The sequence below is a fragment of the Gouania willdenowi genome, chromosome 18 (assembly GCF_900634775.1).
Source record: "Gouania willdenowi chromosome 18, fGouWil2.1, whole genome shotgun sequence".
Lineage (NCBI taxonomy): Eukaryota > Metazoa > Chordata > Actinopteri > Blenniiformes > Gobiesocidae > Gouania > Gouania willdenowi.
Window position 1 is genome coordinate 23391353 of NC_041061.1, and position 57777 is coordinate 23449129.

The 57777-nt window shown below is 41.3% G+C and overlaps 1 protein-coding gene and 1 long non-coding RNA gene across 2 annotated transcripts in view; one reads left to right on the forward strand and one right to left on the reverse strand.

Moving 5' to 3' along the window:
• Window positions 1–2826, forward strand: part of LOC114480877 (uncharacterized) — a 5035-nt gene extending 2209 nt beyond the window's left edge. Inside the window, exon 3 of the long non-coding RNA XR_003676174.1 lies at window positions 2717–2826. This is a non-coding gene — a long non-coding RNA (uncharacterized LOC114480877). The remainder of the gene's footprint in view (window positions 1–2716) is intronic.
• Window positions 2827–32260: 29434 nt separating this feature from the next.
• LOC114480184 (serine/threonine-protein phosphatase 1 regulatory subunit 10-like) lies at window positions 32261–47229 on the reverse strand. The gene is made up of 14 exons (XM_028474080.1): window positions 47096–47229; window positions 41457–41565; window positions 41285–41371; window positions 39475–39610; window positions 39357–39408; window positions 39186–39275; window positions 38273–38405; window positions 36976–37079; window positions 36747–36890; window positions 35676–35922; window positions 35098–35173; window positions 34686–34973; window positions 33676–34168; window positions 32261–32403 (listed from the first exon to the last, which is right to left on the reverse strand). The coding sequence occupies exons 2-14, from the start codon at window positions 41561–41563 to the stop codon at window positions 32261–32263; spliced, it is 2100 nt and encodes a 699-aa protein (XP_028329881.1). The 5' UTR covers window positions 41564–41565; window positions 47096–47229.
• Window positions 47230–57777: the final 10548 nt, after the last annotated feature.

Consider the following 57777-nt stretch of genomic DNA (forward strand, 5'->3'; position numbering starts at 1 on the left):
ACTACTGGTCGTTCTGCCATGCTCATCCTGTCACGATGATGTGCTGACGACGCCCGAAGCAACTGTTGGACTTGAGCCGAGATTATTTAAGAGCCTTAGAAAATATGGATATAATGAAAAAAGTGGATGGACGAACATATTACACACACAGACACACACACACACACACACACACACACACAGAGAAAAATACACAGGCTTCATTGGGCAACATGAAGCACTGCATCAGGCCACATAGCTTCACAAATGTTGTGCGGGTCATTGAAAGTTCTCCTTCTACTCAAAATCCTGTAGAGTGGAGGTAGAGCAGCCATTGCACAAACTCCTGGCTTTGATTGGCTACAGTATGGTCTTCTGCCTCTATTCTCTGGTATTCTATCTCACTTCTCCTGCTCAGCTAACGAAAGTAAAACAGTGTGTTATTGTCAAGCTGTTGCTTCAAAACAGTCAAAATAAAAGTGAAAATAGTAGCTATTAAGTGGTCTTTCTCTGTTGTAGCCGAAAAGAAAGGGTTTGTTTTTATTTTTTTCCGGTAGACGTGAATACGTTATGTTCGCCCCCTGTCCAGTCAGAAGCCTTCCCAAACCACAGGCCTGAAGCAGAATTGAAAAAAGGCGATTAAACATGTTTTCCATGTAAACCTCAATTCGGAATTACTATTTCCATGTAAACACAAAGCAGAACATCACATGACATTCTGGAAGAAAAACTTCAAAACTACGGCATTAGGCACAACGTCCTAAACTGGATTAAAAGTTATATGAGAAATAGGAGACAATATATTGACTTTAAACAAAACATAACAATATGCCAAACCATACAATGTGGTGTGCCACAGTTTTGGATTTTCGGGCCAAAACTGTTCATTCTATATATAAATGACATTTTCAAAGTCTCAAATTACCTTAAACTAACGCTGTTTGCAGACGACACAACCATCATATGCTCAGGTAAAGACATTAAAACTCTAATAGAAACGATGTTTGAGGAACTATCAAAAATCCAAACATGGCTCAATGTAAATAAACTGGCCCTAAACGTCAGCAAACCAAAATTCATCAGTTTTGGAAATAAAAAATAACAGAAAACATTAGACTGAAAATAGACACAGACATAATTGAACAAGTAAAAGATTATAGAGCACTAGGAGTGTGGATAGATGAGAAACTGACTTGGAAAAAGCACATACAAGTAGTTAAAAACAAAGTTGCCAAAAGCAGCTACATCCTATGGAAATTACAACAAATACTACATACCAAATCACCGAAGACAATCTATTCTTCCCTTATTGGGTCACATTTAAATTACTGCTCAGAAATCTGGGGAAACACCTACAAAACGTATCTTGATCCTTTATTTAAACTTTAAAAAAAAGCAATTAGAATTTGATATAAAGCACCACACAACACACACACAAACGAACTATTTGAAAAGGCCAAATACCTAAAACTGCAAGAAATAATACACTACAACACACAAATTCTCACATTTAGGGCCTCACTTAAAACACTCCCATATCAAATACAAAAACGTTTCATATACAAACAAACTGCTTATGTCCTAAGACATAGTAATGTGTTTATACAATAAAGGGTTAAATCTAACATTGGAAAACACAGCACTGTAAATAGAGCTATTAACAGCTGGAATAACCTTGATGCAGACAAAACAAGCTGCAAACTTGACTAGATATAAAGAAAAAACACGGAACACATTCTTACGCGAATACGAGATCAACACATCACATCTTATTTTGAAATGGAGGAATGCAAACAACGTCGGGGAATGAAATCTGCAGGGAACAAGGACGACACGAGCAACGAAGGAGAGGAGGAATGAAAAAAGACAACACTGACTACAGATGAGAATAAATCCTACATAAAAAAAAAAAACAAAAAAAATGAATATGTGTTCAGAACAACTGTTTGACCAGAGAGACAAGCTTTGATGTAAATTTTCTGTGTTCAAAACAGGGGACGGGACTTAGATAAGAAAACTGCTTCTCTCGTCTCCTTTTTCGGCATGTACAAAAAAAAAGAAAAAAAAAGAATAACAAAACTTCTCTGAATGCATCCACGTCGGAAATAAACTGAATAAATAAAAATAAAATAAAATCATGTAACCGTGGCCATTGTTAAAACAAGCCACCTTAAGGGTTTCAACTCAGTTACCTCTCTGTGATTGCGTCAAAAGTTCACAAATCGCCCAATGCAGGGGGCTGAACAGATCATTAGAGGTGCTGAGTAGGTATTAGGCCAGCCAATGAAATAACAGAAGAGGTGTCAAGTTCAAGGCACTTTAAAAGTGTTGGATTTTCAGCTGTGTTATAGTCTCAGTGTTTTATGATCTGACTTGTGGAAGAATAAAACACTTTGTGAGGCCAATTTCTTTTGGTTTTTGCTAACCTTTTCATGTAACTCATCACAAGTAACAAAACAACGGGAAAAGTATCTCGTAAATTTTTCCAAAAAAACCTAGAAGTTTAAATCATGTTCATCCAGAGTCATTCAGTGATTTTGTGTCTAAAGTTGTTAGAAAATACAGAGCAGAAATCATTCTGAATGACTGAAGGAGGCAGAAAAAGGCTGACAGACCTCAGGAAATGAGCAACAAACTAATGTTCTTAACTCAACTCTAAAGGAAAACATTTGAACCCTAAAGTTGTGTGTGAAATGATTTTGAATTGTGTAACAATCTCAGACAAACTGTTTTCCAGCTTGAAGAAAGACTGAAGTCGAAAGTAGAGAGAAAAGTCACCCTGAAGTGGAGAAACCAGCAAGATGGGAAGGTCTTCAAAAAGCTTCATACAGTTGTGGACAGTAATGATCCTGAAGACTGTAATGGAGATGATGTTTAAGTGCTGTAGCCATACTTTAGGTTGAAACTTTAACAACAAATACTGGACTTTCTACTCAACTACATCAAGGCTGTAGGGAAACTAAGTACTGATACTATAAGTAGATGTTCTAGTACTTCATTCTGCAATATTTGTTCTTTATAAATAGTTGATCACAGATAGACTTTGATGCATTTTACTTTGTTATCTAACACTGTGCAAAAAGAAACCACAAAGATTATCCTTAAAGCTGCTGCTGGCTCTCCTTATCACCTCTTTTAACACAGATAAAGACATAAAGTATGGAAATATAACTGTGTTTCCATTACAGATTTTTGCAAAATAAACAGTATATTTCTAAATGTCGACAAAGTATAATTGTGCTTTGAACGCGTTTCCATTCAACGTTGTTTTGGGCTGGAGCCTCGTAGCTCCCGTGAAATCTCATCCCGCGAGACTTCACTGCAGAAAGTCAGACTCTCCAAACCTCTTTATAACACTCTGTTTTCCTTTGTTGTTTCTTGTCTAATGTTGCAGTAATCATTTTAAAGTATAATGCTAAAAACTGTCCCGGTCTCCTCTGCTGTCCACACGTACCGCATCATGTTTTCTCAGAGAGCAGTGGTCATGTGACCAGGTACGTCACGTTGTGTGACATGTAATTGCAGAAAAAGTGTTTCCATGGCGCTTTTGCGACACATTTCAATTCTGAAACGGCTGAAATTCCTAATCATGAAAGCATCAAAACTTCTGAGCAATATTTGAGTGTTTTTTCGAAAGTCAAGTGTTTCCATTACCAGTTTCTATTTAAATTTTGCGCATTTCCAATGGTAATGCTTGTGACTTAAACTTAATGGAAGTTGCACGCATTTGGCGACAAAGTGGAAAAATTTCATGACAGATTCCGTCAAGGATAGACTAAATCTGAGGCAGAGCGAAAAGAATGCGTTCTTTTTGTGGTTTTGCTGTAACTTTAATGATATTTTATGATAAAAAGTTAGAATGAAGTTTGAAGTTACATTTTTAATATTTAATAAGTGTTATTCCTTAATTTTTACTGTGATATCTTGTGTTTCTTCACTAAACTGTGATTCGGTTGATGTCATTTCTGTTCTGGTTTGTTTATGGTGTGATATGATGTCACTCCTCAAGATTTTGGCACAACTTTCAATCCGTGAGAAAAAATAGAAATGTAAGGGGAATTGCTTTGTTAGTGTGTTTGGGGTCACACTGGCATCAGTAGAGGACGAGAACAACTTTTGAATGAAATACAGGTTCAGTTTTTAAAATGCTAGGAATCGTCGCCAACAGCTTTAAGTTCAAACTAACAACTTTTATTTCAGTGCAGAATACATTTGTCTGTCATATTTTGTCATTTAAACTTTATAATGTCACACCAGTTTGTGTGTCTGTAGGAAGAACTGATTAATAAATAATAATAATTAAAATAGGCTTTACAATGTCCAGCTCTTAGTTGTGCTGTGCCTTTCTTTCTGTTTGTCTTGCAACAGCTTAGAAAAAGGTGTAACACCCTTAGCACTGCTCTCAATGACTGTTTTACTCGTATAAACTATCCTGAATGTAAGAAATAAAATGCGTGAAAATGTGTCTAATAATGTGTAAATAAAATAACTCACATGACCATCACTATGTTTGTTGTCCAATAATGTCTGTCCTGAACAAACCACGATTAACACCAGATTTCTACTGGATGTTTAACGACTCCAGAGCATCTTCCATGCTCCGCTGTCCATTAGTTATGGTGGACATATTAGAGTAATGCATTACTAAGTAACGAAGTTACTGGCATCTGTGCCTCTCAGCTATCAAAACACAAAGAACCTTCAGCCAAAACAGGTTTAATTCAATTCAGTTCAATTCAACTTTCTTTGTATAGCACAATTTACAACAAAGTAATCGCAATGCTCTTATCAAAAAATATAAAATTCATAATAAGAAAAAGAAAACCCAACAAGATCCACATGAACAAGCATTTAGCGACGAAACAACTCCCTTTTAATAGGAAGAAATCTCCAGCGGAACCAGGTTCAGAGGTGGCAGCCATTCGTTTTGCCTGGTTGGGTTAGTGAACAGAAGGGAAAACGGAATAGTTTAGAAGGATAGTCCATCCGTGTGTCCCAGACTAGTTGAGCTGTGAACCATCGATCAGGAACCACCAGCTCCAGCATCAAGACACCTGAAACTGAAAAGAGAGCCCTCAGAGTGTGAGGAGAAAGCACTGACTGCAGGAAAAACATGATACACTATGATACACTCATTCCTAGCGGTTAGATTAATATTAATATTAAACGTCTTGGGGCCTTCACCGTGCTCTGAAATGCAACCACTACATGTGTTATCACAAGACACTTCACAGAAAGCTGGTAAAATACCTTACTGTTTGTTTTGTAATTACTTCATGACTTTGATGCTTTTGACCAGCGGTAGGCAACTTTAATCACAGTGGGGCCATAAAACTGTTTGTTTGATCAGAGAGCCACATGATCAACATTTATGTCTTTGGGGGATTGTTTTTTTGTTTAGTTTTCTTAATTTTGGTTTAGTTTCTAATCTTATGCTCCACAAAGGCGTCTCCTCTTAGTCGGGGAGTTAAAGTCTCAAAAGCTCAATAAAGTGGGTTTAACCTGACATGGTCTTTTTGGTCTTTTTATTTGTGTTTTTTCTGTTAACTTTGACCCTAAGGACCAGTAATTTGAGGGTGTGCACTGCTGGAATTAATGCAAAAAAAAAAAAATGTGTGGCCATTTTAGTGTATGCATCCCATATTTTTTATCAGAAAATGTGCTGACAACATCCACTGAAAAAATAACTCTTAAAACACATTTCTACACGATTTTGCATCAATTTAACAACAACACTGGCTTTTTCTCACTTTTTTCCAAGGGTGAACTCCAGATGAATTAGCATTTCATTTGATTAAGGTCATTTTAAACAATTTGCTTTTCATCCCTTTAAAGGTGACCTTGGGCAACAAGAAAAAAAACAAGTAGTGAATTTGTTTAAATTGTGCCCTAATATATGAACAATCCCCCTCCCCAAGGGCCGAGCCAGACAGCCATACCGGCATGCGGCGCACGCAGCCCCGAGGCAGCAGAGCCGCAGGGCAACACCCAAGCAGGCACCACTGGCATGCAAGGGCACAGCCTGCGCCACCCGCCCTGGAAAATCCCCGCCAGAACCAGCCCAGCCAGCTGGAAAAGCTTACCGGACCCCAAGAGCACCCCCTCGGGATCAAGAACCCCCAAGGGCGAGTTCCCTGGCGAAGCCCCCGGGGCGCACCCCCCCCACCCCAACCCACAAACTGTCCACAGTCCAGCAGGACCGCACAGCCCCAGACGGTGCAAGGACAGCAGCCCAGGTCCTGCTGCCCCAACGGCACACACCCGATGCAGAACAGTTGCCCCAAGTCAAGGGTGCCACGGACCCACCCACAGATTGCAGGACAGACCTACCAGACGGCCAACAGCAACGTCAACCACCGGAACAGCTAGTGTTGCCCCCCAGCAAACAGCATCATCTTGAAGTGCCAAGCAACCCCGCCCCAATCCCAGTACAGAAGCCAGCACCCCCCCAGCGCACCCACCCCCCACACCGGCGCAGCAGGCCGCCCTGGGCCCGCACACTGCAAGGACCGCTCCCCAAGGAAACCAGGAGGCGAGACAAGCACCAAGCCACACCCGAAGGGAAGAGGCACCCCCATGCCCCACCAGGCCGACACCTGGAGAGACCCCGCGAAGAGAGCCCCCAGCAACACCCCCATGCCCCTCAAGACCTACCGCCCCACCATGCCCGACCACACCATCCTGATGTGTTTGTACTATACACGGTGGCCCAGCCATTAACAACCATCGACAGGCCCAAATATGTGAGTACCCACCACCCTTTTAGGATGCCTCTCCATTCCCCAATGGATCTCCGGCAAAGGCTCGCCCCAGGGAACAAAGCCAAATAGCCCAGGTGGGCCGGCAGAGCAACAGACAGCAACGGGTAGTGATTTTTGACCTCCAAGGTAGATGCGTTTCATTCAGTAAGCCTGGAAAACATGACTGGCCACAGCAAGCTGATGTTTGTTTTTAAATATTTTGAGGAGCAAAAATGCCTGCTAGGGAAATATATTAGCTCCTTCACGGTAAGAGAAGGAGAGAGAAACGTCATACACTAAGTAAGACTTGAATGCACCAGTGGGGGGAATTCTGCATGCTCCATTGAACCATAGCCTGTGGAGAGTGCATCAAATTGTACGGGTATCATTACTTACACAGAGCAGAGTGGGGATGGAAATATCACTACAGAGTTATTCTGCACTTTTAGTAACACACATGACAAATTAGATAATAAAATAAAAGTTGAGGAGAAAGTGACCGTTTATGTCCAACAATGGGCGCTGAAATTTTGCTAAAACGTCATTCGGGGTGATTGGATAGCACTTTTCCGATTCATAATGTCGGATTCATCCGGGTTCCGAGTGCAATCGAATGGAGCATCAATTCACTGTCAAAAAGGGGAGTAACTCACGTGAGTCAACGGCCATTCACATTGCATGGAGCTGGGGTCCCATTGAGGCATATTTTATCAACACAGTTGATCTATATGGCAGCCCCTGCACCTGAAGTACTTCTCAGATGTACTGACTGTGCTATTCCTCTGATTTAGTTGTACTTTTAGTGAGAGAAGCCCTCAATTGTTATAATGTAGCACCATCCAACTAAGCTTAAACTGTCCTTGATGGAAGATCACGATCATCCCAACCAGATAGTGATGAAGATGATGTTCCAATCGCAACGTACATGACTGAAGCTGGCCTCATGCATTAACAGTCATTAATTATTTAGTTCAGTTACTCTTTAAACTTTGGCCCTTTGTTGTCATACATTGTCATGTACATTGTGCTTCCACATTCATTAAAGTGTCTATTTCTCCACAGGGTGGTCTTACTCCACATGCCTACAGTACCACTATGTTGCTGATCAAAAGACTTGGACTGAAGCTCAGACCTACTGCAGGCAGACTTATGCAGACCTGGCCACAATTGGAAACAAAGAGCAGAACGACCAGCTTCTAGATACCATTACATCAGCTGGTCAGAGCTCAGAGGTCTGGATGGGTCTGTACAGCACAATCAAGAGGAGGTGGTCAGATGGATTCTCAGGAGTCGGTGCTAACTATAGTAACTGGAGACATGGTCAACCTAACTTTTCATTTGCTCAGGACTTATGCGTTTCACTTGTAAATTGATGGTGGGATGAGGCTTGTTCAGCTGAGCGATGTTTTGTTTGTTACAATGGTGAGAATATGAAAAATCAAATCTTCATTTCTATAAAATATAATCATAGTGTAAGAATACTCCTCTCTAAAACCCTAATGATTGTCTCAACAGGGTCACAGTTGGATCCCAAGGTTTTTTTTGTGAATTCTTATGAAACTTGGCCAGTCGCACAGAAATACTGTCGAGAAAATTATGTGGACCTGGTGACTGTGACAAATATCAAAGTGGTAGAAAAGATTAACAGTGAGACAGGGGGCTCAAAGGTATGGATTGGGCTACACAGAGCTCCAAACTTTTTCTGGTCTGATGGAAGCAACTTCACCTTCAGCAACTGGGACAGTGTTGCTAATGAGCTCAACTCCGTGAAAGTTATCTGTGCTGTGACCTCATCAACCATGGGGGGAAAATGGAAGTTTTTATCCTGTGAAGAAAAACTGCCATTTGTCTGCTACAGTTTGCCTCATGGTTAGTGGGATAATGATAATCATGAAATGAAACTGAGAAAAGTGTTAGTGAAACATTATTAGTGAAAAGGAGGAACTATTATTGGGAAGATGTTGGACGATCGAGACGAGGAGATAAAAGAGGAAGTCGTGTCTAAACAGAAGTCCTTTTATTAAAAGGGGAGTATTATGTAAAATTGACTTCATCATGATTTATGTCATGTTACTATGTCCTTCCCTCATTAAAAACCTGCCTGGAGTGTTGCCTTGGCTCATTCATGTATGTCTTCTGAGCTCATCGTACTCAAGACACTTCTCAAAATTACAAAATGCCTTCATGCAAGAAATGTATCTTTGGATGCCAAGACAACTGCCCTCTTTTTAGCCTTCCAAAAAATTGGACCGTTCGTCAAAAATGGTCTTTGTTGAACTCTTTATGTTGCTTTTAACATAAAATAAATTAGGAATCAAACGTTTCGCTGTTGCCCTTTATGATAAAAAAGATTGTGCATTTTATGTCATATTTGTGATTTAATTGCAACATAGTTTCATTATAAATTACTGAATTGCAAAATGTAGCTTCAAAATATGTATATTTATTAATTTATTTATGACAAGAAGGTTGGATATGACCAAGCAGACACGTCTTGTAAGAGCCTCTGAACTCTCTCAGGTTTGTCTTCAAAGTCACTTTCCGGGTCAGACGCAGGATCAAATTCGTGCGGATGCACAATGTCCTGCGTGGCCATTGTTCACAAAGTGATAAAGTGTAGCTCCTTTCCAACAGTAAAAAATAAAATGCACCGAAGATCGATAGTAGTTTTAATGCGTGTGGAGGAGATGCAGTAGTGCTGTGATGCCACAGACAGCGTGCTGAAGGGGCGTGTCGACAAGGGTAGAAGCTTGTCACAATGCAGTAAACATGTTTAGTGCAAACACTTCTTTAAGTGAGAAACACAAGGGACTCAACACAGACACACTCGACTTAACAAAACAGGGTGTGTGGAAACACAGACAAAAACAACACACACAACCAACCAACTAAATACCAAAAGAATAACTGAAAACTAAATAAAACAGGCTCACTGACAAAATAGAAACTCATAAAAAATAGAACCCAAACAGGGTTTGAACCTAAAACCTTCCAGACACAGTACAGAAACCAGATTTAGTTGACTAAAATCTTAAAGTTATTTAGTTGACTAAAACTCAAATTTTGACTCAAACTATGTTGCATTTTCTCCCAAAGACTATGAATGAAACTAAATAAAACATTTGCTGTCATAATTAACACTGATTGCAACCTTACATATTGGCCAATATTGATATTGATCTGATATCAGCATGAAATGTACCCATTGTTATTACTTATTTTGTAGTGAGAAATATTAAAAAGGAGTAATCAAGTGATATTACTCTAACAGAAAACAATAGTCAGCAACAGGTATGAGAATAAAGTGACCCATTCATTATTAACCAATGGGTTACGAAGATGTGAAACTTTTATTTGAGAATGATCTACAACTGAATACAAATTATTAAAAATATTATTTGCTATCTGGCTCACAGTTTGTTTTGCTTACTGTATTTTGTATCTGCTCCCCCTCGTCGATCACACAGACGTAACTTCTTTTTTTTCCTACTTGTCTGCACATGCTGTCAAAGGTCAACACTACAAGAAGTGCAATCATTATGAGACAGCAATGCATGTTTTGTTATTGCAATAAAATAAATTCATTTATTTTATTGCTTAATTGTGACCATCACCAGCCCTCCCTAAGTAAGGGTAAGAAATCTTTTATTTTAAGGAGGATATAAAAAGGGAGAGCAGTGTTACACCTAAGTGGAGAGGGAGGGGAAAGGGAGCAGGGAGGAGAGACTCAAGGTAGGAAATAGAAAGGGTGGGGAAGAATAGATTATTTACAGTGAGGGTGAGATATTAAGTTGTAGAAGTTTATTATGTTTTGTACTCAAGCCAGTATGGTGACAAGTATGAAGCTTAGCTATAATGGTGGTGGCTGTGGACAGGGGAATGAGTGAGTAGTAATACCTAAAGCAGGTATTTGGGATTAACGTGTCTAAAGTTAAGCCCAGTATGAGTTAGGGTTAGGGTTAGGTTTGTTCAAGAGTGCTCTGTATATTTTTGAGAGTTTTTTTTGTTTTTGTTGAGATTTTTTTCAGTTCTGGAGGTTGCAAGGTGATTAGATCTATTGCCGTATTTTTCTTAATTGTCTCTGTTACTTGTCAGTACTGAAAAAAATTACTTTTATTTATATTGAATGTTTGGGTTAGATTGTTATATGTCCTGAGCTCATCATTTTCGAAGAGGTCTTGGAGATGAATAATTCCGCTCTCTTCCCATGTTTTTAGATAGAGCTGTGTTTTTAATTGAACATTTGTAATGTCCAGGGCTTTCCACCACGCAGTCAGGGTGGAGGCAATCAGTGGGTTTTTAAAGCAGTTATGACGTTTGACGGTCACAGTGATAAAAGGGAAATCAGAGAGTTTAATATGTTTGCAGTCTAGCTGTTCTATTTCTAGCCAGGTGATGTGGTATTCTTTTGGTTTTAGCCATTCTAGTAAATATAAAATTTGGTTTGCTAAGTAATAATGCGTGAAATTAGGGGCTTCCAACCCTCCCTATCTTTTTTTTTTTTTGAAGGGTTGAAAGGCTTATTTTGGGTTTTTTATTCTTAGCATAGAATTTAGTCATTGCAGAATCTAATCTTTTGAACCATTGCGTTGGTGTTTCAGTGGGATCATAGAGAACAGATTTTCATTTTAACTCAGGCTATTCTGCCAAGGAGTGAGATGGGGAGATTGTTCCATCTCTACAGATCTTCTGTGACGTTATCCAATAGCGGATCTAGGTTCAGCTTAATTAATTCATTTAGGTTTGGTGATATATTTAAGCCTAGATATTTAATTATATTTGTGGGGGAGGGGTATTGTGAGTTTTGGATGGCCGGGTTCCATGAATTTTTTGTTAATGGAAGGATTGATGATTTTGACCAGTTAATGGAATAGTCTGATAATTTAGAGAAGCTGTTTATTAGTTTAAATACTTCTTCTAATGAGGACTGGGGTACTTCCAGATACAGTAAAATATCATCCGCATAAAGATTAATTTCGTGTTCTGAAATGGACTGTGGATTCCTTTAATAACAGTTTTCTGACGAACAGCTGCCGTGAGAGGTTCAACAACTATTGCAAAAAGCAAAGGTGAGAGTGGGCAACCTTGTCTGGTTCCCCTCTGCAGTGTGAAGCCTTGGGATGTTATTAGTGAGGATGCATTGGCATCCTCACTATTGTATTCGTCGTACTTTATTAGGGTCTGATGTCCCAGAATGGGACAGAGGAACCTATTGTTTTCGCTTTTATTTATTATTATTATGTACCTCCCCACTTTGAACGCTAATTCGACCCCCTAAAAACGCCCGAAAACTCACCGAAAATTGCACGCACCTCGCGCCTGGCGAAAAATTCAATAATTTTCAACCCATTTCAACCTTTTCAACTTTTTTCAAACTTTTCCAACCATTTCAACCTTTTCCAACCATTTCAAACTTTTTCAACCTTTTTCAACCTTTTCAATCTAACTGGTTTTAGCGATTGTTGCTAAGTTATTACAACGTTAAGGCTATTGCTAGGTTAATGCTATGCTAATGTAGTGCGACGCGGGCCAGCACATGCATCCTCACTTGCATTTTCTTCAGGAAATGCAAAAATTCTAGTTTTGTTTGTGGTTACTGAGGCCTTTGGTTTAGAGTATAGGGTGGAGATCCATTATATGAATGATTCTCCAAAGCCAAATTTGCCAAGGTCAGCAAGGAGGAATGACCAGTTGACTCTATCGAATGATTTTTCTGCGTTGAGTGACAAGATTATTGTTTTCTTTTTAGAGTTCTGTGACATGTTGATCAAATTAAACAGTCTTCTAGCATTGTCTGTGGAATGTCTATTTTTAATAAGTCTGGTCTTGGTATATAATTGACTGTACTACTTTCTCTAACCTGGCAGTGAGTGCTTTGGAAATAATTTTTATGTCTGTGTTAATAAGTGAGATTTTTATTTATTTATTCATTTATTTATTTATTCAGTTCATTTCCGACATGGTCGCATTCACAGAAATTCATTTGACATTCAGAGCAAAATCACATCATTGTTTTTTTTTTTTTTTTGTCCTTTTTTTTTCCTTTTTCATGCCGGAAAGGGCGACGGAAAAAAGCATTATGCTTATCCAGATCCGTCCCCTAATTTGAACACAGATAATTTTACATCCAACCTCGTTTCTTCCCTTTTTTTTTTTTTTTTTTTTTTTGGTTCCTTTTTTTTTTTTTTTGTGATGTGTTCTCGTCTGCAGTCATTGTTCCTGTTGTTACTCCTCCTCACAGTCTTTTTCTTCCGTATTTCCTCGGGCTGTAGCGTTCAATGAAGAGTTGACTTGAGATCTGTATGTGTGTAAAAATGTACTCCTCGTTTTGTCCTTAAATTGTTTCAGATTATCTGACTGTTGTGTCTCTTCGTCAAGGCTGTTCCAGAGGTTCATGGCTCTATGCACAGTACTATGTTTGCCAACGTTTGATATGACCCTATTTGGACTAAACACATTATTATGTCTGAATTCATAGGGATTTTGATTGTATGTGAAACGTTTTTGTATTCGATGTGGTAGTTTTTTTGATGCAGCCCTAAATGCGTGTATTTGTGTGTTGTAGTGTATTATTTCTTGCAGTTTTAGGTATTTTGACTTCTCAAATAAATCGTTTGTGTGTGTGTTGTGTGGTACTTTATGTAAAATTCTTATAGCTTTTTTTTGTTGTTTAAATAGTGGTTCAAGATACGTTTTGTAGTTATTACCCCATATTTCGGAGCAGTAGTTTAAGTGCGATGCTATGAGTGAAGAATAGATTGTTTTAAGTGATTTGGTATGTAGGATTTGTTGACGCTTCCATAGGATGTAACTGCTTTTGGCAACTTTGTTTTTAACTATTTGTATATGTTTTTTCCAGGTCAGCTTGTAGTCCATCCACACTCCTAGTACCCTATATTCTTTTACTTGTTCTATTATTTCCATGTTTAGTTTCAGTCTTATATCTACCATTTTATTTCTCTTTTCGAAATTAATGAATTTTGTTTTACTGACGTTTAGGGCTAATTTGTTTACATCTAACCAAGTTTGAATTTTTAATAGTTCCTCATTTGTTGACTCTATTAGAGTGTTAATGTCTTTGCCTGTGCATAGAATGGTTGTGTCATCTGCAAACAACGTTAGTTTGAGGCAATTTGAGACTTTGAAAATGTCGTTTATGTATAGAATGAACAGTTTTGGCCCTAAAATTGAACCCTGTGGAACACCACATTGTATAGTTTGGCATTTTGATATGTGTTCTTCAAAGTCAACATATTGTTTCCTATTTGTCATATAGCCTTTAATCCATTTTAAGGCGTTGTACTTTATTCCGTAATTTTGAAGTTTTTGTTCAAGAATATCGTGATTAATTGTGTCAAAGGCTTTTTTTAGGTCCAGAAAAATTCCGAATACAAATAGTTTTTTTTCTAATGCTTCTCTTATATTCTCCGTGATGTCAATTATAGCCATTGCTGTTGAACGTCCTTTTCTAAATCCATATTGTCCTTCATGTAGTATATTATTGTCTTCTATAAATTTGTCGAGTCTGTTCATGAACAGTTTTTCCAGAATTTTTGATAATTGTGGTAATATTAATATAGGTCGATAATTAGTAAAATTCCATTTTTCTCCACCCTTGTAAATTTGATTTTTGCAATTTTCATCTTTTCTGGGAAAACACCATTCTTGAATGAGAGATTACTTGTATGTGTTAATGGCGGGGTTATTTCAGCTGTTATGGTTTTTATTAGACTCATAGTTAGATTATTAACGTCTCTGGATTTTTTTGAGGTACAGGTAGTGATTATTCTCTCCACCTCTGCTTCTGTTACTTCTTCAAGTACAAGGTACTTATCAATGTCTTTCTTCTCATTGTCATAATGGTTCCATTTAAGTGTTGGGTGTTTATTTATTCCTTTCTCTGTGTTTTTTCCAGTATTTATGAAAAAACTGTTGAGTTCTTGTGCTATTATGTTTTTATTGTATTCTTTTACATTGTTTATTATAAAATGGCCTGCATTTTTTTCTTTGCATTTGCGCATGGTTATATTGTTTATTATTTCCCACAATTTTTTGTTTTTGTTTTTATTCTCTTTTAATTGTTTTTCATAATATTCTCTTTTTTTTCTCTTAGTAAATTATTAACTTTGTTTCTGTATTTTTTGTAACGTAGTTCTGCTTTTAATGTTTTTTCTGTTATATATTTTTTATATAATATGTTTTTCTTTTTGCATACGTTGGCTATTTTTTTATTAATCCATGGTACATTGTTTATTTTACTTTTGGTTGTTATGTGTTTCAAAGGGCAGCATTTATCGTATATTGTCGTTATTGTGTCTGTAAATGTGTCATATGCTACGTTCACGTCTTCTTCCTTGAAGACACTCTCCCACGTCTCTCTTTTTATCTGTTGTTTAAAGTTTTCTAGTTGTTTTTCTCCTTCCAGTCTCCTGTATGTCTGTGTGTTATGATTTTCACAGTTCTTCTTCTCTTTTGTGTTTAGTATCATAAATATTGGTAAATGATCAATCAATCAATCAATCAATCAATCTTTATTTGTATAGCGCCAAATCATAACCAATGGTATCTCAAGGCACTTTACAGTAGAGCAGTCTTAAGGACGGACTCTTCATTTTATGGATACACACATATGCATATATACGTATATACACATACATATGTATCCCACACCCAACATGAATTCATCATGGCGGCAAGGAAAACCTTCTGTTAAGCAGCAGGAACCTTGTCTGGATCCCATTCCTATGATGAACAGCCATCCACGTTATGCTGTGTTGGGTGTGTGCAGAGAAAAGGGTGGAGACAGAGCCGCTGAGTCTCTGTAACTCCACACTGAGGATCCCACGGACCTGCAAGACAAAAGCCAGAAGGAGTACAGGAGCAAACACACAAGGGAAGAAGCAGACATAGAGGGAGTGTTTGAAAGAGGAATGGGACCCTCTCCGGTCCCTCTCTAACCTAAATGACCTCTCTCTTAACGCCCTCTCCAACCTCTCTCCAACCGAGCATGCCAGACCCCCACCCCCCCCCCCACCCCCCACCCCCCGGCAGTCTATGCCTATTGCATCTTAATTATGAGCTATGAGCTGGTTCCTAACTAAAAGCTTTATCAAAGAGGAATGTTTTGAGCCTAACCTTAAAGGTAGAGAGGGTGTCTGCCCCCCGAACCGTGGTTGGTAGATGGTTCCAGAGAAGTGGGGCCTGATAACTGAAAGCTCTTCCTCCTATACTACTTTTAGAGATGAATGGAACAACGAGTAGTCCAGCATTTTGAGAGCGTAGTGTTCTGGGGGGATTGTATGGCACTACAAGCTCCTTGAGATAGACTGGTGCCTGTCCATTTAGGGCTTTATAAGTGAGAAGAAGAATCTTGAATTCTATTCTATATTTTATGGGAAGCCAATGCAGAGAGGCTAATACAGGAGTAATGTGATCTCTTCTCCTAGTTTTAGTCAGTACACGTGCTGCAGCATTTTGAACCAGCTGAAGTGTCTTAAGCGACTTGCTCGGGCAGCCTGCTAAAAGAGAATTACAATAATCCAGTCTAGAGGTAACAAAAGCATGGACTAGTTTTTCGGCGTCGCCCTGAGACAGGATAAATCTGATTTTAGCAATGTTACGGAGATGAAAGAAGGCAGTTCTTGAAGTTTGTTTTATGTGAGAGTTGAAGGATAAGTCCTGATCAAATAGAACCCCAAGGTTTCTAACAGTTGTGCTTTGTGCCAGAGTAATGCCATCTAGGGCAGTTAGGCTAGCATAGGTTTCTCTAAGGTGTCGCGGGCCCAGTACAATGACCTCAGTCTTGTCTGAGTTGAGAAGAAGAAAATTTTGGTCCATCCAGGCCCTAATGTCCTTTAGACAGGCCTCAAGTTTAGATAGCTGATTTGTCTCACCTGGCTTCATTGATACATACAGTTGGGTATCATCAGCATAGCAGTGGAAGTTAACAGAGTATTTTCTCATAACATTACCAAGGGGGATCATATAGATACAGAAGAGGATTGGACCTAGCACAGAGCCCTGAGGAACCCCGTAGCTTACTTTAGTGTACACAGAAGACTTATTATTCACGTGTACAAACTGGTACCTATCAGATAGGTAGGACTTAAACCAGTTTAGGGCAGTCCCTGTGATTCCAAGTAATTTCTCTAATCTCTCTAGTAGAATATAGTGATCTATAGTGTCAAAAGCTGCACTAAGATCTAATAAAACCAGCACTGAGAGTCGTCCTTCATCTGAAGCCCAGAGTAGATCATTAGTTACTTTAACTAAAGCAGTCTCTGTGCTGTGTTGAGCTCTAAAACCTGACTGGAAGTCCTCGAACAGGCTGTTGTTTTGAAGAAATTCACAGAGCTGAGCCGCCACAACTTTCTCAAGAATCTTTGAAATAAAAGGAAGATTAGATATAGGCCTGTAGTTTGCTAAAGTGCTGGAATCAAGAGTAGGTTTTTTGAGAAGGGGTTTGATTACAGCTACTTTAAAGGACTGTGGCACGTAGCCTATTGATAGGGATATATTTATTGTCTCCAACAAAGATGGGCAGACTAGGGGAATAACTTCTTTAAACAGCTTAGTTGGGATCGGATCTGAAAGGCAGGTCGATGGTTTGGAGGATGAAATAATAGAGTTAAGTTCCTGAAGTCCTATATGTGTGAAACAGTTTAGGTTAGGCCTATTTACATTTAATGGTACAGCAGGCCCAGGTGAAGGCAGGGAGTGGCTAATTTTATCTCTAATCTTGTGAATTTTATCGTTAAAAAATGTCATAAAGTCCTCACAGCTGAGGGCTAGAGGAATCATGGGCTCAATAGAGCTCTGACTTTGTGTTAGCCTGGCTACAGTGCTGAAAAGGTACCTCGGATTATTTTTATTTTCTTCAATTAGTGAGGAGTAGTATGTAGATCGACTATGTCGTAAGGCTGTCATGTATTTACTATGGCTTTCTTGCCAAAGTATTCGTGACTCCTCTGTTTTATTGGAGCGCCACATTCTCTCTAATTTACGGGTTGTTTGTTTGAGTGTGTGAGTTTCAGAGCTAAACCACGGAGCTTTCCTCTGACGTTTAATAGTTTTTTCCCTCAATGGGGCAATTGAGTCCAAGGTGGATTTTAGTAGACTAGCAGAGCGATCGACAAGCAGATCCAGTTGAGAGGGGTTATAATTAATATCATAGTTATTTATTGGATGGTGCACTGAGTTTAAGGCAGCAGGAATGGCCTCTTTAAATTTAGCCACAGCACTGTTGGATAGATTTCTACTTGTAACTATTTTATTGCACAGTGCGAGATCCTCTAATATAATGTTAAAAGATATTAAAAAGTGATCTGATAGCAGAGGATTTTCAGGGTAGACTTTTAGTTCATTAATATCAAGGCCATATGTTAGAACAAGATCAAGAGTATGATTTAAACGATGAGTAGCTTCATTAATAGTTTGAAAAAAGCCAACTGAGTCTATTAGGGACATAAAGGCTGAGCTCAGGCTATCACTATCTTTGTCCACATGGATATTAAAATCTCCTACTATCAGTATTTTATCAGAACTGAGGACTAAGTTTGATATAAACTCAGAGAATTCTGATAGAAATTCAGAATAAGGGCCTGGAGGACGGTAAATTATCGCAAATAAGACTGGCTGGCAGGTTTTTGATTCGATATGAGATAAATTTAGAACCAGGCTTTCAAAGGAAGTGTAATTGGCCTTTGGTTTAGGATAGATTAGGAGAGAGGAATGATAAATAGCTGCTACACCACCTCCACGGCCTATGTCTCGTGGCATAGGAGTATTTAAATGACTGGGAGGAGTGGCTTCATTTAAACTAACATATTCATCTTGATACAGCCATGTTTCAGTTAAACAGAATAAATCAAAGTTATTTTCTGAGATAAGGTCATTTACTAGTAGAGATTTGGATCTCAGTGATCTAATATTTAATAGAGCACATCTAATGGTTTTATGTTTTGGTGTTTCTAGATTTGAGATTTTAATTTTTTTCAGATTTTTATAATTGATAGCTCTTTTATTTGATTTTATGTTAAAATCATTGTGAAATATGGGTCGGGGGACTGACACCGTCTCCATAAAATAATATTCATCACCATCACAACAGTTGTCATGGCGATGAACACAGCTATCCTGATAGCAATGGGAGGGAAACTGTCCTAAGGCAAGCGCAGAGGGGCGTGGAGGACTCCCCCTCTGTAACATGGTCTCATTCATGAGATGTCATAACAGTGACTGTGCCATGTTTTCTGATAGTAGAGATGCTCCCTCCAAAGTAGGATGGATTCCATCTCTTCCTATCAGGTTCGGTTTTCCCCAGAAGGATCTCCAATTATCAATGAAGCCCACCTCGTTTTCTGGACACCACCTCGAAATGATCTGAAATGTCATTTATTAATATACCACTCTTTAAATCTGTGTTTTGTATGTTTGTGAAGATGTTATCTATCAGTGTTGAGCTGTGTTTATTAATTCTGGTTGGTTGCGTTATGAGAGGTTTTAATCCATTTGTGTACATGCAATTGGTGAAGTCTTCAATGTGTGTATTTTTTAAAGGATTTAAAATGTTTATATTGAAGTCTCCACATATCAGTAATCTCTTATTTTTAATTTCTTCTATCATTTTAGTTAATTTCTCATTAAATATGTCTATTTTACAGTCAGGTGCACGATATAAACAACAGATTTTTATCTTACGTCCCTCTGGACTTGTAATTTTCACTGTTATACATTCCATTACTTCTTCCACAGTTAAACTCAAAGACTATAATCTCCATCTCAATATTTTCTTTTATGAATAGTGCTACCCCTCCTCCTGGCTTATATAATCTGTTCTTATAGACAAATTTATATCCTTTTATCATAAAATCCATGCCTTTTTTTTCTGTCATCCAAGTTTCTGATAGTGCTATTATATCAAACCTATACAAAGTAGAGATGTAATCCTTAATGTCTTCAAAATTTGCATACATACTGCGACAATTACAGTGAACAAGTGACAGACCTTTTTCCTTCTTATTTTCCACTTTGAAGTCATTCTCTGTGTAGTTATGGCAGTTCGTGTATTGTTTCCAATGCGAAAAGTTATTTGGGTCCACTTCGTCTACTTGATTAATCTCCCGTTGTTGATGTTGATGATGTTGTGGATGATTTTTAGTGATTCTGTCCATATCCATGATTTTTATCAGTGTTCTTGGCTTTTAGGTACCTCATTCGTATTTTTCCAGGTCTTCCATCCTTTGGAGTAGAACGGGTTTTCCATTTTCTCCTCCTAGGGGTGTAATGTAAATCCTGCAGCCTCTGGTCCAAGTTTTCACAATTTTCCCTCCTTTCTTCAGTTGGCGTGCTTTCCATGCGATACTTGCGATGGGACGATAGCTTGAGGGTAATATGGGGTTTTTGTCTGGTTTAAGTAATAATTTAATGTTTGCTGTATTCATGTGGCCTCCTACGTAACCTTTATTTTTAATCTCTGTTACTACTCTGAAAAAGAGCGGAGCCAGCATTGACCAGAAATGTTTTAGGAATTCAGCAGGGAACTCATCTGGACCAGGTGCTTTGCATGTTGACATGCTATCCAAAGCATTTTGTAGTTCTTGTAAGGTTAATGGTGAGTCTAAGGTGGTTTTCTGACCTATGGTGAGCTGTGGTAGGTTTAAGTTATTGAGGAAGGTTTTAATATCTTCAGGGTCAGGGTTTAAGTTTGATGAGTATAAATTTTGATAATAATCATGAAAAACCTTATTAATGTCCTGAGGTAAGTTTAAAGTTTGACCTGAATAATCAGAAATTGCCGCTATGAAATAGTTTTCTTTGTTGTGTTTAAGCTGATTTGCTAAATATTTGCCTGATTTATTATTGTAGTCAAAGTTTTTGTACCGTAATTGTTGCAAAATAAAATCAGTGTTTTTAGATAAAATGATGTCGAGATTAAATTTTGTATTTTGGAGTTTTTTCCATAAAAGTTCAGATGGGTTAGCTGCGTATTCTTCCGTAAGTTTCTTAATTTTTTCTTCAATCGTTTTTTCTGCTATCTGTTCCTGTTTTTTCTTATAAGAAGAGTATGATATAATCTTCCCTCTGATGACAGCCTTGTCGGTTTCCCAGAGTAAGGATGGTGACACTTTCAGTGAATCATTTGTTAATAGAAAGTCCTCCCATTCTTTTCTTATCATTTTACCAAACTCACTCTCATTAAGTAATAAAGTATTAAAGCGCCAAAGAGAGGCTCATTTCTGATTAGAGTCACACTTCAGGGTGAGGGATATCGGGGCATGATCGCTAATGATCATAGGAAAGGAAATCTTATGTGCGATGGAATTATGTGAGAGAAATTAATCAATTCGGGAGAAGGATTTATGCACGGGGAGAAGAAGGTGTATTCTTTTTTAGTTGGGTTGTTCAGTCTCCGTACGTCTCCTATTCCAAGATCATCCATGCAATTCATTAATGCTTTAGCACAGGGGTGCCCAATCCTGGTCCTCGAGGGCCACTATCCGGCATGTTTTAGTGTTTTCCCTCTTCCAACACACCTTATTCAAATGATTAAGATCGTTATCAGGCTTTTGCAGAGCTTGATGATGAGTTGTGTCTTGAGAGACTTAGATGCAAAAAAAAAAAAAAAGAGAAGAAATACTGGGGCGACCGTGGCTCAGGTGGTAGAGGGTCGTCTTCTGATCGAGAGGTTGGGGGTTTGATCCCAGTACCTGACTATGTGTCGAAGTGTCCTTGGGCAAGACACTGAACCCTAAGTTGCTCCCAGTGGTCGACTAGCACCTCACATGGCAGTCCTGTCCCATTGGTGTGTGAATGTGAGAGTGACTGGGTGAATGAGCTGATATGTAAAGCGCTTTGGGACTACTTCAGTGTGGTTATAAGACGCTATATAAATCAGGTCCATTTACTATTTACTTATCATGCGATATTACCATGGGGTTGAAAAGGTTAGTGAGAAGCACAAACATACAACAACAACAACCAGTGCCAAAAAAATAAGACACGCATGGGGTAATTATATAAAAAGGTTAGGGGTTGGAGAAGAAAGAGTTGACATGGGGGTAGAGAGTGTCCAGTGAGACTGTACGCGCCTATACGTGTTTATCAACATCTGTGCAAGCATTTATACACACACACACACACACACACACTCAGACGTAACTTCCTCTTCCTCCTGACACGCAGAGATGACCCATTTAGCCCAGTTAGTTGATGGTTTCATCTCACGATTGCAACATTATCAATAATCCACTCAGGTCCACACATGTTCTGGCGAGTGTGCGCTGCCGTGAGCTGGTGGGAACATCGGCATCAACTCTCGTAGCGCCATTTTCTGTCCACGGATGATCTCTCATCCTTAGGTGCGCTGCTACCACCTATATGTCACCAATGGTTCACAGTTGAATGTTTTGCTAACTGTATTTTGTATCTGTCCTCATACGCCGCCGCTTCCAGCATCCGTGCTCCGGCGCCTATGTTGTTGGTGTCTGAGCTTGTGTTTACAGAATCCTCCCACCGGTACTCTTCTCTCCCTCCTCCGTGTTGAGGAGTGTCCTTTAATCCAGGTGCCTTCTTTCTTTGACTACCGATTGGTTACTAGAGTCTCTGATCGACTGTCCGATTGGCTGTGCAGGGTGTCACTAACGAGGCTTGTGCAGCCCAGATGAAATCCAATTACGAATTACTGCTAGTAAGAAGTGCATAACAATAATAAAAATCAATAAAACAAAAGTCACACATGCAGGAATTCAGCACACCAATAAAACGCAGCAATACATTGAAAAAAATCATGCAAAATACTAAAATTCATTCACATATCTAAAAACACAATTCAGCTCACCAATAAAACTAAATAAATAGCATTTCCACCTGACAACGTCTCCCCCACTTTAACGTGAGCAGTCCCTGTGACAGCATTTGTCCCTATAACGTATTGGGAGTTGTCCCAAGTTTACCCTTTCTCAACGTCACAGAATGTTAGCTTCTACATCTCCTACAGGCATTGCCACGGATAGGGGGAGTAACCAGTTACACTATGTGTTGTGTTGTTGTACGCTCGGGCAGATACTCTGGCCAACAGTTTGTTCTAAACACCTCTAAGGAGAAGAACATTCCCAACAAGGTCTACTACTACCATTGCCTGCAGGATGATATGCTGTAGTGTGCGTTTTAGTAATGCCGTAAGTGTCACACAACTGCTTCATGAGTGCCGACTCAAAATTGGGTTCCTGATCTGAGTGGAACCGGGCCGGGCAACCAAAAGGTTGGATGATATGGGGGATACAACACTGCAATGGGATTTAAAGGGGCCTTAGGCTCTAATCTCTCTTTTTGCAAGCTACAGGCAACACAACCCAGATGAAAGTGACCAACCTCTTAATCCATGTTTGGCCAGAAGAACTGCCGTCGAATCCAGGAAAGGGTCCTTTCAACACCAGCATGTTTTGCAGCTTCATACACTTTTCGCCACACCTCTTGGCTCCTAGAGCTTGGACACACAATCTGGGAACACAACTGCATGGATGGGTCAGTCACCTCACAGGTGTATGTTATTCTGGAGTTTCAGTTTCTTTGATCATTGAAGCAACCTCTGGGCTCCTCCCATTCACATCCTTCCTGGGATAACGCAATGGCCAATGTCGCCGGGGCACCTCCTCATCCACCTCTCTACTTGGGGTCTATGTGGACAGGGGGTTTGTTGGAAACCTAGAAAGAGCATCTGCATTGACATTACTCCTTCCAGAGCAATACTTAATGTCATAGTCGAAGAAGGAGAGTTGTGCGACCCATCTTTGCTCTACCGCATCCAAGCGCACCGTCTGCAAGTGAGCAACAGGATTGTTATCGGGGAACACTGTAAACTTCACTCCAGTCAGGTAGTCCTTAAACTTTTCTGTCACTTCCCACTTGAGGACCAAAAGCTCTAGTTTGAATGAGCTAAAATTTGCATCATTGCGTTCGGTTCAATGAAGGCTGCGACTAGCGTAGGCTATCACCCTTTCTCGTCCATCTTGAACCTGGGCCAAGACGGCTCCTAACCCCTGGTTGCGGGCGTCTGTGTAGACGATAAAAGGGAGGGAATATTCAGCGTATGCCAAGACAGGTGAGTTAAGGCAGCTTTTAAGGTGTTGAATGATTTGCAATTGAATTGCAATCAGTTTACCACTGTACTGCCTTGGAGTCTGATTTTCTGTCAGCTGGGATGCCGGTCACTAAGTGGTTTAAAGGGCATGTGATCTTGGCAAAGTAAAACACAAAGCGCCTGTAATAGCCATTCCCGCACACCAGAGAGTTTATCCAAATCTGGCTTAACTCCTTTTCTATCCCCCACGTGGCCCAGGAACTTCACTTCCTGCTAAAAGAGTTTGCATTTGTCCAGATGCAGCTTTAAGCCATGCCGCCACAGTAGTTCAAACACCCCTTCGAGATGCTTCAGATGGGAGGAAAAGTCAGGTGATTAAATGATTGTCATCTAAATACACCAGCAAAGACTCTGATAAGTGCCCACTCAAACATTACTGCATTAGACGTTGAAATGTAACTGCTGCATTACAGAGTCCAAAAGGCAAACGCTCAAACTCAAAGAGCCCAAGCGATGTGGTAAAAGCAGCCTTTTCACTGTCTTTGGGGTCTATTGCAACCTGCCAGTAACCACTAGCTCGGTCGAGAACCATTCTCCCCCCGTCAGATTAGTGAGTCTCTTCCATCCTGGGTAAGGGGAACGCATCCTTGTGGGTGATGGCATTCAGCTTCCTGTAATCCACACAGAATCTTAAACTGCCATTTTTTTTCCTCACCAACACAATGGGTGCAGCCCATGGACCACAGCTCTCCCGGACCACTCCCTTCTCCAGCATGTCTGCAAGTAAGGTGTTCATCTCCTTGTACAAGGCAGGAGGAAGAAGTTGATAGCGCTCTTTGACGGGTGGGACGTCGGCCATATGGATGCAGTGCTGCACCAAGTCAGTGAGTTCTAAGTCCTCGTCATGCTGTGTGAACACCTTCCTCCACTTCTGCAGCAGGGTCCGTAGGTCCGCCTGCTGTTTCTCTGTGAGAGCAGACCGGTTAGCAAGATCGCTCACCTCTTTTGGCAGGTTCTTATCCTCTTCATTGGGAGCAGTGCCCACCAAGGCAAATTTGACAAATCAAATCCAGCTTCAGGTCTTGTGGTCCGTGCACATCCACGTCTATATGGTATAGTTTGCCTAACTTCTGGTAGTGCCCTAGGGTAACAGAGTAGGGGTGTGGTTATACAGTATATTCTCACCAGGCATTTTTTACCACAGCGAGTGTCCCTGCCACTCCAACGTTGGTATTTTCAGGCAACACTTCCAACAAAGTGCAGTAGTCAGTTCACCTTGGGCCCATTCAGGCTCGCCCCACACCAGTACTTCACTTTTTGGAAGGACTTTGACACTGCGCCGGCTGGCTGGTCACACAAACCCCAGCACCCCAACCTTTGTCCTAGTGGCCTCAATGCGTCGGCATCTGGCAAAAGCATCTCTCCAAACCTGGGGCTGCTGAAGTTTCTGTGGGGAAAAAGCACACTTCTCGGGCCATTTAAAGAGGGTGTCCAAACAGCAGTTATGACATTCATTCCAATGATGAGTGGGTGTGAGCAGTGCATGTCCCTCACTATCACAACACCACATTAAGGTATCTGATTACCCTCCACTTCTACATTCAATAATGCAGAACTGCTGTAAGGGATCTCCAGACCATTGGCTTAAAAACTACAGGGGTCCTCCCCAGCTTAGCTTGGGTAAAATGCTATTCGAAGAGAGTTTGTTGCATTAAAGTCACCTGGGACCCAGGGTCGAGCAGTCCAAAGAGCTCTCCTCCTTCAATGATCACTCTGATTGTTGGACACTCCCCAATAACGGCCTCCGTGACCCTCTTCTCCTCCGACACACCTTTAACTCCTGCCCCTTGGACCTCAGCAGCAGGGACGGCTAGTTTAAAACAGTCTGTGAGGCTGCTGGTTGCCTGCAAAACCCTGCAATATGTCCTGATTGTCTGCTAAGGCGGCAAATGGGCCTTCCTTGTTCAACCCAATCGTTTGTTTGCATCTCTGGTTATTGTTGTTCTCTCCTGTGTTGTGGAGGGGACTGTGGTTCAGCAATGGTTGTCTGGAGGAGTGGTTTAATTTCCCTCTTCAGTTCCTGTGCGAGTCTGGACATTTGGTTTTAAACAGCGTCCATTATTTCCTTTTTAACGCCTCTTTCCAATTGCTATCCTATGGTGCTATGGTGGGAGAGGCACACATGGACCAGACACAGAAGTGCAGTTTACCTCGGTTTGTGGGTTTCCACACTCAGCGTCCAACAACAGGGCCTTTTCTCTAATGGCAGCAAAGTCTTGGTCTAAGTTACAATGATCGTAAACCTTAAGGGCCTGTGCCATAGAACCTTCTTGCAGCCCTAACAACAGCTGGTCTTGGAGGGCTACATCAGAGGGGCCTTCATTTGAATCATGTTGTTGCAACCTGCAGTATAATTCCCTTAATCTCAAAATATATGAAGGTACTGTTTCTTCTGGCCTTTGTACACAACTAAAGAATTGAGATCTCAACACTGGTGTGGGAGTTCTTTTGCCATTCAGAGATTCCAAATAACAGACCTGGTCCCTCTCACTCTTCTCCAACACACTAATATGCCTTTTGGCTTCCCCAGCTAATGTGCCCAAAACAATATCCACTTTCCTACCCTTCATTAGATCGTGTGAGCCCAACAGCCCTTGCATTTGTTCTTTCCAATCATCATTTGGCCCTCTGAACTTTGGGAGCCATGGGGCACGAGGCATGCACAGGCATCGTCATTGTGTCTTCCTCTCTGATCACTGCAGGTGCTCTCTAAAACCCTGGTCCTGTCTGACAACGCCAAATTTGTTACAATTATTTTAAAAAAGTGTTAATTCTACCAGGGGAGAGCGACTCTGTCAGTGATCAAAGAAGAGACAACAATGGTTAAATTTTATGATCAGCCCAGGGTTTATTAAAACTACACAGTTGAATGTAACAATAAAAAAAATCCTAATTTAAAATATCATTAAAAAACTATTAAATGTATCCGCACACAGTTTAAAAGGGGATAAAACTATTTAAAAAGGCTGAGTGAATTGATTAAAAAGGCGATTGCGTGGTCCAGATCAGAGTCCTTTGCCTCTTTTGATCGATCTTCTCCAGCTCCTTGAAATCCTTGGTTTGGCGTTCCAGTCTGGTCGGTTTATTCCACACAGCCAAACGCACCTGTCAACAGACGAGAAGCTGCAGCAGCACCTCACTACAGAGGAGATTACGCTTGACGCTTCCGTTGCCAAGCGTTGGGCGACATGAAGCATTGCACCAGGCCACATAGCTTCACAAATGTTGCACGGGAAATTAAAAGTTCTCCTTCTACTCAAAATCCTGTAGAGTGGAGGTAGAGCAGCCATTGCACCAACTCCTGGCTTTTATTGGCTCCAGTATGGTCTTCTGCCTCCATTCTCTGGTACTCTATCTCACTTCTTCTCAGCTGCCGAAAGTAAAGCAGTGTGTTATTGTCTGGCTGTTGCTTCAAAACAATCAAAATAAAAATGAAAATAGTAGCTATTATGTGGCCTTCTGTGTTGTAGCCGAAAAGACGGTAGACGTGAAGACTAAGTATTTAGTTTAATGTATTTTGAGTCATTTTCATGTTTTTTTTTATTTGGTGTATTATTCTGTAATATATGTTTTTTGTAATCATTTTGTGTGTTTTTGGAGCCTTTTTGTATATTTTTGTGCATTTCTGTTGTCGTTTTGTGCACTTCCTGTATAAATATTTAGTTTTTCGTTTTAACGTCATTTGTGCATTTTTTTTGTATAATTATTGTTTTTTGTTGCCTTAAGTAGTGTGATTCTGGAATCATTTTGTATCTTTTTTAGTGTAGTTTTTTGCATTTATGTTGTCTTTTGTGTATTTTTGTATAAATATTTAGTTTTGTGTATTTGAGTCATTTTCATTTTTTTGTTGTTTTTTTCTGTAATGTGTGTTTTTTGGAGTCATGTGTATTTTTTTTTTTCTTTTAGTTGTCTTTTTGTGCATTTTTTGTGTTTTATTTTACTTATTTAGTATATTTTTATTATAAATAAATAATTACCGTGTTTGTGTGTGTTCCGTGAAATGTTTGAGACGCTGATGACAAAACTCCATAGTGATTGTAGCGTCAATCAGAAAAACAACCAAACTGCGCAAAACAAAACATAAAGCTCCAAACTACTAGTGAGTAAGTAAATTAAAGTATTATCTACAATTTGGCTGTCTTTTTTTTTTTTAAAAAAAAACAAAAATCATTGTTTACCTTCGAACCGAGTGGTCGGAGCTTCGCTTTCATGCACGGCACCACAGAGAATCTGCAGTTTTCCAGATGGAATATGGAACGGGTTGAGGTCAATACCGACTCTAGTGAAACAGAGCGTTATTGAGCAATTACACGGACAGTTATATGGTTTAAACATGAGAAACGTGTCTGCAAAAGACTCACCAGTGGCTGACGGTTTCAAATAATCTATTCAGAGAGCTCCCGTGTTTGAGACGCTAGCAATAGCAATGGCACAGGAGGAAGTGGAGTCTGCCGTGGCTCACACACACGAACATCAGTGACTCACATCAGGCCCAATAGGTGAGACTTAAGAGCTTTGCTAGTATATCAGTGCGAGCGCGGCTGCTCAGACGCTCCTCTCTGGTATAAAACTATCTTCCTCTCTCTCACTCATGTGTTTACAGTACGTGTCTGCCTTGCTGTGTGCACAACGATTGGCTTTGGCCGCACACGTGACTCTTGCTCGGGTGAGGAGCTGTGTAGTGAAACAGCTATAGATGGTGCGCTAGCGCCCCCTCACACCCTGAAGTCAAAAGCTGAATAGGTTTCACTTGCCGTGCCGTCCAGAAGTGAAATAAAATTAAAATAAACATTTGGAAATTACCAAATTACTCCAAAATAACAGATGCACACACTTGGGGTATTTGGAAGCCGTCGACTAAGTTTCAGGTAAAACTCTTACCGCGTCGGGGAGATATTAGCTCCACACACACACACACAGACCTTTCCGTCATTATAGTATAGATTACTCACCTTAGTGACAAACGTTGTTCACTGAGGACACCTGCTGGTCAATATTTACAGGGTTTTTTTTATGATATTTGACCCAGTTTAGTCATTTTTAAAAGGCCTTTGTGCAGTCACTCCTGTAGTTTCTATGCAGCTTCTCCTGAGTTACCCTGACTACCTGTCCACATTGAGCTGTTCTGTAAAGCTGCATCGAATACAATTTTATGAAATAATTCATGAACTGTATTATTGCAGTAAAACAAATCCAACATTGCACACCCTTGAATCAAGCAGCAGCCATGTTAAAAGTCTCAGGTCATTTGTAGAGATATTTGAGGAACACGCACACACGCGCACACACACACACACACACACACACACACACACACACACACACACACACACACACACACACACACACACACACACACACACACACACACACACACACACACACACACACAGACAATGATTCCTTGCTTTTATAGATAAATAGATATGAGAAAATATAATACACCACAAGAGACAGTGCCCAGAAATTTTATATAGAAAAAATGGAAGCTAAGGATGCTGATAATCCCACCACTTTTTGGGTAACTTCTTTATCTTGTTGTTTACACAGGTTTTTTTTTAGTTTTTTTTTTTTTTGGGGGGGGGTTAGTATGCCTATGCATAAATAAATATAAGCATGTATCTATTGCATACTGTATGTGTACATATGCCATATGTTTATTTTGTAAATCTGATATAGCTACTATAATCTGGCTATGGTTTTAAGGGACCCCCGTTCGAACCGTTGGGCGGTGAGACAAACCTAAAGTTTGCCTCCCTTAAAGCTGTCTTGTTACTGGCTCTGTCTTCGGCCAAGAGGGTCATGACATGCATGCGCTCTCGATTCACCCGTTGTGTGCTGAGCTTTCCCCAGGTGATGCAAGGATTATTCTGAGACCCAACTCGGCCTTTGTGCCGAAGGTGGTGGGCTCATGTTCTCCCATTGACTTACTGGCCTTTTTTGCCTCACAGGGTGAGCAGTGGCCCTATCTGTTGTGTCCTGTTCGTGCGATCCGCACTTATATGGACAGGACAAGGGCCCTCAGGAGGAGAGATTAGCTGTTTGTCTCCTTGGCCAACCCCGGTAAGGGAAAACCTGTCTCTAAGCAACGCCTGTCACACTGGGTGGTGGAGGCTATTGCTTTGGCTTACTTGTGTCATGGTCTGCAGTCACCTATGGGTCTGCGTGCACACTCGACTCTGGGACTTGCCACATTCTGGGCCTTGTTCACGGGAGTGTCTGTCCAGGACATCTGTGCGGTGTCGAGTCGGTCCTCGCCCCTCACGTTTGTCCGCTTTGACATGCTGGACGTATCTGCCTCATGCGCGGCACAAGCGGCCTTACTGTCCTGATGTATGCAGGATCCTGCCCCCTGGGCTGGTGACGCTCGGTAAGCTTGTCTGCACTATGGGAGTTTCCATATCCCATAGTGAGACATCTCACACAATATTATGAAATAGAACTATAGGTTACTTTTGTAACCCCGGTCTATGAGTAATATGAGTGAGATGTCTCACCAGACTGCCCTTCTTTCTCGAATGAGGAGAAGAGGTTCGCTGACAAAGAATGATGCGCACCTGTGGGAGGTTCTCCCATCAAACTGATGTGCTTCACCGGGCAATCAGGATTGGCAAAGTGAAATAGGTATTCTGAGGAATGTAACAGAGGCGACATCCCACAGTGAGACATCTCACTCATATTACTTTTAGAACAGTGGTTTACGAGAGTAACCTATAGTTACCATAAAAATCTGCAATGTTTGTGCGCAAGCTTGTCGTTAGCCGGACACATCAGGCTCCCAATTTTCCAATTTTTTAATTTTTTTTTTTGCTTTCAACAATAAATAAGTTGTTAATCAAATGTTTAGCTGTCACCCTTTATGATAAAAATATTGTGCATTTTGTCACGGTTCTAACGGTGTATGGTTGACTACTTTTTCCAAATGTTTTTTCTGTAGCAGTGAAAAAAAACACAACATTAGCTAGAAACAGTTAAGAGTAGGAAAACACTTGGAAACACTTTTGGGAACAGATGCATGTCTATTTGGATTCCTTTACCTTCAATATATTTCATTTAAAACCTTCGTTAGCGTTCATGCTAACATTGAACAGGCTCATGGTCAGCGCTACGCCTCCATGTCCCCCCCAGATTGATGAGACCAGCACAGATGTTTAGAACATCCAGTAGATCCCGTTCGACCGTGTTGAGGATCTGAAAGGTTCTGAGCTGACCTAGAACCCGTTCCACGTGGATACAAACCGTTGACAAGTGATACAAAGTTTCAACACAAGAACCAGAGGAGAGACATTTAGTTTTGATGAAACCAGGGATCCTCAACCTTGCTCCCACACTTTCCAGTTCCTCCTGAACCAGGAACCGTCTGTCAGCCAGGACCTCATCCCCAGGCTCCAGTTTAGACAAAAAAACAGAATCTAAGGTCATGACCCTGTCGGACACGCCCCCACCACGCCCACCAGACACAAAAGACAGTTCCTGCTGGTGTGATGCCAACCAGGTACTTCATGGTGTTCTGTTGCTTGTAGTCAGACAAGGTTTCAGCCCTGGTTTCCAGATCCTTTGTTGGTTCTATAAAGATTTCAGAACAGTCTAGAATACAATGACACCTCCTCTTTAAATTTGAGGAATTCTAAGATGTTTCATCACTAAGAGCTACTTTTAGCCTTTGGATGCTTTGTGCATACGGGCACTGATGTGCAAAAATGTCCTCGTCATTAAGGAAGTATTTCTCCAACCACTATGAAAAACTTTAAAGTTTGGATGGCAGTTTTTCTCAGAGATATTCAATAGATAGACAGAGCAGGTCGACCTGGCTCATTACACAGGCAGCCATCTTGGATCTAATTAAATTCATGCTCAGGATGGAGTTGCAGAAAAAGGGTTAAAATAAGCAAAAATGGGTTGAAATTGTTTAAATTGGCCAGGACTCCCTTGAAAAAGAGGTTTTTAATCTCAACGGGATTTTTTTTTTTCCTGGTTAAATAAAGGTTAAATTAAAAAAATAAATAAATAAATAAAAAAAAATGTTCTTAATTTCTTGAAGGCATCCATACCAGGTTGAGAACCCCTGCTCTACAGGACTCCACATCCCACAATGCACCAATCTTTTCTGACAGTGTTTACAGTGGAGATCAAAACAACCGATATTAAACATCTCATCAGTTTTTTTCTTTTACATTGAGGTGAAAAATGTGTCCAGCGTGTGAATTTAGACATTTATTCAGTACATAAACAGAATAATTCATTGAAAAACGTGTGAATATTATGGTTAAACATTTTATTTGAAAGAAGGAACTGAACATGTTTATAAAAGGACCAGTGCTTAAAGTGAACCAAAGAACAAACATTACAATCTTTGTCCCACAGGAGACACACATGGATTGTTGATACCAGAGTGGATCTTCTAGTGTCCGTGCTGGTTGTTGAAGATGAAGTTGGGGTGCAGGGGGGGTCCGTTGACCCCAGGGTGGTAGAATGCACACTTACTCTCATATCTACAGTTTCCTTTCACCATGAAATGATGACACATGGGTCTGTTGGACTTGTCTGAGGAGAGAGAAAGAAAGAGAGGATGAGAAGAATTGCAGAGACGCACGTCTAACATCCAGTGTCGGAAAAGTTTCATTTTCTACATGTTATATTTATATACAATATTTATAAATATATGTGTTGCTGTTAGTGCCTGCTCTGACTCTAGCTGTAAGCTTCGACACTAGCTTATAGCTTTGACGCTAGCGGTTATCTCTGAGGCTAGCTGTTAGCTCTGACACTAGCCGTTAGTTCCTACGCTAGCTGTTAGCTCTGAGGCTCACTGTTAGCTCTGATGCTAGCTGTTAGCTTCGATGCTAGCTGTTAGCTCCGACGCAAGCTGTAAGCTCCGACACTAGCTGTTAACTCTGACTCTAGCTGTAAGGTCTGACTCTAGCAGTTAGCTCTGAAGTTAGCTGGTAGCTGTGACACTCGCTGTTCGGTCTGAGGCCAGCTGTTAGTTCTGAGGCTAGCTGTGATGCTAGCTGTTAGCTCTGACGCAAGCTGTTCGTTCTTACGCTATCTCGTAGCTCTGAGGCTCGTTGTTAGCTCTGATGCTAGCTGTTAGCTCTGATGCTAGCGGTTAGCACTTATACTAGCTGTTAATACTGATGCTATCTGTTAGTCTGATGCTAGCTGTTAACTCTGAGGTTAGCTGGTAATACTGATGCTAACTGGTAACTCTAAGGCTAGCCTTTAGCTCTGAGCTTAATTGTTAACACTGATGCTAGCTGTTAATTCTGAGGTTAGCTGTTAATACTGATGCTTGCTGTAAGCACTGACACTAGCTGTTAGCTCTGATGCTAGCTGTTAGCGCTGAGGTTAGCTGGTAATACTGATGCTAGCTATTAACACTGATACTAGCTGCTTGCTCTGATGCTAGCTGTTAGCTCTGAGGTTAGCTGGTAATACTGATGCTAGCTGTTAGCTCTAATGCTAGTTGATAGCTCTAACGCTAGCTATTAGCTCTGAGGCCAGCCGTTAGCTCTGATATTAGCTGTTAACACTGATGCAAGCTGTTAACTCTGAGGTTAGCTGTTAATACTGATGCTAGCTGTAAGCACTGTCACTAGCAGTTAGCTCTGAGGTTAACTGTTAATACTGATGCGAGCTGTTAGCACTGATATTAGCTGTTAGCTATGATGCTAGCTGTTAGCAATAAGGTTTTCTGTTAACACTGATGCTAGCTGTTAGCTATGATGCTAGCTGTTAGCACTGAGGTTAGTTGTTAACTCTGAGGCTAGCTGTTACCTCTGAGGCTAGCTGTTAGCTGAGTTCAGTTTCACGTACCGTTCATGTTGTTGTGTCCTCTTCGGTGTCCTACCTGCCCATGGCCCCTGAAGCCCAGCGCTATTCCCCGCCGCCCTTGGCCCCCCCTGTGGAAGTGCCCCACCCTGTGAGGCCCTCCTCTTCTTCTCATTAAATCATCTCCCAAGTATTGGCCGTTGCTGTTGTCCTTCCATACCTGTCCTTGGGGGGGTCCCATTATGCAAGGGCCTCCACCGGCAGGGAAAGGAAACCAGTAGGGCGGGGGCAGATGGTTGAAGCGGGGGCAGCCGGGTGCTGTGTTGTTGGGTGGGTAGCCCCCGTTCATGGGCATCTCCATGTGCATGTTGTTGATGGGGTTCATTCCTGGACATAAACATGACATATGTTTACCTAGAGGAGGTCCACCAGGGTTCTGGTTCTGATTCTGCTGCAGAGAACCCAACAACTGTTTGATCTTGTCTGAGAAATCTGGCTGCTTTATCAGGTCCTCAGTAGATTGGTCACCAGACGCCCCCTGGTGGTCGACAAGCACATTACAACATTAACACATAACATTAAAACATTACAAAATTTTAACATCAAAATATTAAAACATTACAGCATTTAAACATTTCAACATTAACATATTACAACGTCAAAATATTAAAACATTTCAACATTAACACATTATTAAGACATATTGACACCTTTTAACAACAAACAAGAAGTGTGTTAGAGGTAAAACTAATGGATTACAAGTACTCAAGTTGCTGTAACTACGTAGCTTTTACTTGTACTGAAGTAAACTCGTTTCATTTTTACATCCAACGTTACTGAGTAAATTATTATTTTTTGTTTTAAAATGTTCAACAGACTTTGTGAAACTACAAAAAATTAAATTACCAGACAACAATCAAATGCGTCACATCATAGCCGACCAATCAGATTAAACGTAATGTGTCACATCACAGTTGACCAATCAGATTAAACATAATGTATCACATCATAGCCGACCAATCAGATTAAACGTAATGTATTTTTGTGTGACTTACTTGTACTTGAGTACAGTTTTGATCAAGTACTTGTACTTGAGTAGATAAATCGGTACTTTCAACATGTTCCATGAGTGATGAGAGCAGCTCCTGTGCATTCACAGCAGGAACTGCAGAGTTGGGGGCGGAGCTAGCGTCCTGGGGGCTGCTGCATTTGTTGTTCAGGTTCTCCATCAGGTTGGCTAGGACGGGGGGCAGCTTGGAGCCCCCGGCATGAAGCAGGGCCTCACCTGGGAGGGAGGAGGGTCCCATGGGCTCCACGTAGCCTTCATCAGGCATGGACAAGTCCTGGTGGGTGGAAGGGGGGGGTCACAGTTAGTGTGTGTGTTTGTGTGTGTGTGTGCGTGTGTGTGTGCGTGTGTGTGTGAGTGTGTGTGTGCGTCTGTGCGTGCGTGCGTGCGTGTGTCCATACCTCATCCAGAGGAATGAGGCGGGGGGGCATGGGCTCGTAGGGTTCTGGATCTGGTTCATGTGGACTATCAGGAACACTAGAGGAAGAAGAATCCATGTTAAACTCACACAGATTCAAATTACACAAAAATACACAAAAAACATACTACATTGCAAGAAAAAAAAATATTGCAACAACAAATATAGCAAAAAACACAAAGTAACAACTACAATATGCAAAATAACTACAAAAAAACGTGCAAAACTGCAGAAAAAAAACATACAAAATACACAAAAATGTCTGATTACACAACAAAAGTACAAAAAACACACAAAACAAAAACAAAACGGAAAGAAATCACTCCTAACTCCAAAAATAATCACAAATTGACTGAAAAATCATATAAAATGAGAGGAAAGTTATGCAAAACTTCAACAAAAATACAGAAAAAATGTATAACATGACTCTTTGTAGTTGCTTGTGTTAACCCTCTGATTGGTCTATTGCTGACATTAATGTTGATCATGTGACCTTCAGATCAGATACAGTCACATGTTTGTGGCCCCACCCCCTGTGATGAAAGCTGCCCAGGAACAAACCTTTCTTTGCTGAGGAAGATCTCCTGCAGGATGCCCATCTCCTGGTTCCTCTGTGTGAGCTTCTCTGTGCTGTTGATCCCGGGGGTCACCAGACATTCAGCCAGGGTCAGGGGTCTCGGGGGCACCCAAGGGATGTGCTCCTCCATGGTGTAGTGGGAATGATGATGAGCCATCTTAAACGTCTGTGTGTCCATCATCAGCTCTCGCTTTGCGGCCTTACCAAAGTCCTTGATCTTATTTACATTCACTGGGAATGAAAAGCAACCATTGGTCAAGTTTGTACCAAACATTTTACAAACACTAAACTAACTTCCTAAACCAGGGGTGTCAAACTCACTGTGGTTTGCGGCCCATTCACGACCCAGTTTGAGTGGGCGGGACCCGACAAATCCAGTTAAAGTATTTCTGAAGGAAAAAAACAACTTCCTCATTACTATGCCAGATATAAACAATGTACTTAAAGGATCCTCCACAAAACCTTCTAAATGTTCTTATTAGTAGATCCATGTCTAACAAAACACATTATTATGCACCATATCTGTTTTATTAACTTTTAAAAATGGGACTACTTTACAGTTTTAGAGCCTGTGTTCCTACATCTTGAAATCACGTGATTGATGATGTCACTCGGCCCCAATGCCTGTAAACATCCCATTGTTTTCTATTGGAGTGACGTCGTAGTAGACAATGAAGCAGAGAAGAAAAGCTTTCCTAAGGGACCTTTACTGGTGGCTAAAGGTAGAGAGTAAATCACTCACACCCAAAAGGACTTTTATCCTCAGGGTTTTCCTGGTTTTTTAGAGAAACCGAAAGCATCACATGTTGTCACTGTGACTGAAAAAGTTACTAAATGATCTAAAAAGTTACTAAATTATGTAAAAAGATGTTAAATTATGTAAAAAGATGTTAAATGATATAAAAAGCAGGCTAAATGTTTCACTCCAATAGAAAATGATATGATGAATTTCATGGTGAGTTACGCCCTGCTGTGGATGCTCCGCTGGGCCGCATCTGGCCCGCAGACCTTGAATTTGACACCCCTGATCTTTCTGGTGAACATGTAGTGTTTACCTTTCTCTGTCTCATCCAGGTCAAAGTAGAAATAGATATTGAGTTGTTGTTCTTCTGCCCAGTGGACTGTCTTCTTCTTCTTGATCTTGATTCCAGACACGGGGGCAGAGTTAAGGGAGTCCAGGAAGCCTGTGCACTCCATCGCTGCAGGGAACCAATCAAACGTCAGAGACCGCCCCTCAAGGCTGCAGCACATTTTAAAAACTTCAAAGAAATGTTTGGGACTTACGCTGTGCGGGAATGATTTGACCTTTAATTTCTTTGGCAGAATTAGTGGGCGTATTCAGAGGTTTGTGCTTTTTCTCCAGAGGTGGAGCATCTAATGGATCCAAGCTGTGATTGGAGGAAAATACAGGAATTTCAATCATCAGTGACGGAGGGGCACAGGTTACACACACACACACACACACACACACACACACACACACACACACACACACACACAAGTCGGTATTTCATCACACTATTATGTTTTAATTAATACATTCAGATTAATTCAATGAGAAATGTTGCTTAATGTTTAATTAAAAAAGCCTCATTTTTGATTGATCATGTGATCAGTAATGTACTGGTGCGCCCCCTAGTGCAACAATTAAGTAATAGCAGTTACTTTTATTAAACAATTGAACATAAGTCAAATGTTTAACACCCTATTCCAAAAAAAGAAAGAAGTAAAATTAGATTTATCTGTATTTTTTTACACTGGTGAACTGTAGTGATCAATCAAAGCTCAGCTTCCAAACGCAAAAAAAAAAAAAAAAAATATATATATATATATATATATAAACACCCAAACAAGAAGTTTAAAGAAAGGACTAAATATTTTACAGTTGTGATTGATCACTTAAAAAAATGCTTGATGGAAGTGTTTCCACCTTTAAGGAACCAGTTTATGCGTTTCTTGATTCTAGCTGATCTCTTTACATTGTAGTCAAAGTGTTTGATCTGGTAACACTGCTCAGGATGTGAAAGAGATCAAGTTATAGTGTTTTATCATTGTATGCATCACCAAAAAATAACCGAAAAACAAAACTATATTTTTAATTGTGATGAATAAACATAAATTAGTGAAATAATTAAATATATTATGTGTGGTCAATATTGAGCTGTTTGGGGGATTATTTTATGAGTCCAAACCTTTTCTACTTTGCTGTAGGTCTAGACTGTTACACTGTATGATCCAAATATAGGATTATTTAATACACGTTTAAGGTTTCATTACATTTTGGGCCTAAAATCCACCCTTTTGACAGATGACTTTAATCCAGATTGTTTAAATCAAACTGATCCCATTCCAACTAAAAAGTTGTGAAAAACCCAAACTAAAGGTGTGATCTCGATCAGAACCAAAAGTGGATTACGTCATCTAATCCGTTCCATTTCTTCTTTTGAAAAACCCATTTTCAAGATTTGATCCAATCATTAATCCAGAATCCTCCCTGGTTTATTTCAGCTATATTTAATGATCATGTATTTGTTTCTCCCTCATCTTGTGTTTGTTTTTAAGATTGTGTCAGATGCCCTACCATGGTCTCTTGAGCACTGGAGGCTTGATGGGGGTGTGCTCTTTGGGCTTCTCCTTTTTCTTCTCATCCTTGCCATTCTTTTCCTTCACATCCCACACGAGAACCTTGGTCTCTTCTTTCTTTTTTCTCTTTTCTAGATGACAAACAAAGACAGGGTTGGGCTCAATTATGATTATCATTGTAATTGATCGTTATTTATTCACAGAATTGTATAAATATATTGCTGTTGTAATCATAATTGAGTTCAGATAATTCACTTTGTAATTGTAATCGTCATGGAAATTATATTTTTTTAAAAAACCTCAATTACAATTTGATTAAACGTCAACCTGGTGAACCATGTTACAGTTCTATGTCTGACACATACGTAGTTAATAATTATTAGATATGTCTCAAATCAACCTTTCCCACTACCTGTCACTTCTCTACAGGATCATTTTACCTTTAAAAATATATAAAACTATGGGTATAGTGGCAGAAAAAAGGCTCAGACGCCCACACCATAAATATTAATATCAGTATAGTCATTGATTAGGAAACCTAACAATGTAATCAATAGATGAGAAACTAATTAGATGATTGATAATATTTATTAGTGTATTTTACAGATGATTTAAGACATGGCTCAAACTGACCCGTTAGCATTACAGATGCTAACAGAAAGCTAACACAAGATGAAGGTTACGTTTAATAGGGCTTATTCATTAAAGGCTCAGTAACTGTGATTATTTGTAATTGAACTTTAGTAATTGAGAATTTAATTGACTTTCAGGGGAAAATAATTTTAATTGTAAATGTAAATAATTGACTGTAATTGAACATGGATAATGGAAGATGTAATTGTAATTGAAAAATGTAATGGAGCCCAACCCTGTTGGTTGAACATTTGAGGAAAACACAGTTTAATATTTACCAGCTGGAGCGTTTCCACTGCAAGCGACGCTTCGTGAGTAAATGGTGGCCATCCATCCATCGACCAGCTGAGCTGCCAGTTTCCTCATGTCTAAACACAACAGATAAAACAGTTACTAATGGATCACATTATACACTGACTATTGTTTTATTCTTAGGGGAAAAAACTGACCTTCAGTCTCTGCGGTTTTGCTGAGCTGTTTCACCAGTCTGGCTGTGTTGTTCTGAAAAACAAAGAGGCAAACCAGTAAAAATCCATTCAGTGAACAGGGACAGAGTGTGTTTCCTACCTGTTTGAGGTGGTCCACTTTGAGCGGCAGCTTCTGCAGAGTGAGCAGAATGAGCTGAAGGAGAGGGCTGTTGTTGGTGGTCTCAGGGTAGGTGAGCCACGAGTTAAGCAGCCGGTAGCCCCCAACCCTTATAAACCTGGACAGGGAAGAAGAGATGAGTTACCAACAAGGCAAAAACAACTAGAGACATGCTTTTTAACCAAAGATTTATCATATATTATAGTAGCATTTAATCCAAAGGAGGTCAAAGTTCATTTCCTGGAAAAATTGTTGTCTGAATAAATGAAACCTTAACATTCATTCATCCATCCATTTTTAAACCCACTTGCTCCTGTTTTACAGGGTCGCGGGGGTCTGCCGGTGCCAATCTCCAGCTCTCATTGGGCACTGGGTGGGGGTACACCCTGGACAGGGCACCAGTCCATCGCAGGGCAACAGACAGACAGGCAACCACTGAAACCTTAACATATTATATGAAATGAACACAAAATGAACTTGCTGGAATTCAAATGTTATCAGATAAAGACAAAAGTGTTGCCTCATAGATAAAAAAAATCAAAGATCATTTGATTGAAAAAAAGATGTAAAAGATTGAAAGTTTGTTCTCTACTGCAAAAACTCCTATTGATATTGTTGGTAAAGTTAGGCACATTGCATTGTGGGTCGTGGAGTCCTGTAGACAAATGCATTAAAGTAGTTTTACTAAGAGGGAACAAAGGGCAGAGATTTTTGGGGTCCATCCATAAAGTCAGCAAAATGATGGTCCATTGTTCTATGAATCTGCGATAACCACATTTATTTATTTATCTGAATAATATCCACTGTTATCCAGAAACGTTTACTATTATTATAGTCATCTGAAAGATGGAAATTCTGGTTTTAATCACAAATAAAATGGGTTCGAAGTGACCACAAATGGTGGAAAAGGTGGTGAAATGGGATTTTAAAAACCATAGAAATTGGTTAAAGCTTGTAAATTAGAGTGGACAAAAACAGACAGAAAAACTGGTAAACAGGGTTTAAAGTGTCAATATTGAAACAATTAGTTTAAACTGGCAAATAATGGGCATGACAAATGGTGGATGCAGTTAAATTGTCAAAAAATAATCATGAAATATGGTGAGAAGTGTTTAAAAGTGACAATAATGGATCAACATATGTGACAATAGGTGGAAAAGTGATGGAAATGGTTTACAAGTGCTGAACATGTCTGGAAAGTGGAAAAAATGTGCATAAAAGACATTAAAATGTAATGTAGAAGTGTCAGAAATGGGAGCAATGTGGCAAAATTGCAATAGAAGGAAAAAATATTGCAATAAAAAGTGAATGAAATAGGTTAAAATATGGTGAGTTTGGTGTAGTTGCAGAAAAAGGTAAAAAAAAATAAGCAAAAATCGCCTCAAATTGTTCAATAAATATTCTTAGTTTCTTGAAGGCATCTGGCGACCCCCTCCCACTGTCTTGTGACCCCAAATAGAGTCCTGACACCAAGTTTGAGAACCACTGGTCTACAGGACTCCACAATGCAATGCACCAAACTTTACCAACAATATCAGTGGCGATCAATGAGGCCTACACTGTCCCTTTATCTGATAAAAAGAGATACAAGTTTTAAAAATGTGACACAATTAACAAGAAACCTGAAATCTTTAGGGTTCTTTTGTTACTCAAGCTTTTTTGCCATTAGTTTTATTCTAACTGTTTTTTTTCTGATGGGTAAAAATTAGGTACCTAAATATAATATAAATATATATATATATATATATATATATATATATATATATATATACAGATCCTTTTGAGAAGCTACCTGTTAAGAACATCATGGGACTTGGTCTGGAGCAGGATATTCAAGAACATGCTTTTACTGACCATCTTGGTCGATGCTTTCATCATGCTGTATTAAAAAAGAAAAGCAAAGTGAACAGTGAATACAGGGTAAAGATGGTGGATAAACATGACATTGTCTCATGGTTTCTTACCTGAAAAACTTGGGAACGCCCTCCCGGCTGCGGAGCTCTCCATCCTTTCCTAATAAAGCCTCAATACCTTTCAGAATGTCTCTGTGATCTACTGGTTCCTCCACCATTTCTGAAACACACACATTAATACCACTTTAAACCAAACTGGATTCATTCTGGCAGCCAAGCAGTACGTGAAATAACCGTAACAGCGGAACATTAAAGAACCATTAATACATATTATTATTGTTGAAAACAACCCTTAGTTCTGATATTATCGTAGCACAAATCGACCGTCGTCGAATCAAGGTCTGAGATTGAGTTCAGCATTGTCAACAAACCAACAACTTAAAAAGATTCAGTTTGAGTAGGAAATGGAAAGGGTGGGGAGGAGTTGATTAATTTAAAGTGAGAGTGAGATGTGAAGTTGTCGTTGTACATATTGTGCTTATTGTGTTGTGTAATCAAGCCAGTCTGGTGTCAAGTGTGAAGCTTAGGTATAATGGTGGTGGCCCCAGATTGAGGGAGATTATCAGTGGTCTTGTATGTCTCTCAGATCCAGTCTTCCCAGCCTGGTGCAGGTCTACAATCTAGTTTCTGGTGTCCTTTGACAGTTCTTTGGTCATGGCCATAGTGGAGGTTGGAGTGTGACTGTTTGAGGTTGTGGACAGGTGTCTTTTATACTGATAACAAGTTCAAACAGGTGCCATTAATACAAGTAACGAGTGGAGAACAGAGGAGCCTCTTAAAGAAGTTACAGGTCTGTGAGAGCCAGAGATCTTGCTCGTTTGTAGGTGACCAAATACTTATTTTACTGAGGGATTTACCAATTCATTCATTAAAAATCCTACAACGTGATTTTCTGGAAGTTTATTCTTCTCATTTTGTCTCTCATAGTTGAAGGATACCTATGATGGATATTACAGGCCTCTCATTTTTTTAAGTGGGAGTACTTGCACAATTGGTGGCTGACGAAATACTTTTTTGCCCCACTGTAATTTCACAACTTTTTCCACCTTTAATGTGACCTATAACCTGTACAATGCAATTGAAAAACAAACTGAAACATTTAAAAGGGAAAAATAAAAAATAAAAAAAAACTTAAGATAACCTGGTTGCATAAACATGCACACGCTTAAACTAATACTTTGTTGCAGCACCTTTGGCTTTTATTACAGCACTGTTTTTGGGTCAGAGTCTATCAGTGTAGCACATCTTGATGAGCTCTTATTTACTAAACTGCTCCAAATGTGACAGATAGTGAGGGCATCTCCTATGCACAGCCCTCTTCAGATCACCCCACAGATGTTCAATGGGATTCAGGTCTGACTCTGGCTGGGGCATTCCAAAACCTCAATCTGATTGTGGTGAAGCCATTCTTTAGTTGATATGACTGTGTGCTTAGGGTCATTGTTGTGTTGAAAGATAAAGTTCCTCTTCATCTTCAGCTTTCTAACAGAAGCCTGAAGGTTTTGTGCCAACACTGCCTGGTATTTGGAACTGTTCATAATTCACTCCACCTTGACTAAGGCCCCAGTTCCAGCTGAAGAAAAACAGCCCCAAAGCATGATGCTGCCACCACCATGCTTCACTGTCGGTATGGTGTTCTTTTGGTGATGAGCAGTGTTGTTTTTGCACCAAATATACCTTTTGGAATTATGTCCAAAAAGTTCAACCTTGGTTTCATCGGACATAACACATTTTCCACATGCGTTTGGGAGACTTAAAATGTGTTTTTGCAAAATGAAGCCGGGCTTGGATGTTTTTCTTGGTAAGATAAGCCTTCCGTCTTGCCACCCTACCCCATAGCCCAGACATATGAAGAAGACGGGACATTGTTGTCACATGTACTACACAGCCAGTACTTGCCAGAAATTCCTGCAGCTCCTTCAATGTTGCCATCAGCGTCTTGGCAGTCTCTCTGACCACTTTTCTTCTCGTCTTGTCATCAATTTTGGACGGACGTCCTGTTCTTGGTAAAGTCACTGTTGTGCCATATTTTCTCCACTTGATGATGACGGTCTTCACTGTGTTTCATGTTATATTTATTTTCTTGGAAATTGTTTTGTCGCCTTCATCTGACTGTTATCTTTGAACAATGAGATCCATCTGACGCTTTGGAAGCTCTCTGTAGACCATGGCTTGTGCTGGAAGATGTGGCTACAAAAATGTGAGGAAAAGCTACTAGAACAGCTGAACTTTATTTGGGGTAAATCAGAGGCACTTTAAATGGTGACAGGTGTGTGACTCCATTTAACATGAGTTAGAATGTGATTGGATAAATCCGAACACAGCCCCGACCCCAGATACAAGAGGGTGTGCACACTTTTGCACTATTTTTATTTTACTTCATCTCCCTGAAAGGGTTCAGATTGTTTTTCAATTGCATTGTACAGGCTATTGGTCACATTAAATGTGGAAAAAGTTGGGAAAATATTTATCGTGGTGTCGTTTTTTTACATCACAAAAACCTGGCATTTGAATAGGGGTGTGTAGTTTCTATATCCACTGTATGTGCAAGAACCGCTACTGCAAACCCAAGAGCTGCCCCGGGCCCAAAGATGCAGCCAGGCCAGCAGAGAGAGCAGGAGCCAAAGAGCCCCAGGCCACCCCCCATGACCGAGCAGCTCCCCAGAGCTCGGCCAGACCTCTATACCGGCATGCGGTGCACAGCCCCGAGGCGGCAAAGCTGCAGACCTCGCAGGGCACCGCCCAAGCAGGGGCCACCCCACACCGCACTCACAGTCATGCAAGGCACCGCCACCCCACACCAATGCCGCCAGCAGAATTCCGACACGAAACACCCTCCCGACACCAGCACAGCCCGGAGGACAGTGGGCCCCAGGCCACCAGCCTTGCCCCATACCGAACCGTGGCCAGTCCAAGGGCAGACAGCAGGAAAGCGTGTCCAGAGAAGCCCAACCCAAAGTCCCACCCACGGAACATCCCTGCCCCTGCACGGCGTCCACGGGGCCCTGCGCACCCAGCCAACAGACCAACCACTCCTGACACGGATCAGCCAGGCCAAGAGCCACAGGCCGCGCCCCCACACACCCACCCAGCAGGAAACATATTTAATGTTCATGGTGGGGGGGGGGGGAATCAGGCTATAATGGAAATGTTAGGAATCAATTTGCTCTTACCAGGGCAACAGTAGGAAGTAGAAGTTTTATAAAGTCTCACACCTCCTGTAAGGTTGATTATCAGAGCTACGCAGATGACACACAACTATATCTATCACTGAACCCAGATGTCTATGGTCTCCAGAGGTGTTGTGTGACTGCTTCGAAAAAGTAAACTGCTGGATGAGTAAAAACTTCCTTCAACTAAACCATGACAAGATGGAGGTGATTGTCTTTGGTAACAAGGAAAAGAGGACAGCTGTCAGCAATTATCTTGAGTCTGGATATTTAAAAGTTTAAGACCAAGTTAAAAACCTTGGTGTTCTGACTGACTCAGATCTTACATTCAGCAGTCAGATCAAATCTATCACAAAAACATCTTCTACCACCTAAAGAACATCTCCAGAGTGGAAGGTTTAATGTCTCAGAAAGATCAGGAGAAACTGGTCCATGCTTTTATCTCCAGCAGACTGGACTATTGTAATGGTCTTCATCAAACATCTACAGCTGGTTCAGAACGCTGCAGCTTGGGTCTGAACCAAAACAAAGAGGTCAGATCACATTACTCCAGTTTTAAAGTAAGAATAGACTTTAAAGTTCTGCTGCTGGTGTATAAATGTGTGAATGGGTTTTGTCCAGAATACATTAGAGATGTTAGTCAGGTATGAACCCTGCAGGTCTCTCAGATCTATGGACACAGGTTAGATAGTGGAGCCCAGAGCTCACAGTAAACATGGTGAAGCTGTGTTTAGTTGTTATGCTGCAAAGAAGTGGAACAAACTGCAGTAGAGCTGAAGTCAGAATCACATGAGAACATTTTTAAATCAAAGTTAAAGCCACTTTTTTTCTCTACTGTGTTTGATTGTTAGGGAGATTTTTGGTCATGTTGTTGTTGATTTTAAATGATTTTACTGATGATTTAAATTTTTAATTTAAATTTTTAATAACATAACCTGCTTATGTTTTGTATTTGAAGGAAAACAGCACTTTTTATAAGATCCAATCATTCTGTGTCACAGCGATATATGAGGAAAAAAATGAATTCAGCGAATACATTCTACAGACACTTGTACAGTCTGCTCTCCACACACACACATTAGATATTAGTCACACTCATCACAGTCTGTGTGAACAGACGATAACTCTGTTAACATCAATCCAGCCAAATCCATTGCTTTGGTCTTCACTCTTTCCAATCATGGCGGCTACGACAATGGAGGATGTGCATGAACTTTCCAGGGAGTTGGTGAGAGATTTTAGACCTCACTGAGAATGTAGAAGCAGTAATATAGAACAAAACTAACATACAGACTGTATACCACCACCCAGTGTATCAGAATAACGTTAACTAGCTCTGCCTCAATCCATTGTCAGGGATCGATTTAGCTTGACTTGATGTGCAAGTAGCCAATCAAGTGTTAGGATACCACCCCCCACAGACTGTGACGAGCGAGTTTAAAAGAAAAAATTAATTCATGAAGTGCTGCAACACCAGACCATGAAATAAATAAATAAATATCTATACTTTGTTTACATTTAATTTATGATTGTAACAGTGTATTGAATTATTTGTTTGTGGCACTCCTCGTCCTCCATAGTGATGAGGCTTCTACGTATTTTAGTGGATAATTATATTGACATATATATACAGTATATATATATACATAATATAATATATATATATATATATATTATGGCAAGCAGTTCAGGAAATTAAATATATATATATATATATATGTGTGTGTGTGTGAAAAACACCATACAGAATGACCGACAGACTTTTATTCTGCTGCTGCATGTTTTCCACCTCACACCGATAGCAGAGGCATAATTTGTGTGTCGATGACGTTTCGTTTAAAATATTTTATAACGTGCAAAATATACATTTTACTGCCCTTAAAAAAGCTGTAATTGTTTTTGCAAAAGTGTCAAATCGTAGAAGTTCAAACATCTATTGTTCCTCACACCAGCCTCACAGTCGATGGTCAGTCACAATCTCAGCACAATCACTAGAAAGTCCCCTGATAGCCTCTGTCTACAACTTTCGCCCATTTACTCTGAATTGTTTGAGACAGAAGAGGTGTGAGAGAATGAATTTGAGCTGGAGCTCAAAAATTGCAGTGTCTGCCTGTCTTTACCTCTTCTGTCTGGAACGATATAAATGACTACAAAGATGGCGTCCGGGTTTTTCATACATAAACTCCCCCCTCCCCCCACTCTTTTGAAAATCTCCCTAATTTTGAGGTCTCAAGGTTGGCAAGTGTGGACACAGCTGACTGGAGGAAATTGACCCCCCACCAATAGACTCCAACCAGGGCTAGCTACAATGGGCTGGCTACCCATGGTGGCAGCCTCTGACCTTACCTCAGTTGTTGGAGACACTCATCAAACGCTATGGAAAAAGAACAGAGTAAAATAGCCCTATAAAGCCTGAGAGAGTGGGGGGCGTGAGATGGTTCAATGATTAACGACGCAGCTCCAGACACAGGAACAGAAACAACCACGAGAACGAAACCACAACAGGAGCAGGATACTCACTTCAGGATAAAAGAACATCACCTAGAAGGCTGAGAATCCACCAAGGAAGAAAGAGATGATGTTTGAGCAACAGATATAATCAGTTGAAGCACAGTTCACAGAGCATCAGCAGCATGTGACTGAACAGGTTGGCAAAACTGCAGTAATGAAGAACTCCACCCAGCCACAGAGAACATCAAGGCCAGAGTGATGTCACCCTGAATATATGGACTGAAAGCTGATGTCATCAACATGTTAAATGTATTCACTATCTCATTTTATTTATTTTCTAACTTTCATTACATATATATCAAACTGTCATATATTAAGACTTATTATATATATTCATCCCATCCATTCATTTTCTGACCCACTTGTTCCTGTTTTCAGAGTGGTCTGCCAGTGTCTATCTCCAGCTCTCATTGGGCGCTAGGTGGGGGTACACCCTGGACATGGTGCCAGTCCATCACAGGGCAACACACACAGACAACCACACACACTCACAGTCACTCCTACAGGTAATCTAGAGTCTCCAACTAACCTAACAGTCATGTTTTCGGATTGTGGGAGGAGCCCAGAGTACCCGGAGAACGCAGCACGGGGGGAACATGCAAATTCCTCACAGAACGGACCCAAGTGTCCACCCCAGGGCTTGAACCCATGACCTATCTGTGAGGAGGACGCGCTAACCACTACTCCACTGTGTACTATATATATTCAGACTTTTATAATATATTCAAACTTTCATTATATATCAATATTCAAACTTCTATTATATGTATTAAAACTTTCATTCCTATATATTCCCAGAATCAATCTATATATATATATATATATATATATATATAATTTCCTAAAGGTCTTGCCATAGTTTATTGTTGTCAATGTGCTTTACAAAGAGAGTTGAATAAATGCATAAAAGAAGCATTTTAATGTTTTATCACTGAAGTTCACTCAGTTGTAGGTGCATTACCGCCATCCATTGGTTACAAAACTGACTGAGAGACTGATTTTTTCTTCAGCGTTTGTATTTTCCCCAACCTAAAACTTATTACTGTTATTAACTGTTGTATTGTTGTACGTGCTATAAATATGACCGAACTGCATGATGGGTGGAGTGAAGGTTTTATTGTTAGAGCTCCCCCTGCTGACTGGCTGCAGTATTGGTCATAAACCCCGCCTCCTCAATGAAAACAGATGGGACGTGGTGACGTATCGATCATTTCCTGTTTACACTCTACCGCTGCTTGCAGCGCTCTACTACTGTGTTCTGCTAACTCTAATCAAACTTGTTGTCATTGATATTTTAGCCTAGAAAACACTTGTTTTAATTTTTTACCGTAGAGTTAAACGTACGAAGGTTAAGTAAAAAGCAATCTCGCCTCTTATAGGCAGTGTAATCTCCTTTAAACTTCCTTTTGTCCTTAGCTTAGCTTAGCTTAAATTTAGCACCTATGGCTTCTCTCTCCTCCCCTCCGCTCTCCTGCCCGGTGTGTCAGATGTTTAGTTACTCCTTGTCCTCCTTTAGGGACAATGGTAGTTGCATAAAGTGTAGCGTACTGTTAGATATGGAGGCGAGGATCAACAATCTGGAGAAGCGGTTGTGCACCCCTGATACCAAAACTGAAGCTAGCAAGCAGGACCTAGCCGGTGCGGACTGTGCTAGCTCTAGCTTAGCCTCCCCCCCGGCCAGCAATGAGTGGGTTACTGTCCGTGGTAAGCATAGTCGAAGGTCAAAAAGCCGCTCGGGACACCACCATGTTCACGTCTCAAACAGGTTCTCCCCCCTCCGTGATGACAACACACTCACCGGGGAACAAACTCTGATAATTGGCGACTCCATAGTGAGAAACGTGAAGCTAGCGAAGTCAGCGGGCATCATGAGGTGCATCCCAGGGGCCAGAGCGGGCGACATAGAATCAAATCTAAAGTTGCTGGCAAAGAGTAATCGTAAGTTTGATAGGATAGTCCTCCATGTCGGCACTAATGACTCCCGACGTCGTCAGTCGGAAGCAACCAAAGTGAACATTGAATCAGTTTGTGCTTATGCTAAAACAATGTCGGACTCCGTAATTTTCTCTGGTCCTTTACCAAATCTGACCAGTGATGACATGTATAGCCGCATGTCATAATTTAACCGCTGGCTATTGAGGTGGTGTCCAGAAAACGAGGTGGGCTTCATTGATAATTGGAGATCCTTCTGGGGAAAACCGAACCTGATAGGAAGAGATGGAATCCATCCTACTTTGGAGGGAGCATCTCTACTATCAGAAAACATGGCACAGTCACTGTTATGACATCTCATGAATGAGACCATGTTACAGAGGGGGAGTCCTCCACGCCCCTCTGCGCTTGCCTTAGGACAGTTTCCCTCCCATTGCTATTATGATAGCTGTGTTCATCGCCATGGCAACTGTTGTGATGGTGGTGAATATTATTTTATGGAGACGGTGTCTGTCCCTCGACCCATTATTCACAATGATTTTAACATAAAATCAAATAAAAGCTATCAATTATAAAAATCTGAAAAAAATTAAAATCTCAAATCTAGAAACACCAAAACATAAAACCATTAGATGTGCTCTATTAAATATTAGATCACTGAGATCCAAATCTCTACTAGTAAATGACCTTATCTCAGAAAATAACTTTGATTTATTCTGTTTAACTGAAACATGGCTGTATCAAGATGAATATGTTAGTTTAAATGAAGCCACTCCTCCCAGTCATTTAAATACTCATATGCCACGAGACATAGGCCGTGGAGGTGGTGTAGCAGCTATTTATCATTCCTCTCTCCTAATCTATCCTAAACCAAAGGCCAACTACACTTCCTTTGAAAGCCTGGTTCTAAATTTATCTCATACCAAATCAAAAACCTGCCAGCCAGTCTTATTTGCGATAATTTACCGTCCCCCAGGCCCTTATTCTGAATTTCTATCAGAATTCTCTGAGTTTATATCAAACTTAGTCCTCAGTTCTGATAAAATACTGATAGTAGGAGATTTTAATATCCATGTGGACAAAGATAGTGATAGCCTGAGCTCAGCCTTTATGTCCCTAATAGACTCAGTTGGCTTTTTTCAAACTATTAATGAAGCTACTCATCGTTTAAATCATACTCTTGATCTTGTTCTAACATATGGCCTTGATATTAATGAACTAAAAGTCTACCCTGAAAATCCTCTGCTATCAGATCACTTTTTAATATCTTTTAACATTATATTAGAGGATCTCGCACTGTGCAATAAAATAGTTACGAGTAGAAATCTGTCCAATAGTGCTGTGGCTAAATTTAAAGAGGCCATTCCTGCTGCCTTAAACTCAGTGCACCATCCAATAAATAACTATGATATTAATTATAAACCCTCTCAACTGGATCTGCTTGTCGATAGCTCTGCTAGTCTACTAAAATCCACCTTGGACTCAATTGCCCCATTGAGGGAAAAAACTATTAAACGTCAGAGGAAAGCTCCGTGGTTTAGCTCTGAAACTCACACACTCAAACAACCCGTAAATTAGAGAGAATGTGGCGCTCCAATAAAACAGAGGAGTCACGAATACTCTGGCAAGAAAGCCATAGTAAATACATGACAGCCTTACGACATAGTCGATCTACATACTATTCCTCACTAATTGAAGAAAATAAAAATAATCCGAGGTACCTTTTCAGCACTGTAGTCAGGCTAACACAAAGTCAGAGCTCTATTGAGCCCATGATTCCTCTAGCCCTCAGCTGTGAGGACTTTATGACATTTTTTAACGATAAAATTCATAAGATTAGAGATCAAATTAGCCACTCCCTGCCTTCACCTGGGCCTGCTGTACCATTAAATGTAAATAGGCCTAACCTAAACTGTTTCACACATATAGGACTTCAGGAACTTAACTCTATTATTTCATCCTCCAAACCATCGACCTGCCTTTCAGATCCGATCCCAACTAAGCTGTTTAAAGAAGTTGTTCCCCTGGTCTGCCCATCTTTGTTGGAGACAATAAATATATCCCTATCAATAGGCTACGTGCCACAGTCCTTTAAAGTAGCTGTAATCAAACCCCTTCTCAAAAAACCTACTCTTGATTCCAGCACTTTAGCAAACTACAGGCCTATATCTAATCTTCCTTTTATTTCAAAGATTCTTGAGAAAGTTGTGGCGGCTCAGCTCTGTGAATTTCTTCAAAACAACAGCCTGTTCGAGGACTTCCAGTCAGGTTTTAGAGCTCAACACAGCACAGAGACTGCTTTAGTTAAAGTAACTAATGATCTACTCTGGGCTTCAGATGAAGGACGACTCTCAGTGCTGGTTTTATTAGATCTTAGTGCAGCTTTTGACACTATAGATCACTATATTCTACTAGAGAGATTAGAGAAATTACTTGGAATCACAGGGACTGCCCTAAACTGGTTTAAGTCCTACCTATCTGATAGGTACCAGTTTGTACACGTGAATAATAGGTCTTCTGTGTACACTAAAGTAAGCTACAGGGTTCCTCAGGGCTCTGTGCTAGGTCCAATCCTCTTCTGTATCTATATGCTCCCCCTTGGTAATGATATGAGAAAATACTCTGTTAACTTTCACTGCTATGCTGATGATACCCAACTGTATGTATCAATGAAGCCAGGTGAGACAAATCAGCAATCTAAACTTGAGGTCTGTCTAAAGGACATTAGGGCCTGGATGGACCAAAATTTTCTTCTTCTCAACTCAGACAAGACTGAGGTCATTGTACTGGGCCCACGACACCTTAGAGAAACCTATGCTAGCCTAACTGCCCTAGATGGCATTACTCTGGCACGAAGCACAACTGTTAGAAACCTTGGGGTTCTATTTGATCAGGATTTATCCTTCAACTCTCACATAAAACAAACTTCAAGAACTGCCTTCTTTCATCTCCGTAACATTGCTAAAATCAGATCTATCCTGTCTCAGGGCGACGCCGAAAAACTAGTCCATGCTTTTGTTACCTCTAGACTGGATTATTGTAATTCTCTTTTAGCAGGCTGCCCGAGCAAGTCGCTTAAGACACTTCAGCTGGTTCAAAATGCTGCAGCACGTGTACTGACTAAAACTAGGAGAAGAGATCACATTACTCCTGTATTAGCCTCTCTGCATTGGCTTCCCATAAAATATAGAATAGAATTCAAGATTCTTCTTCTCACTTATAAAGCCCTAAATGGACAGGCACCAGCCTATCTCAAGGAGCTTGTAGTGCCATACAATCCCCCCAGAACACTACGTTCTCAAAATGCTGGACTACTCGTTGTTCCATTTGTCTCTAAAAGTAGTATAGGAGGAAGAGCTTTCAGTTATCAGGCCCCACTTCTCTGGAACCATCTACCAACCACGGTTCGGGGGGCAGACACCCTCTCTACCTTTAAGGTTAGGCTCAAAACATTCCTCTTTGGTAAAGCTTTTAGTTAAGAACCAGCTCATAGCTCATAATTAAGATGCAATAGGCATAGACTGCCGGGGGGGTGGGGTCTGGCATGCTCGGTTGGAGAGAGGTTGGAGAGGGCGTTAAGAGAGAGGTCATTTAGGCTAGAGAGGGACCGGAGAGGGTCCCATTCCTCTCTCAAACACTCCCTCTATGTCTGCTTCTTCCCTTGTGTGTTTGCTCCTGTACTCCTTCTGGATTTTGTCGTGCAGGTCCGTGGGATCCTTAGTGTGGAGTTACAGAGTCTCAGCGGCTCTGTCTCCACCCTTTTCTCTGCACACACCCAACACAGCATAACGTGGATGGCTGTTCATCATAGGAATGGGATCCACACAAGGTTCCTGCTGCTTAACAGAAGGTTTTCCTTGCCGCCATGATGAATTCATGTTGGGTGTGGGATACATATGTATGTGTATATACGTATATATGCATATGTGTGTATCCATAAAATGAAGAGTCCGTCCCTAAGACTGCTCTACTGTAAAGTGCCTTGAGATACCATTGGTTATGATTTGGCGCTATACAAATAAAGATTGATTGATTGATTGATTGACGTTGGTCAAACTGTAAAGTTAAAATACTGGTCACATCATTTTTTCCCAAACTGAAACTCTGCTGTGATCATTAGTTATTATCATCCTACATTGTGTTCAAGTGCTCATTTTTCTGTGAAGTGTGTTTTGAATAAGTTATTTGAGGTTGAAAAACGGGATTTGACGTCATATATGACGATGATTGACAGACGCGTATCTTGCGTAGCTCTCTTTGTGAATAGCAGTTACGTCGTGAAGGAAAGCTGAGACGCCATTAAACTAGATATTAGAGTGTAAATAAATGGTGGTTTTGTGCTTACCTCTATGATATGAACAAGACGCTGGTAGAATGTCCAGTGGGAAAGATATTTAAGTTTGTGGCGTAGCTGGGCTGCGGGGCAGTACGCTAAACGGGCGGGGCGTGTTATCAAGGCTCCTCCTGCCTGAACCTACTGCGCAGACTCTGGCTCCAAATAACGTCAACTTTGCAAGATGAAAGCGCTCCTAACCGCTGTATTTTACGCCCACTGTGTCAACCGTATTCATGTCTATGATCTCTACACTCATTGGTCGTTTATTATTGCGAGTGTTGCGTTCAAATACACGTAGGAAACTTAAGAGCCCACAATAACACTGAGTTATTAAAAACGGTGAAATGTTGAAAAAACGTCATGTTTTGGGAACAGAACGTGTAATATGTCAGTTTTCTGATGACACGAGCCTGTCACTAAATGATAAGCATCACATTAATGTTGCCGTTCAGAACTTTGAGGTGTTTTTTTAAATCCTCTGGACTGTTCCTTCACCCTTTTTTGGGTGTTTTTGTTTGTTTTCCTCTCAATATTGCGGTCATTGTTAAGGCTAGTTGTATGAAATTTTGCCACTATTATTTTTTTTTCCTGTTTTTTGTTTTATTTTTATTTGCTTAATTCCAAAGTCCTGTGTATTAGAAGTGTATAGAAAAGGAAATATATTATGCATCATACTGAAAACTTACTTACTTTACTTCATTTTTATTGTGATATCTTGTGTTTTTTAGCCATTTCTGTTCTGGTTTGTTTATGTGTGATATGACGTCACTCCCCAAGACATTAAATTTCAGCCATAAAATCATCATCCGCCATTTGGTTTAGGCACAACTTTCAATCCATGGAAAAAACAGAAATGTAAGGGGAATTGCTTTGCTAGTGTGTTTGGGGTCACACTGGCATCAGTAGAGGACGAGAACAACTTTTGAATGAAATACAGGTTCAATTTTTTTAATTCTAGGAATCGTCACCAGCAGCTTTAAGTTTAAACTAACAGACAAGTCTGTCATCTTTTGTCATTTAAACTTTATTATGTCACACCAGTTTGTGTGTCTGTAGGAAGAACTGATTAATAAATAATAATAATTAAAATAGGCTTTACAATGTCCAGCTGTTAGTTGTGCTGTGCCTTTCTTTCCGTTTGTCTTGCAACGACTGTTTTACGAGTATAAACTATCCTAAATGTAAGAAATAAAAGGCTGAAAATGTGTCTAATAATGTGTAAGTAAAATAACTCACATGACCATCACTATGTTTGCGTAACGACTCCGCTGCATCTTCCATGCTCCGCTGTCCATTAGCTATGGTGGACATATTAGAGTAATGCATTACTAAGTAACTAAGTTACTGGCATCTGTGCCTCTCAATCAAAACACAAAGAACATTCAGCCAAAATAGGTTTAAAACTCACAATATTCTATTTCTGTTTCATTGTACCAGTTTGAGCTCAAAACTCCACCTCAAAGAGGAATACAGGCTGGAATTGTGTTGATTTGCACATCAACACAAGACCTAGAAACAGATCCGGAGGCGGTTAAGAGGAGCTTCTATTTAGTGAAGGAATGATGCTCTTCACTCCTCCATGAACCGCCACCTTATCGTGGTGGAGGGGTTTGAGTACCCGAATGATCCTGGGAGCTATGTTGTCGGGGGCTTAATGTCCCTGGTAGGGTCTCCCAAGGCAAACAGGTCCCAGGTGACGGGTCCGACTAAGAGCGGTTCAATAGCCATATATGAAAGATAAAAATCAAAGGCAGTTCACGTCGCCCGGATTGGCGCTACCGGGGCCCCACCTTGGAGCCAGGCCCGGGGTTGGGGCTCGAGTGCGAGCGCCTGGTGGCCGGGCAGAGCCCGAAAGGACGACGTGGGCCCGCGCTCCCGTAGGCCCACCACCCGCAGGAGGGATCATATGAGGCCGGTGCAGTGTGGATCGGGCAGTCGTCCGGGGCGGGGGCCTTGGCGATCTGATCCCCGGCTACAGAAGCTAGCGTTCGGGACGTACGTGGAATGTCACCTCTCTGGCGGGGAAGGAGCCTGAGCTTGTGTGTGAGGTGGAGAAGTTCGGACTAGATATAGTCGGTCTCACCTCGACACATAACAAGGGCTCTGGAACCAGCCTTCTCGACAGGGGTTGGACTCTCTTCTACTCTGGAGTCGCCAATGGTGAGAGGCGCTGGGCCGGGGTGGCTATACTTCTTGCCCCCCGACTTAGTGCCTGTACGTTGGAGTTTACCCCGGTAGACGAGAGGGTAGCCTCCCTCCGCCTTTGGGTGGGGGGACGGATCATGACTGTTGTTTGTGCCTATGGGCCAAACAGTAGCTCGGAGTATCCACCCTTCTTGAATTCCTTAGAGGGAGTACTGGAGAGTGCTCCTTCTGGGGATTCCCTCGTTCTGCTGGGGGACTTCAACGCTCACGTTGGCAGCGACAGTGAGACCTGGAGGGGCGTGATTGGGAGGAACGGCCCCCCTGATCAGAACCCGCGGTGTTTTGTTGTTGGACTTCTGTGCTCGCCACAGATTGTCCATAACAAACACCATGTTCAAGCATAAGGGTGTCCATATGTGCACTTGGCACCAGGACACCCTAGGCCGCAGTTCGATGATCGACTTCGTAGTCGTGTCATCGGACTTGCGGCCGCATGTCTTGGACACTCGGGTAAAGAGAGGGGCGGAGCTGTCAACTGATTACCACCTGGTGGTGAGTTGGCTCCGATGGCGGGGGAGGATGCCGGTTAGACCTGGCAGACCCAAACGTATAGTGAGGGTCTGCTGGGAACGCCTGGCAGAGTCTCCCGTCAGAAGGAGCTTCAACTCCCACCTCCGGGAAAACGTCAACCATGTCTCGGAGGAGGCGGGGGACATTGAGTCCGAGTGGGCCATGTTCCGTGCCTCTGTTGCTGAGGCGGCTGATCGGTGCTGTGGCCGCAAGGTAGTCGGTGCCTGTCGTGGCGGCAATACCCGAACCCGTTGGTGGACACCGAGGGTGAGGGATGCCGTCAAGCTGAAGAAGGAGTCCTACTGGGCCTTTTTGGCCTGTGGGACTCCGGAGGCAGCAGACAGGTACCGACGGGCCAAGCGGAGTGCAGCCACGGCGGTCGCCGAGGCAAAAGCCCGGACATGGGAGGAGTTTGGTGAGGCCATGGAGAACGACTTCCGGACAGCTTCGAAGAGATTCTGGACCACTATCCGGCATCTCAGGAGGGGAAAGCAGTGCACCGTCAACACTATGTATGGTGCGGATGGTGCGCTGCTGACCTCGACTCGAGACATAGTGGATCGGTGGGGGGAATACTTCAAAGACCTCCTCAATCCCACCAACATCCCTTCCAATCAGGAAGCAGGGCCCAGGGACCCGAGAGTGGGCTCTCCTATCTCTGGGGCTGAGGTTGCCGAGGTGGTTAAAAAGCTCCTCGGTGGCAGGGCTCCGGGGGTGGATGAGATCCGCCCGAAGTTCCTCAAGGCCCTGGATGTTGTGGGGCTGTCATGGCTGACACGACTCTGCAACATCGCGTGGACATCGGGGGCAGTGCCTCTGGATTGGCAGACCGGGGTGGTGGTCCCCCTTTTTAAGAAGGGGGACCGGAGGGTGTGTTCCAATTATAGAGGGATCACACTCCTCAGCCCCCCCGGTAAGGTCTATTCAGGGGTACTGGAGAGGAGGGTCCGCCGGATAGTTGAACCTCAAATTCAGGAGGAGCAATGTGGTTTTCGTCCTGGCCGTGGAACTGTGGACCAGCTCTACACCCTCAGCAGGGTCCTTGAGGGGTCATGGGAATTTGCCCAACCAGTCCACATGTGTTTTGTGGACCTGGAAAAGGCATTTGACCGTGTCCCTCTGGTATTCCTGTGGGGGGTCCTCCGGGAGTATGGGGTATCGAACCTCCTGATAGGAGCTGTTCGTTCCCTGTATGACCGGAGTTAGAGTCTGGTCCGCATTGCCGGCAGTAAGTCGAAATCGTTTCCGGTGAGGGTTGGACTCCGCCAGGGCTGCCCTTTGTCACCAATTCTGTTCAGAACTTTTATGGACAGAATTTCTAGGCGCAGTCAGGGCGTTGAGGGGGTCCGGTTTGGGGGCCTCAGTATTGCATCACTGCTTTTTGCAGATGATGTGGTCCTGTTGGCTCCAACATACCGTAACCTTCAACTCTCACTGGATCGGTTCGCAGCCGAGTGTGAAGCGGCCGGAATGAGAATCAGCTCCTCCAAATCCGAGTCCATGGTTCTCGACCGGAAAAAGGTGGAGTGCCTTCTCCGGGTTGGAGATGAAGTTCTGCCCCAGGTGGAGGAGTTCAAGTACCTCGGGGTCTTGTTCACGAGTGAGGGAAGGATGGAGCGAGAGATCGACAGGCGGATTGGTGCAGCGTCTGCAGTGATGCAGAGTCTGCACCAGTCTGTCATTGTGAAAAGGGAGCTGAGCCAAAAAG

Coding starts and splice junctions, on each gene's coding strand:
- LOC114480184 (XM_028474080.1), bottom strand. CDS start 41,563: ATGGTGGAGGAACCAGTAGATCACAGAGACATTCTGAAAGGTATTGAG. Junction 39,409..39,474: donor AAGTGGACCACCTCAAACAG/GTAGGAAACACA, acceptor TTTGTTTTTCAG/AACAACACAGCCAGACTGGT. Junction 38,406..39,185: donor CAGTGGAAACGCTCCAGCTG/GTAAATATTAAA, acceptor TTTGTCATCTAG/AAAAGAGAAAAAAGAAAGAA.